General features: G+C 42.8%; 1 protein-coding gene across 1 annotated transcript; it reads right to left on the reverse strand.

Annotated features, from left to right (window-relative positions):
* Positions 1-3,083: 3,083 nt before the first annotated feature.
* On the reverse strand, positions 3,084-54,137 carry LOC122924034 (alpha-1A adrenergic receptor-like). The gene is made up of 2 exons (XM_044274950.1): positions 53,246-54,137; positions 3,084-3,918 (listed from the first exon to the last, which is right to left on the reverse strand). Exons 1-2 carry the CDS (start codon positions 54,135-54,137, stop codon positions 3,404-3,406), a joined length of 1,407 nt encoding a protein of 468 aa, XP_044130885.1. The 3' UTR covers positions 3,084-3,403.
* Between the last annotated feature and the right edge of the window lie 17,952 nt (positions 54,138-72,089).

The following is a 72,089-nucleotide window of genomic DNA, read 5'->3' on the forward strand; positions in this document are numbered from 1 at the left end:
TTACATTTTATTATAACTATAGGGACAAGACCTGAGAATTGCTTCTGCACAAAATGCAAGCTTATCGACATACTGTTTATAACCCACACATTCAGTCCCATATGTACAGTGGAACAAGAAACAATATTTTCAATGGATGATTTCCTCTCAGCAAGCACCACCAGCTAGCTCCAGTAACCTATGAACCAAAATTGTAAAGCTGGGTACTAAGGTAGGAATAGATTACAACTCCTATGTTCTTAATAAATGTCCTATACACAACTCAGGCTACTTTCACACTCGCGTTTTGGGCATATCCGTCATGGATCTGCAAAAAACGGATCCGTTACAATAATACAACCGCATGCATCCGTCATGAACAGATCCGCTTGTATTATCTGTAACATAGCCATTGAAAGTCAATGGGAGACGAATCCGTTTTCTATCGTGCCAGATTGTGTCAGAGAAAACGGATCCGTTCTTATTGACTTACATTGTGTGTCAGGACGGATCCGTTTGGCTCAGTTTCGTCAAGCGGACAGCAAAATGCTGCACGCAGCGTTTTGGTGTCCGCCTCCAGAGCGGAATGGAGACTTATCGGAGGCAAACTGATGCATTCTGAGCGGATCCTTTTCCATTCAGAATGCATTATGGCAAAACTGATCCGTTTTGGACCGCTTGTGAGAGCCCAAGCCAAAACGCCAGTGTGAAAGTAGACTTAAATAACCGTAAAAGGTCTGTGCTTGTTCCTAATGCTATGGTAATTAAAATGGACATGAGATAAAAACAACAAAATAAGACTTTCTAGAAGAAATCATATCTCATCATCATATAATATTCAGAAGGTCTGGAAAAGTAGACAACAATTCTCATGTGTACTTATCACAGTTTTTTTTTTGCCTTCCTCAGGATCAACTTGCAGGATAACAGGCCGAACTGAATGGACAAATGTCTTTTTTCGGCCTTATGTACTATGTTACTATGTTATTAGGCCATTTTTAAAGCCATCTTCCAGCCAAATTCTGAAAACTTACCTGCAAGTTGGACCTGCAAGGTGCCATAACCATGCGTCATGTAGTTCTGACTTTCTCATCTGAGTATTTTATTATGTGTAGCACAGGAATGGTGGTTATAGTGCCATCCAGTTCAGCCCTGCTCAATAAAGGATCAAGCACATGAAAGCATATGGAATCTGACAGAAAACAATTGCTTTAGGTCAGAGTATCTCCATGGTGTGGTATACAGTGACACACAAAGTGCCTCCTGCTCTATACTTCACAGCCATAAGGACCCTGTGTCCGGTTATATAAGCTCTGTGTGCCGTGGCATGCAAAAGTTTGGGCACCCCTGGTCACAATTACTGTAACTGTGAACAGTTAAAGGGGTTGGCCACTTTCTGGTTATTGTGGACCAATGTGTATATAAGATAATTCTAAAACACTAATATAGCCTTTGTTGAAATTCTGCACCATTTTCTATATTTCATAAGGTGCACACAGTCTTTTGTGCTGTCCACACAGAGGTCTTGTCCATAAAATGGCTGATGATGGAAGGTCATGTTACAAAGCAAACCACCTCCATGTGATGTCTCCTTCATGCACACACACGCTGTACCTGCACTAAACTCCAAACAGAACAAGTGCAGATGGCAGGGACAGTGTATCTGTCACCGCCAGTTCTGTGAGAAGGTCTGGCAGACGTCCTTCTCTACCTCTTGCATGATGTTCTTTGTTTTGGTTTCACTTCGTCATCTCCTTTCCTTCTCCCAGGTGTCACCTATTTAGACTAATTGTCTCCCTTTTATATTCCCTCCCATACTGCCTCACTTTGCGGTTTATACTAATTCCTGGATGAAGTGTTCACTGCTGGAGGCTGCTGCTGCTGTTTACTCAGATAAGTGTTTTCATGTATTGTGTTTCCTTGCTGGCTTGATTCTAGGTGACCCTGACTCCTTCCGTATTAAGTGCAAGGAGCCGGTGGTCGTGTCCCCTCACTATTATAGGGTTTTCAGGTCTAGGTAGTGGGCTAGGTACGTGGGCATGCAATCGTCTAGGTGCGTGGGCATGCAATCGTCTACCATTGAGACCCTTGCATGGGCATAGCAGTCAGGGAGAGCTCTTAGGGTTTTACAGGGCTCACCTATATGCTCCTTAGTTTGGGATCAAGCCAGTCGGACGTTTATTCATTAGTTCCAGCTATCTGCAACATCATCCGTGACAGTATCTGAATGGAGGATATGATTTCCCTGGTCACATGACCCTCCATCAGCAGCCATTTTATAGACAAGACCTCTGTGTGGACAGCACAAAAGACTTTGTGTACGGTACCTTATGAAATATAGAAAATGGTGTAGAATTTCAACAAAAGCTATATTAGTGGCATATAGTCATCTTACATACACACTGGTCAACAATAACCAGAAAGTGGCCAAATTCCTTAAGCAAGTTGAAGATTAAATGATCTCCAAAAGACAGACATGTTTACATGCACAATGATTGGAAATGAACTTTCATAAGAATGTTCATTCGGCCAATTACTGGCCTGTGTAAATGGACCTTAACCTGAACCACCAAAATAATAAAACAAATATTTTAAATTGCCATTGCTACAAAATTTAGTCGCAAGTGGTGTTTATGCTCCTCCCTCTCCAGTTTCCCAAAACAAGTGTGCAGCAAGGATGGATAATGCTATCAACTAATATGACCAAAAAGGCAGTCTTCACAAAAACAGAGATGAGTAAGTAATTGGCCATTCTCCAGTTCTCTGCCAGTCTAAAAACCATACTCTATGTAAGAAGTTGTACTTCTTCTTTCATATAGGGGATTTAGAAAGTGTCTAAATGATGAACTCTAAAGTCTCTCTAAAAACAGCTACTACTACTAATGACAACCTTGTGATGCTAAGGATACAGAATTTGGGCTGAAATAACCAATTACACCATTGTTTACGATTGTGTTTATTGCAAGTGAACTGCAGATAGGAATTTAGAAATCCAGATCTAGATTTGGATATTTTCCACCCGTAGAGAGTGCTCAGCACATGTCAATTCTGCACAAATTGGACATAAATAGAACAGCATCAGGCTGTTAGTTTGATTCGCCATTTCCAGATGGGTTTATTTGGGATTTACATAGCACCATGGAGGCTTTTTTAGGCAAGTTTATATTCCATGCATCCACATCTTAAGTGCAATTTTAGCAGCATTGTTCACATGAGTCGAGGTTCAACATGTTGAGAGTAAAAAAAAAGTTGAGTCAAGGGTTAAAATGAGGCTCAGATACAATGGAATGTAAATGGTGCTGACAGGAATCAAACCTGTGAACTTGCACATTCAGATTGAACAGAAATGCATGGTCACCTCCATTCCACATGCAGCACGTCAACAAGTATTGGAATTTACTGCAATAGTTTTGTCTTCCTATACTCAGACAGGTTCTCCATTTTCACTTGTCGAGATCGTATGTATTTTAATAGTTGGAATATTGTGGCATGTGCGTATTTGCTCTGTGCCAATGCAACAGCAGGCCCGTAAAATTGACTTACTGCTCACCCTGGCAGTTGAACGGTTTGAGAAGTCTTTTGGTGGTCCATATGGAGAAGATGGGCTTGGTACTGGTGAAAAGTATTTCCATTCACAGACTCCATCAGACTTTGTGATCTTGTAGAATGTCTCTCCAGAACCTACTGGGATTCTCACAACATCTCTTTGCTCCTCTGGACTTCGATGCACTGGGCTGCTTAAGATGTATCCTGATGAGTATTTACTTGAAGCCTGTCTCCTATGAGAGCAGCGACCATGCAGAATGTTCTGAAAGGCTTTCCTAAACTCACGGCTGGAACAAGGGTAGATAACTGGGTTGATGCAGCTGTTAAAATAGCCCAGCCAAAAGGTTATTTTGAAAATGGTCACAGATGGTTTGGCTGAAGGGTACAAGGAACCTATAAAAGAAACAAAATCCAGTCAGCATTACTATGCCACAATGTAAAGTAAACAGATGTATACATTTACTGAATTTAGGGGAAATGTTTTCTATATTTTTGTCCAAGAAAATTAAAAAGTTAAAAGAACACTCGCAGAAAAGAAATTATACACTATGTCCTACCTATTATGGTCCTGAAGATGCGGTGCATGACTTCTATTTTTGGTGTTCTTTAAGTTATGCACTGCTTCCTATGATCCTGCACTAGTCAAAACATGGTGTAACAGTTTGTCCTATAATGTTGCTTTAAAATGTAGATCACTTGGTTTTATAGCTCACATTCAGTCTGGACATTTTGTTTAAAGTGAAAATCCACATTGACATGTCACAGTGGTAAGCCATAAAATGTTAACAGCACGAGTCCATGAGCTTGGGCACTGATTCTTAAACTGAAAGGGGGCTTAAGAAGCATCTGAATTCCTCTGCCATAGTTGGAGATTTTCTTGACTGTAAATCTCCAAACCAATTCTCTATCAGTATGTTTCTCTATGTCCATTGCATACTCAATCTACTAAACAGACCATGCCCAAATGTACACTACTCATAAAAAGTTAGAGATATTTGACTTTCGGGTGAAATTTATGGAAAACGTAAAATGGTGATATTATACAGTGATATTATATCATGAAAGTAGGACATTTAAGAAGAAGCATGTAATGGTGAATTCCTCCTTAAAGACACAGCCTTATTTCACCTTAAAGGGGTTGTCCAAGTTATATTTATTGATGACCTATCCTCAGGATAGGTCATCAATATAAGATCGGAGGGGGTCCGACACCCAGCACCCCCTCCGATCAGCTGTTTGAAGAGAAGGCGTGCGCGGTGTCAGCGCTGCCTCCTCTTCACTGTTTACCTTCTAGCCGTTGCATCTGCAGTGGTGAGAAGGTGTAATTACCCCCAAGCCTTCCTATTGAAATGAATAGGACGGCTTGGGTGTAATTACACCTGCTCACCACTGCAGATGCAACGGGTAGAAGGTAAACAGTGAAGAGGAGGCAGCGCTGACACCGCGCACGCCTTCTTTTCAAACAGCTGATCAGAGGGGGTGCTGGGTGTCGGACCCCCTCCGATCTGATATTGATGACCTATCCTAAGGATAGGTCATCAATAAATATAACTTGGATAACACCTTTAAAGGGTTTCTACCACTTGCATATCACATATTTGGTGATCAGACACTAGCGATCCGCTAGTGTCTGATGTAGCTTACAAGCTAATTATTACCTTAATCCGTTCGGCCCATACCTCAAAAAAAGCACTTATATCTTTATGCAAATGAGCCTCTAGGTGCTATGCAGGCGTTTTTCCAGCACCTAGAGGCTCCGTCTACCTTGCAGTTTGCCGCCCATCGCCTCGCTCCAGCACGCCCATCTTCAACTCTATTCGATCCTCCCCCTGCTTCTGCCTTCCGAAATCTCGCGCCTGTGCCGTTCGTCGCGGCATTCGGCGCAGGCGCAGTCAATGTCTGACCGCTCCGTGCTCAGACATTTCCACTGCGCCTGCGCCGATGACATCGGCGCAGGCGCAGTGGAAATGTCTGAGCACGGAGCGGTCAGACATTGACTGCGCCTGCGCCGAATGCCTCCGAATGCCGCGACGAACGGCGCAGGCGCGGGATTTCTGAAGGCTGAAGCAGGGGGAGGATCGAATACGGTAAGAGATGGGCGTGCTGGAGCGAGGCGATGGGCGGCAAACTGCAAGGTAGACGGAGCCTCTAGGTGCTGGAAAAACGCCTGCATAGCACCTAGAGGCTCATTTGCATAAAGATATAAGTGCTTTTTTTGAGGTATGGGCCGAACGGATTAAGGTAATAATTAGCTTGTAAGCTACATCAGACACTAGCGGATCGCTAGTGTCTGATCACCAAATATGTGATATGCAAGTGGTAGAAACCCTTTAAGGACCAGGCCATTTTTTGCAAATCTGACCAGTATAACTTTAAACCGCTTTGACTTATCCAGGCCATTCTGAGATTGTTTCACATATTGTACTTCGTGACACTGGTAAAATGGAGTAAAAAAAAATCCTTTTATTTATAAAAAAATACCAAATTTGCTAAAAATTTTGCAAAATTTGCAAATTTCCAAGTTTCAATTTCTCTACTTCTATAATACATAGTAAACCCTACAAAAATAGTTATTACTTTACATTCCCCATATGTCTACTTCATGTTAGGATCATTTTGGGAATGACATTTTATTTTTGGGGGACGTTACAAGGCTTAGAAGTTTTTAAGGACCAGTTAAGGTCTGAAGTCACTTTGTGAGGCTTGCATAATAGAAACCACCCAAAAATGACCCCATTCTAGAAACTACACCCCTCAAGGTATTCAAAACTGATTTTACAAACATTGTTAACCCTTTAGGTGTTCCACAAGAATTAATGGAAAATAGAGATACAATTTAAAAATGTCACTTTTTTGGCAGATTTTCCATTTTAATATTTTTTTTCCATTTACAAAGCAAGGGTTAGCAGCCAAACAAAACTCAATATTTATGGCCCTGATTCTGTAGTTTACAGAAACACCCCATATATGGTTGTAAACCGCTGTACGGCACACGGCAGGGCGCAAAAGGAAAGGAATGCCATATGGTTTTTGGAAGGCAGATTTTGCTGGACTGTTTTTTTGACACCATGTCCCATTTGAAGCCCCCCGATGCACCCCTAGAGTAGAAACTTCAAAAAAGTGACCCCATTTTAGAAACTACGGGATAAGGTGGCAGTTTTGTTGGTACTAGTTTAGGGTACATAATTTTTGGTTGCTCTATATTACACTTTTTGTGAATGCAAGGTAACAAGAAATAGCTGTTTTGGCACAGTTTTTTTTTGTTATTTACAACATTATCTGACAGGTTAGATCATGTGGTATTTTTATAGGGCAGGTTGTCACAGACGCGGTGATACCTAATATGTATACCATTTTTTTTTATTTATGTAAGTTTTACACAATGATTTAATTTTTGAAACAAACAAAAAAAATCATGTTTTAGTGTCTCCATAGTTTTTTCAGTTTTTGGGTGATTATCTTAGGTAGGGTCTCATTTTTTGCAGCATGAGATGATGGTTTGATTGGCACTATTTTTGGGTGTATATAACTTTTTGATTGCTTGCTATTACACTTTTTGTGATGTAAGATGACAAAAAATTGAATTTTTTACACCGTTTTTATCTTTATTTTTTACGGTGTTCACCTGAGGGGTTAGGTCATGTGACATTTTTATAGAGTAACTTATTACGGACGCAGCGATACCTAATATGTAAACTTTTTTTATTTATGTAAATTTTACACAATGATTTCATTTTTGAAACAAAAAAATATAATGTTTTAGTGTTTCCATAGTCTGAGATCCATAGATTTTTTAGTTTTTGGCCGATTATCTTGGGTAGGGTAGGATTTTTGCGGGATGAGATGACGGTTTGATTGGCACTATTTTGAGGTGCATATGACTTTTTGATCGCTTTCTATTCCACTTTTTGTGATGTAAGGTGACAAAAAATTGTTTATTTAGCACAGTTTTTATTTTTTATTTTTTTATGGTGTTCATCTTAGGGGTTAGGTCATGTGATATTTTTATAGAGCCGGTCGATACGGACTCGGCGATACCTAATATGTATACTTTTTTTTTATTTATGTAAGTTTTACACAATAATATAATTTTTGGAAAAAAAAAAATAATAATCATGTTTTAGTGTCTCCTTATTCTGAGCCATAGTTTTTTTTATTTTTTGTGCGATTGTCTCAGGTAGGGGCTCATTTTTTGCAGGTGAGGTGACGGTTAGATTGGTACTATTTTGGTTGGCGTACGCCTTTTTGATTGCTTGCTGTTGTACTTTTTGTGCTGTAAGGTGACAATTTTTTTTTATTTAGTACATTTTTTTTTTTTTTTTACGGTGTTCATCTGAGGGGTTAGGTCATGTGATATGTTTATAGAGCCGGTCGATACGCACACGGCGATACCTATAATGTCAAATTCCCCCCCCCTATTTTTTACTAATTTATTTTTACTTTATTTGGGGAAAATGACGTTTTTGTTTATTTTTACTTGAAACTTTAAAAAAAAATTGGGGAAAACTAAATTTTTTAAACTTTTTTTCACTTTATTTTTTGTCCCACTTTGGGACTTCAACTTTTGGGGGTCTGATCCTTTACAATGCATTCCAATACTTCTGTAGTGGAATGCATTGGCTGTATGAGTAATACTGTGTGTATTACTCATACAGCTTCCGGCCTGTGAGATCCAGGGGGCTGGATCTCACAAGCTCGTCACCGGAAAGGCTGCGCAATGCCTTCCTTAGGCATCGCGCTGCCTTCCATGCCATTGGGTCCCCCCTACAGCTGCATGGGGACCCAAAGGCACCGCCGCCCACCGCCACCGCAATAGGTAAAAGCCGCAAACCGCAGGTCTGCATTGACCTGCGGTTTGCTGTGATCGCCGACATGGGGGGTCACGGGACCCCCCTGCGCATTTAGCCGAGGTGCCTGCTCAATGATTGCGCGGCGGTGATCAGAAATACACAGGGCGTACAGGTATGCCCTGTGTCCTTAAGTACCAGGACATCAGGGCGTACCTGTACGCCCTGTGTCCTGAAGAGGTTAAAACAAAAGCCAACACCAGTGGTGGGCATACCCCCACAAAAAATCTCAATGTCTGAAAAACTTGTCATGTGGCCTTGAGCATGAATTACAGCTTGACAATAACGTCTCATGCTGTTAACAAGTCGACTTCTTGTCTGCTGATGCATGGCACCCTACTCTTTTTGAAGTGCGGCCCTCAGGTCATTGAGGTTCTAGGGTACAGAGTTACAAGCCTCTACACGGCGTCTCAGCTGATCCCATAAGTTTTCGATGGGATTCAGGTCTGGAGAAAGGGCAGGTCACTCCATTTGAGGTCTCCAGCAGCCATTCCCTAATGATGCGACTTCAAAGAGCTGGCGCGTTGTCGTCCATGAAGATGAAATTAGGCCTGTGTTGTTCATGCAGAGGCACAATGACTGGATTAATGATGTTATTCAAGTAGTATGGGCTTGTCACTGTACCATTCACAAAGTGTAGTTCAGTATTGACTAGACACACCTGCCCACACTGTAACGCCACCACCACCAAAGGCTCATCTGGTGACAACAGCGGCTGTCGTATAGCGTTCTCCTTGACGTCTCCAACATGTTTGGCGGCCATCATTTCTGCTCAGCATGAACCGACTTTCATTAGTGAACAGTTTTGAATGTTCTGACGTGACACTTGGATGCCTCTCAGCTCCCTTAAATGTGCCTGGAGTTGTGAGGCAGTCATCATGCGGTTCCGCAGGCCATTGTTCACAATGAAGGAGTCATCAGTGTGGGATGTGGCCAAAGAACGTCCACTTCTATGGCTTACTGTGACTTTTCCAGTCTCTCTGTATCTCTGTTGCAACCCGCTGATGACACTCTGTGACACTCTTAAGCTCAGTGGCCACTTCTGTCTGAGAACATCCTGCTTGAAGCCTTACAATGGTGAGGTGTTTATCAATGGTTAGGTGTTGTCTTGGTCTCATGATGTCAAAATGTGAACGGCATGATGAGGAGGACTGTTTAGATAACAATTCTAATGGAACCAGGAAATTTATTTCAAGGATCTAATACATGTTGTGAATTTTGCCATTAAGGTCCTTGTTAGAGAACAGCAAGTTGTGCAAAAAGTATGGAAACACTGAATAGTTGGATATGTGCATTCAAAAGTTTAGAGAAGGTCACATTAAGTTCACCTGTAAAGGTTAGAGTGCATTTTAGGTTCATCCTGTAATATTAGCCAGGACCTATCATGGATAAAAAACACAACAGAAATTACCAAAAAAGGCCTTCAGAGGCTTTATTTTCTGAGGAGTCTGAAAAAAGCACAACTCCCAAAACAGCTGCTTGTCAATTTTTACAGGTGCACCATAGAATCTGTTATCACATACTGCATCACAGTGTGGTACTCCGGCTGCTCTTCTGAGGACAAGAAGACCCTCAAGCGCATCATCAGAATGGCTGGCAGAATCACTGGTACTCAGTTACCATCACTGGATGACATCTTCACTGCTCGCTGCAGCAACAGGGCAAAAATTATCTGCGGGGATCCAACTCACCCCGGCCACAGCCTTTTTACGCCCCTACCCTCTGGTAGGCGTCTTAGAGCCCTACATGCCCGCACCACTAGACTGAAGAACAGCTTTTACCCCAAAGCAATGTCTCCTAAATGCTCAGAGACTATTGCCCCTTCCTAGGATAAAAACTACCACAAACTGAAAGTGACTGCTGCATTCATGACCCCATAAGCACTTCCTACTTTGCACTTGCTATACTGTATATATGCTGTGAACTGTAAATAGTAATGCCTTCTAGTGCAATGTTTTTTAGTTTTTTTTTGTGTAATGCTTTAGTTTAAATGTCAGTTCTTGTTCCCCTGTCCATGGCATCTAGGATTGCTCCAAACAGCATTTCATTGTATTGTACATTGTATTACACTGTATTGTACAGTGACAATAAAGGCATCTTATCTTATCTTATATCACCCACAAGTCAAATATTCCTAACTTTTTGTGAGTAGTGTATAGTGACTAGAGCTGAACTACATTACACTAAGACTAGAAGAACTGAATAGTTTCACACCTCTAGCACCTAACTTCAATAGTCTAAGCCAGCAGAGGAACAGACTACCAGCGTTACCATATCTGGCATAGCCGGATAACACTGGGAACCGCTGGATGCCCCATAAATGCCATATTTGTGAAGGACAAATAACCCTGCCTGCTTTCGGATGGACAAATACCATTGCATGCAGTTGTATTTGTCTGGCCAAAAGCAATCATTTATGCTGTAAAGCTACTGGATCCAATTATAATTAATAGGGTTCCAGCAGTGCCCAATGGTATACAGCTCTGCTGGATATGGTAGCTACGTTAGTCTGTATCTCTGCTAGACCAGACTATTGGAGTAAGTATCGAATGTTTTAACCTACCCTTACAACCTCAATGGCAGCAGGAAAAAATGGTTGCATTATCGCAGAATTAAGAGGCATGGGCAAGAAACTGCCAAACTGTAGTACATCTGGGATGAGGCAGAAATGAGAGCGGCTACTTTATATTGACAATGGGTTATCTATTATTACAAATGAGTGAATCTGTGAAAATTATCTTTGCCAGCAGTTTGCTGACAGATCAGTTTTCTTTCATGGGTCATTATTTCAGCTTCCATTGTCTCGGGTTTTGTATAGGACATTTGCTTATTAAAAAAAACCTATGATGTGAAATTATAAGTTTTTTTCACCTCTAACCATTATAGCACTTTACTTTATATCTACTATGCAGACAGCAGTGTAGACAATGGATTATTTCATACAGGTTACCATGGCTACAACCTGTAAAATGTAAATATGCAAATACAGTACAGTGTTTCCTCTAGTCTCAATGAATTCAGAAAGTCTTCAGACTCTAACTTTTTTCACGTTTTTTTCCCCATCAATTTGCACTCAAAACAGAATGTTCGAAATCTTTGGTAATTTATTGAAAAAGAAAAACTAAAATCTTGCATTGAAATAAGTATTCAGATCCTTTACTCAGTACTAAGGCTACTTTCACACTTGCGGCAGTGTGATCCGGCGGGCAGTTCCGTCGTCGGAACTGGCCGCCGGATCCGCCGATCTGCTGCTGCCTGAAAGCATTTGTGAGACGGATCCGGATGCGGATCCGTCTCACAAATGCATTGCAAGGACGGATCCGTCTCTCCGCTTGTCATGCGGACCGACGGATCCGTCTTGTACATTTTTCTCATTTTTACCGATCTGCGCATGCGCATGCCGGAACGACGGATCCGGCATTTCGGTATTCTGAATGCCGGATCCGGCGCTAATACATTCCTATGGGAAAAAATGCCGGATCCGGCGTTCAGGCATGTCTTCAGTTTTTTGGGCCGGAGAGAAAACCGTAGCATGCTGCGGTTTTCTCTTTTGCCTGATCAGTCAAAACGACTGAACTGAAGACATCCTGATGCAAACTGAACGGATTACTCTCCATTCAGAATGCATGGGGATATGCCTGATCAGTTCTTTTCCGGTATAGAGCCCCTGTGACGGAACTCTATGCCGGAAAAGAAAAACGCTAGTGTGAAAGTACCCTTAGTTGAAGAATCTTTGGCAGTGATAACAGCCTCCAGTCTTAATGGGTATGATACCACAAGGTGTTCACTTGGATTTTTATTTATTTTTTGCCATTTTCTGTAGATCCTCACAAGCTCTGTCAGGTTGGATGGGGACCGTCGGTGGACAGCCTTTTTCAGGTCTCTCCAGAGATGTTTGATTAGTTTCAAGTCAGGCCTCTGGCTGGGCCAGTCAAGGACATTGAAAGAGTTGTTCCTAAGCCACTTCTGTGCTGTGTACTTTGGGTCATTGTCTTGTTGGTATGCAGAGCACTAGATTTAGTTTTTATAAAGGATATCTGTGTACTTTGCTCCATTCAGCTTTTCCAACCCTGACCAGTCTCCCTGTCCAAGCTGAAAAACAGTCCCATAGCATGATGCTGCTACCACCATGCTTCACTGTAGGAATGGTGTTGGGTATGTGATTAGCAGTGCCTGGTTTCCTCTAGACATGATGCTTAGAATTGAGCCCAAGAAGTTCCATCTTGGTTTTACGAGACCAGAGAATGGTGTTTCTCACAGTCCGAGAGTCCTTTCTTTAGGTGTTCTTTTTTTCTGCAAACTCTAGGCTTTCATGTGTATTTTACTGAGGAGAGGCTTTTTATTGACCATTCTACCAAAAAGCCCAGATTGGTAGAGTTCTAATATTTCAGATAGCTGAAATATTGGAAGTTTTTCCCATCTGCACATAGGATTTTTGGAGCTCAGCCCGAGTGACAAATACATTCATGGTCAGCTCTTTTACGAAGGACCTTCTCCCAAGATTACTTAGTTTGGTGAAGTGGCCAGCTCTAGGAAGAGTATTGGTTTTTCAAAACTTTTTCCATTTAAGAATAATGTAAGCCACTGTGCTCTTGGCAATCATAACAACAGGCTTTTTTTGTACCATTCTCCAGATCCAGTAAGATACTTCCAATAGAGGAAGACCATGCAGCTGCTATGGGCCTGTGAGGTAAGGGGGCCTGACCATGGATGGAAGTCCCTGTTCCATAATTACACTAACTAAAACTGGCTGCTCACATCCCGAGTTCCTGTTTGGGGCTCAGGACCTGCCTTCTAGCTCCCTACAGGCCCCTTACACAGTCCATGTCTCCACCTGCAGCCTAAAGTGCTCTGTCTGTCTGATAGGTGCTGGAGTGGCCAATCAGCATTTAGGAGTGCTAGCAGAGCGTGCTGCTGATTGCACCAGCAGGGAAACTTTACTGAGCCGTCTGTGCTGTGGGACTGCTGCCATGACTGGGGACCAGGTAGTGGGAGAGGATAATGACAGGGCATTCAGGTAAAATTCAGATTCTTGCTGAGGGGCCCAATGCTTTTTATGTATGCATCTGTCCTCATCTGTACCTGCACATAATCCTGGCTCTAAGCTCCAAAGGCAGTTCCAAAGGCTTTCCTCCTCGTGGCTTGTTTTTTTCTCTGATATGCATTGTCAGCTGTGGAAATTTTAATAGGGCTGTGTCTTTCCAAATCATGTTTAATCAACTGAATTTAATGAAGGAGTAGAAACATCTCAAAGATGATCAAGAAAAATGTGAGGCTCCCAGAGTTAAATTTCAAGTATCATAGCAAAGGGTCTGAACATTTATGTCCATGCAAAATTTTAGTATTTCCTTTTAATAAATTTGCCGAAAATTTTAAAATTCGGTTTTTATTTTCTCATTATGGGATATTGAGTGCAGATTGATGGGAAAAGCTTATTTTATTTTTATTATACCACAAGGTTGCAACATAACAAAATGTTAAAAAGTCAAAGGGTCTGAAGACTTTCTGAATGCACTGTACACTAGAACTAGTACTACTTGAAAAATGGCAAAAAATCATATTTTACATTGTTTGATCTTAACAAGGTTCCAAGTAGAGCTTCAACATGCAACAAGAAGAAATGAGAGTGAGACAAAACATTTTTTGAGGATTCAATTAATTGAAAATAACAATTAAACTGAAACAGGCTGTTTTTCAGCTGATCCAAATTTTAGGACCACATGAGTTTAAAAGGCCAAATCTGTGCAAAGATGTGGATTCATTGTCATTTTCTGTCAGGTAGTCACGCGTTGTGATGGCAAAGGTAAAAAAACTCTCCCTCTTTGAACGTGGTCGGGTTGTTGAACTGCATAAGCAGGGTCTCTCACAGCATGCCATCACTGCTGAGGTGGGACGCAGTAAGATAGTCATTTGGATCCTGAGGGTTATGGAACAAAAAAGTCAAGTGGAAGACCCAAAAAAAATGTCATCAGCACTGAGCCGGAGGATCCAATTGGCTGTCCGTCAAAACACTGGACGATCATCGACCCAAATTAAGGCCCTTACTGGTGCTGACTGCAGCCCCATAACCATCAGACGGCATCTGAGACTGAAGGGCTTCAAAAACAAAAAAATTCTTCAAAGACCTCGTCTCCTTGAACGCCACAGAACTGCTCGTTTGGATTTTGCAAGAGAGCACCAAACATGGGACAGTCAAAGGTGGAAGAAAGTTTTATTCTCTGATGAGAAAAAATTTAACCTTGATGGTCCTGATGGTTTCCAACGTTACTGACAAGCAGATCTCACCTGAGATGTTTTCTACGCGCCACAGTGGAGGGGGCGCCATAATGGTCTGGGGTGCTTTTTCCTTCAGTTGAACAATGGAGCTTCAGAAAGTGCAGGGGCGTCATACGGCCCCTGGCTATATCCAGGTGTTGCAGAGAGCATTCCTCATGACTGAGGGCTCTCGTCTGTGTGTTGTAACGACTGGGTTTTTCAACAGGAGAATGCTACAGTACACAATGCCTGCAGGACAAGGGATTTCTTCCAGGAGAATAACATCACTCTTTTCGCCCATCCTGCCTGCGTGTTCCCCTGATCTAAATCCAATTGAGAACCTTTGGGGATGGATGGCAAGGGAAGTTTATAAAAATGGACAACAGTTCCAGACAGTCGATGGCCTTTGTGCGGCCGTCTTCAGCACTTGGAGAAATGTTCCCACTCACCTCATGGAAACACTTGCATCAGGCATGCCGAAACAAATTTTGGAAGTGATAAACAATAATTGCAGAGCTACTCATTACTGAGTTCATGTTTGGAAGTTGGATTTCTGTTTTGGGGGGGTTTATTATTTTTTTTTGAGGTGTGGTCCTAAACTTTTGATCAGCTGAAAAACAGTCTGTTTCAGTTAATTCATTTTTTTCATTAAATTGAATGCTCAAAAAATGTTTTGTCTCACTCCCATTTCTTCTTATTGCATGTTGAAGCTCTACTTGGAACCTTGTTAAGATCCAGCCAGGCTAAATATGATTTTTTTTGCCGTTTTTCAAGTGGTCTTAAACTTTTGATCAGGACTGTATTATAGAACACATGTGTGTAAGTTAGCACACTGTTATAGAAAAAAATCTAACTGATAAGGTTATGGACCATATAAACCTACAATGTTGTTGAGTTACCTTACCTCCCGACGAAGCTGAGGCGAAACGCACGTTGAGGTTCCTATTCTGAACTGTGCCTGCTGTTTCCACTCTCCATCATGTCTTGTGGTATGCCTTGATTTTGATCATTAGTTGTTTGCTGGGCTCCTCTGTATTCTTTATTATAGGCTGTGCGAATTGTTATATTTTGAGGGTCTAACCTTTCCCTCTATCACTATATTCTAGCCCTTGCTTAAATCTTCTTCTGACTGATTTTTTAGTTGAGCCCTGTTTGGTGGCCATGCATCAGGGTGATGACTGTATGTTTTACACTTAGTAATAGCAACATTATTAATGTTGCTTCATGCAGAATCACCTTGATAGATACCACCTGTATACCCAACATGTCCTCCATCTTTTGGTGGGTGACAGCGGCATAGGCCAGTGGATTGCGGCATCCACCTTTCTGCTGTTTCTCTACTCTGTCATTTTTAGTGTTTTATAAATCATGATATGTCTATTATAATTAAATAAACTATATTTTTGGAATATTTGGGCATTCTTTTTGTTGTTTGTTCTTCAACAACATTGTAGGTTTATATTGTTTATAATCCCTTGCCCATACGTATAGATTGTATATTGAGGCGTTCTTTTTTGGTTCTATATTGATAAAGTTATGGGCGGCAAGGCTGTTGCATAGGGAGCGAAGGCCAGCCCATCAGTTAATGCTTGCTTTGATAAAAAGATGTCAACTATCAATAATATTTACAACGGGCATGTGTGCATGAGAACTTGTACATTGCTTATCAGAGGAAGAGAAGGATGCAGTATAGAAATTACACAAGCTGGAGGAGGCAGTGAGAAACTCTGAGCGATGTTCTGCTGGAAAACCTTGGCATTCATGTGGATGTTATTTTACACATACTATAGTAGCTATCTAAACACTCTACAGACTGAATATACCTCCCTCATGGCAGTGGCAGTGGTATTCCCTAATAGCCATGGACTATTTCAGCAGGATAATACTTCTGTGACACTGCAGAAATTGTTCAGGAATGGTTTGAGGAACGTGGCACAGAGTTCAAGCTGTTGACTTGAGCTCCAAATTCCCCAGATCTCTATCCACTTCAGAGAGAGAGAGAGAGAGAGAGAGAGAGAGAGAGAGAGAGTTGTGAGGTGTCTTATAGGCCAGGCAATGCTCCTCTGGGTTTCTGGGAAAAAGATATGCAAATTAGCTTTCATTCGAAAAAGAAAAGAAAGCTAAGCCTCTTCTTCCACCACATGTAAGCTAGCTATCCTATAAGTCAATATTTGACCTATTAAACAGGCTTTGAGTAATTACTTGGATAATAGCTGTTTCTCCTGCCTAATAGGAGTGAGCAGTCTTATCGGCTAGGCAACACTCTTGCAGGTTTTTGGTGAGATAAATATTCAAATTAGCTTTCCTTACAAAAAGAAAATAAAAAAGGGTGGCTTCACACATGGTGCAAAAATCCACCAGAAAATATGCAGACGAGGATTTTTGCAAAAGTGAGTATTTTGCAACACAAGGGGAATCTACACAAAGTTAATGTTATGGCTAATCCATCCATATACACATATAACACCAACCTCTAATGTCAGACACAATGTTTTCTATTTTTGCCCTGATCCCATAAGGCTCCCACATTCCAAACATAGCTTGCCAAACATAATTTATTTTGCATTACTATAGGATCCATACAGTAATTTCTTGATTTGACAGATCTGACATTTCAAGATGGATTGAATGTTCATGACACAATGCAGCCCCTAATTAAATTACCTGTGGAAGACACATGTATAGTACTAAGCAATAGGGATGAGCGAACTCGAACTGTATAGTTCGGGTTCGTACCGAATTTTGGGGTGTCCGTGACACGGACCCGAACCCGGACATTTTCGTAAAAGTCCGGGTTCGGGTTCGGTGTTCGTCGCTTTCTTCGCGCTTTTGTGACGCTTTCTTGGCGCTTTTTGAAAGGCTGCAAAGCAGCCAATCAACAAGCGTCATACTACTTGCCCCAAGAGGCCATCACAGCCATGCCTACTATTGGCATGGCTGTGATTGGCCAGAGCACCATGTGACCCAGCCTCTATTTAAGCTGGAGTCACATAGCGCCGCCCGTCACTCTGCTCTGATTAGCGTAGGGAGAGGTTGCGGCTGCGACAGTAGGGCGAGATTAGGCAGATTAACTCCTCCAAAGGACTTGATTAACTGATCGATCTGCAGCTGTGGATCATTGAGCTGCTGATCCTCAATTGCTCACTGTTTTTAGGCTGCACAGACCGTTTGTCAGTCACATTTTTCTGGGGTGATCGGCGGCCATTTTGTGTCTTGTGGTGCGCCAGCACAAGCTGCGACCAAGTGCATTTAACCCTCAATGGTGTGGTTGTTTTTTGGCTAAAGCCTACATCAGGGTGAAGCTGTCACACCAAGTGCATTTAACCAGCAATAGTCTGTTCATTTTTTGGCCATATACAAAATCAGGGGCAAGCTGCGCCTGTCACCAAGTGCATTTAACCCTCAATGGTGTGGTTGTTTTTTGGCTAAAGCCTACATCAGGGTGAAGCTGTCACACCAAGTGCATTTAACCAGCAATAGTCTGTTCATTTTTTGGCCATATACTAAATCAGGGGCAAGCTGCGCCTGTCACCAAGTGCATTTAACCCTCAATGGTGTGGTTGTTTTTTGGCTAAAGCCTACATCAGGGTGAAGCTGTCACACCAAGTGCATTTAACCAGCAATAGTCTGTTTATTTTTTGGCCATATCCCAGTCTAATTCTGTCACTAAATCCATACCGGTCACCCAGCGCCTAAATACTAGGCCTCAAATTTATATCCAGCTAAATCTGTCCCTAGTGCTGTAGCTGGGCGAGTTATTTAGTGTCCGTTCAAGCACATTTCTTGTTCTGGGTTGAAATACAATTCCCAATTTAGCAATTTCATAATTTAGTGGTTTCTGCTATATCAGAGCTATTTGAAATCTATCCCTAAAAGGGTATATAATATTCAAGGTGCACATTGGGTCATTCAGAATAACTTCACACACACCCGCTACTGTGTATTTCCAAGTCTAATTCTGGCACTAAACCCATACCTGTCACCCAGCGCCTAAATACTAGGCCTCAAATTTATATCCCGCTAAATCTGTCCTTAGTGCTGTAGCTGGGCGAGTTATTTAGTGTCCGTTCAAGCACATTTCTTGTTCTGGGTTGAAATACAATTCCCAATTTAGCAATTTCATAATTTAGTGGTTTCTGCTATATCAGAGCTATTTGAAATCTATCCCTAAAAGGGTATATAATATTCAAGGTGCACATTGGGTCATTCAGAATAACTTCACACACACCCGCTACTGTGTATTTCCAAGTCTAATTCTGGCACTAAACCCATACCTGTCACCCAGCGCCTAAATACTAGGCCTCAAATTTATATCCCGCTAAATCTGTCCTTAGTGCTGTAGCTGGGCGAGTTATTTAGTGTCCGTTCAAGCACATTTCTTGTTCTGGGTTGAAATACAATTCCCAATTTAGCAATTTCATAATTTAGTGGTTTCTGCTATATCAGAGCTATTTGAAATCTATCCCTAAAAGGGTATATAATATTCAAGGTGCACATTGGGTCATTCAGAATAACTTCACACACACCCGCTACTGTGTATTTCCAAGTCTAATTCTGGCACTAAACCCATACCTGTCACCCAGCGCCTAAATACTAGGCCTCAAATTTATATCCCGCTAAATCTGTCCTTAGTGCTGTAGCTGGGCGAGTTATTTAGTGTCCGTTCAAGCACATTTCTTGTTCTGGGTTGAAATACAATTCCCAATTTAGCAATTTCATAATTTAGTGGTTTCTGCTATATCAGAGCTATTTGAAATCTATCCCTAAAAGGGTATATAATATTCAAGGTGCACATTGGGTCATTCAGAATAACTTCACACACACCCGCTACTGTGTATTTCCAAGTCTAATTCTGGCACTAAACCCATACCTGTCACCCAGCGCCTAAATACTAGGCCTCAAATTTATATCCCGCTAAATCTCTCGTTACCCACCGCTGTACTGTTGTTGCTGGGCAAGATATTTAGTGTCCGTCAAAGCACATTTTTTGTTCTGGGTTGAAATACAATTCCCAATTTAGCAATTTCATAATTTAGTCGTTTCTGCTATATCAGAGCTATTTGAAATCTATCCCTAAAAGGGTAGATCATATTGAAGGTGCACATAGGGTCATTCAGAATAACTTCACACACACGCTTCTGTGGATTTCCAAGTCTAATTCTGTCACTAAATCCATACCGGTCACCCAGCGCCTAAATACTAGGCCTCAAATTTATATCCCGCTGAATTTGAATACAATACATTGGGCCAAATAATATATTTGTTGTTGTGGTGAACCATAACAATGAGAAAAACATCTAGTAAGGGACGCGGACGTGGACATGGTCGTGGTGGTGTTAGTGGACCCTCTGGTGCTGGGAGAGGACGTGGCCGTTCTGCCACATCCACACGTCCTAGTGTACCAACTACCTCAGGTCCCAGTAGCCGCCAGAATTTACAGCGATATATGGTGGGGCCCAATGCCGTTCTAAGGATGGTAAGGCCTGAGCAGGTACAGGCATTAGTCAATTGGGTGGCCGACAGTGGATCCAGCACGTTCACATTATCTCCCACCCAGTCTTCTGCAGAAAGCGCACAGATGGCGCCTGAAAACCAACCCCATCAGTCTGTCACATCACCCCCATGCATACCAGGGAAACTGTCTCAGCCTCAAGTTATGCAGCAGTCTCTTATGCTGTTTGAAGACTCCGCTGGCAGGGTTTCCCAAGGGCATCCACCTAGCCCTTCCCCAGCGGTGAAAGACATAGAATGCACTGACGCACAACCACTTATGTTTCCTGATGATGAGGACATGGGAATACCACCTCAGCATGTCTCTGATGATGACGAAACACAGGTGCCAACTGCTGCGTCTTTCTGCAGTGTGCAGACTGAACAGGAGGTCAGGGATCAAGACTGGGTGGAAGACGATGCAGGGGACGATGAGGTCCTAGACCCCACATGGAATGAAGGTCGTGCCACTGACTTTCACAGTTCGGAGGAAGAGGCAGTGGTGAGACCGAGCCAACAGCGTAGCAAAAGAGGGAGCAGTGGGCAAAAGCAGAACACCCGCCGCCAAGAGACTCCGCCTGCTACTGACCGCCGCCATCTGGGACCGAGCACCCCAAAGGCAGCTTCAAGGAGTTCCCTGGCATGGCACTTCTTCAAACAATGTGCTGACGACAAGACCCGAGTGGTTTGCACGCTGTGCCATCAGAGCCTGAAGCGAGGCATTAACGTTCTGAACCTGAGCACAACCTGCATGACCAGGCACCTGCATGCAAAGCATGAACTGCAGTGGAGTAAACACCTTAAAACCAAGGAAGTCACTCAGGCTCCCCCTGCTACCTCTTCTGCTGCTGCCGCCTCGGCCTATTCTGCTGCTGCCGCCTCGGCCTCTTCCTCCGCCTCTGGAGGAACGTTGGCACCTGCCGCCCAGCAAACAGGGGATGTACCACCAACACCACCACCACCACCTCCGTCACCAAGCGTCTCAACCATGTCACACGCCAGCGTTCAGCTCTCCATCTCACAAACATTTGATAGAAAGCGTAAATTCCCACCTAGCCACCCTCGATCCCTGGCCCTGAATGCCAGCATTTCTAAACTACTGGCCTATGAAATGCTGTCATTTAGGCTGGTGGACACAGACAGCTTCAAACAGCTCATGTCGCTTGCTGTCCCACAGTATGTTGTTCCCAGCCGGCACTACTTCTCCAAGAGAGCCGTGCCTTCCCTGCACAACCAAGTATCCGATAAAATCAAGTGTGCACTGCGCAACGCCATCTGTGGCAAGGTCCACCTAACCACAGATACGTGGACCAGTAAGCACGGCCAGGGACGCTATATCTCCCTAACTGCACACTGGGTAAATGTAGTGGCAGCTGGGCCCCAGGCGGAGAGCTGTTTGGCACACGTCCTTCCGCCGCCAAGGATCGCAGGGCAACATTCTTTGCCTCCTGTTGCCACCTCCTCCTTCTCGGCTTCCTCCTCCTCTTCTTCCACCTGCTCATCCAGTCAGCCACACACCTTCACCACCAACTTCAGCACAGCCCGGGGTAAACGTCAGCAGGCCATTCTGAAACTCATATGTTTGGGGGACAGGCCCCACACCGCACAGGAGTTGTGGCGGGGTATAGAACAACAGACCGACGAGTGGTTGCTGCCGGTGAGCCTCAAGCCCGGCCTGGTGGTGTGTGATAATGGGCGAAATCTCGTTGCAGCTCTGGGACTAGCCAATTTGACGCACATCCCTTGCTTGGCGCATGTGCTGAATTTGGTGGTGCAGAAGTTCATTCACAACTACCCCGACATGTCAGAGCTGCTGCATAAAGTGCGGGCCGTCTGTTCGCGCTTCCGGCGTTCACATCCTGCTGCTGCTCGCCTGTCTGCGCTACAGCGTAACTTCGGCCTTCCCGCTCACCGCCTCATATGCGACGTGCCCACCAGGTGGAACTCCACCTTGCACATGCTGGACAGACTGTGCGAGCAGCAGCAGGCCATAGTGGAGTTTCAGCTGCAGCACGCACGGGTCAGTCGCACTACAGAACAGCACCACTTCACCACCAATGACTGGGCCTCCATGCGAGACCTGTGTGCCCTGTTGCGCTGTTTCGAGTACTCCACCAACATGGCCAGTGGCGATGACACCGTTATCAGCGTTACAATACCACTTCTATGTCTCCTTGAGAAAACACTTAGGGCGATGATGGAAGAGGAGGTGGCCCAGGAGGAGGAGGAGGAGGAGGAGGAAGAGGGGTCATTTTTAGCACTTTCAGGCCAGTCTCTTCGAAGTGACTCAGAGGGAGGTTTTTGGCAACAGCAGAGGCCAGGTACAAATGTGGCCAGCCAGGGCCCACTACTGGAGGACGAGGAGGACGAGGATGAGGAGGAGGTGGAGGAGGATGAGGATGAAGCATGGTCACAGCGGGGTGGCACCCAACGCAGCTCGGGTCCATCACTGGTGCGTGGCTGGGGGGAAAGGCAGGACGATGACGATACGCCTCCCACAGAGGACAGCTTGTCCTTATCCCTGGGCAGCCTGGCACACATGAGCGACTACATGCTGCAGTGCCTGCGCAACGACAGCAGAGTTGCCCACATTTTAACCTGTGCGGACTACTGGGTTGCCACCCTGCTGGATCCACGCTACAAAGACAATGTGCCCACCTTACTTCCTGCACTGGAGCGTGATAGGAAGATGCGCGAGTACAAGCGCACGTTGGTAGACGCGCTACTGAGAGCATTCCCAAATGTCACAGGGGAACAAGTGGAAGCCCAAGGCCAAGGCAGAGGAGGAGCAAGAGGTCGCCAAGGCAGCTGTGTCACGGCCAGCTCCTCTGAGGGCAGGGTTAGCATGGCAGAGATGTGGAAAACTTTTGTCAACACGCCACAGCTAACTGCACCACCACCTGATACGCAACGTGTTAGCAGGAGGCAACATTTCACTAACATGGTGGAACAGTACGTGTGCACACCCCTCCACGTACTGACTGATGGTTCGGCCCCATTCAACTTCTGGGTCTCTAAATTGTCCACGTGGCCAGAGCTAGCCTTTTATGCCTTGGAGGTGCTGGCCTGCCCGGCAGCCAGCGTTTTGTCTGAACGTGTATTCAGCACGGCAGGGGGCGTCATTACAGACAAACGCAGCCGCCTGTCTACAGCCAATGTGGACAAGCTGACGTTCATAAAAATGAACCAGGCATGGATCCCACAGGACCTGTCCGTCCCTTGTCCAGATTAGACATTAACTACCTCCCCATAACCATATATTATTGGACTCCAGGGCACTTCCTCATTCAATCCTATTTTTATTTTCATTTTACCATTATATTGCGATGCTACCCAAAGTTGAATGAACCTCTCCTCTGCCTGTGTGCTAGGCCTAAATATATGCCAATGGACTGTTGCAGTGGTGGCTGACATGAAGCCTGATTCTCTGCTATGACATGCAGACTAATTCTCTGCTGACATGAAGCCAGATTGTCTGTTACGGGACCTCTCTCCTCTGCCTGGGTGCTGGGCCTAAATTTATGACAATGGACTGTTGCAGTGGTGGCTGACGTGAAGCCTCATTCTCTGCTATGACATGCAGACTGATTCTCTGCTGACATGAAGCCAGATTGTCTGTTACGGGACCTCTCTCCTCTGCCTGTGTGCTAGGCCTAAATATATGCCAATGGACTGTTGCAGTGGTGGCTGACGTGAAGCCTGATTCTCTGCTATGACATGCAGACTGATTCTCTGCTGACATGAAGCCAGATCCTCTGTTACGGGACCTCTCTCCTCTGCCTGTGTGTGTGCTGGGCCTAAATATATGCCAATGGACTGTTGCAGTGGTGGCTGACGTGAAGCCTCATTCTCTGCTATGACATGCAGACTAATTCTCTGCTGACATGAAGACAGATTCTCTGTTACGGGACCTCCCTCCTCTGCCTGGGTGCTGGGCCTAAATATATGCCAATGGACTGTTGCAGTGGTGGGTGACGTGAAGCCTCATTCTCTGCTATGACATGCAGACTGATTCTCTGCTGACATGAAGACAGATTCTCTGTTACGGGACCTCTCTCCTCTGCCTGTGTGTGTGCTGGGCCTAAATATATGCCAATGGACTGTTGCAGTGGTGGCTGACGTGAAGCCTCATTCTCTGCTATGACATGCAGACTAATTCTCTGCTGACATGAAGACAGATTCTCTGTTACGGGACCTCCCTCCTCTGCCTGGGTGCTGGGCCTAAATATATGCCAATGGACTGTTGCAGTGGTGGCTGACGTGAAGCCTCATTCTCTGCTATGACATGCAGACTAATTCTCTGCTGACATGAAGCCAGATTGTCTGTTACGGGACCTCTCTCCTCTGCCTGTGTGTGTGCTGGGCCTAAATATATGCCAATGGACTGTTGCAGTGGTGGCTGACGTGAAGCCTCATTCTCTGCTATGACATGCAGACTAATTCTCTGCTGACATGAAGACAGATTCTCTGTTACGGGACCTCTCTCCTCTGCCTGTGTGTGTGCTGGGCCTAAATATATGCCAATGGACTGTTGCAGTGGTGGCTGACGTGAAGCCTCATTCTCTGCTATGACATGCAGACTAATTCTCTGCTGACATGAAGACAGATTCTCTGTTACGGGACCTCTCTCCTCTGCCTGGGTGCCGGGGCCTAAATATCTGAGAATGGACTGTTCCAGTGGTGGGTGACGGGAAGCCAGATTCTCTGCTATGGAACCTCTCTCCAATTGATTTTGGTTAATTTTTATTTATTTAATTTTTAATTTAATTCATTTCCCTATCCACATTTGTTTGCAGGGGATTTACCTACATGTTGCTGCCTTTTGCAGCCCTCTAGCTCTTTCCTGGGCTGTTTTACAGCCTTTTTAGTGCCGAAAAGTTCGGGTCCCCATTGACTTCAATGGGGTTCGGGTTCGGGACGAAGTTCGGATCGGGTTCGGATCCCGAACCCGAACATTTCCGGGATGTTCGGCCGAACTTCTCGAACCCGAACATCCAGGTGTTCGCTCAACTCTACTAAGCAATCTTTTACATTAATGTATTAATGGCTGAGGAGTTTCATTTTGCATTGTTTAGAAGAGACAAAAAGTTGTTGCTATCAGTCTTTGCTTGTACAGATGTAAAGATCAATCACTAGCTACCTTCTCTGCTACAATGCAGAACTCTGGAAATATGGTAAAACAAACATGAAATATGAGATAAGAATCCACTTCACAACACTATAATATCATGAAAGTGGATGACATGCCAGGGACTGTCCACTTTTTGAAACCTCTTTAACTAATAATAATCATCATTGTCATCATCCTAAAGTCTTATGTAACATATGCCTGAGAAACGACAAAGCTCTAATAAAACAGCACCCATTTGTACTCACATTGGAATACCTGTCAATGGTGTTTTCCTCTTTTTTGAAAATATCCCTTTAGCATCTTATCAACCTCCACACAAACATCATCTGAAGAGTTACCTCGTCTATAGCCAACAGTTTAAATGTCACAAAGCACTGAAGGCCATGCAGCACTGAAAAGAACCTGTCCCATTGTACATGTAGTCCTACGTGTGGGAAATGATTTTATTTTCATATTCATATCTCTCTTTTTTCTATGGTTAGGAGTCTAGTGGGAGGAGTGATAGAGATGGCTGTCAGTCACTGATTAAGACCAGAAATCATTGGGCCCCATAGCAACAATCTGAATTGGGCCTCATGCCCTGTTCCTAGTCCCTCCGACTACCTGTCCCTTGGTGCCACCACTACCTGCCCTAGCTCCTCTGCACCGTCCCCTTTTCACCTGCAAACTCAGGAGTAGTCCACCTTGCGTGACGGCCAAACCGTTTCCTTATGTAGTGATAGATCTCCTGCATAATGCTGAACAGCTAGTAACAATACCTACATTCACACTACCGCATTTTCAATCCACGTCTGATCCGCATTTTTGGTGGATAGCATGCAAACCCATTTGTTTCTATGGGGCCGTGAAAAATGCGGACAGCACACCACCGATTAAGACAGCCTACTGGATTTTGAAGCCCACAGTGAACAGAGATTAAATGAATAAAGAACAAGTTATCCCGAATCTTTTTCCACAAGAATCTATTGAGAGGAATATCGATGAGAGGAATTTATCATGGAGAGAATTTAGAAAGTCAATTTTGCAGGAGTCTACGTTGCCATGATTTGCACCAAATTTATCATGTTACACAATGTTTCAAACATTTGACGCATCTTTAAGTTGAACATGCCTGTCTTGTGATGTTACTCCACTTTTTATGTTACCTCTTTACTGATAAGATTGACACTGAGTTCAAAACCCAAAAAACTAAATAAAAAGTTACAATTGATAAATCTGACTTATTTTGGGACTTTTTGAAACCAGAACTCTGGAGTGCATGCCTTTATAAAATCTTCTGGCAAGATGAAAGAACTAGTTTTCAGCAATATTATTTAAGGTATGTTCACATGTGGCAGATTTTTTGCAGAGAATGTGTTCCATACACCTGAATGGAATAATTTCTGCAGCATATGGCACAGTCAGAGGAACTTCTACAACATGTCTGCTTGTGACCATGCTTTTAGGCTAGGGCTTGCATGATAGCTCTGACCATACAGCACAAGGAGTGCAATTTGGCATTGTGACATTGCATCTGATGATTGTCAAAGAGAATTTTTTGAGGCATTCAACATGCAGAGACTCTGGCACAACCATGGCCAGAAAATCCAAACTTGTTGAACTTTTGGCCACAGGTCATAAGTTGCGCGTGATTTTGCTATCATAGACCACAATGGAAGCTGCATGCTACTGCTTGTGACCAGCCCAAAATGTGGTTGTTTTCTTATAGCCAAACTGAAATTCTAAAATAGTTGTAGAACAAGTTGCAAACAAATTGTACAACTACCATGACTGCATTATTTGTCTGAGACTTGATGTCATATGCTGAAAGATACTGTGTGGCCCTGGTCTAATCGTTGTCTAACAATATGAGCTTAAACTGATATGTGCTCACTTATCAAAGTGTGGCTAGATTAATTTTCCATTCAGCAAACCACTCATACACAGGGAGCATAGAATGATTCAGCCGTTTGCTGTCTAGACCTCCAAACCATTTCCTGACCTACTCCCTTGATATTTGGGATAGTGCTGGCTATTTTTGTACATCATTTGAATTTCCCCTGACAATATGCATAGCTGAGCATTTTGTATTTTACTTGTGAACTAAAGGATGACATGAGATTGAGGGATATGTTTAGGGACTAGGCCCCTATAAGGGAAAGGTTCCAGGTGGGGTCATCCCTATCGAGGCGGGTGCTCCGTATTGCTAGGTAGGGACGGTTTAGCCCCTATCCCAACCAATGTCTAGGGCATTTACTTAGGGGGCTATGTAGTTTTATGTCCCCGGAAGAATAACAGCAATTATACGGACCCCGTCATTTGATTATCTAGGACGGTTGAAAGGTAGACATTCATCTGAGTACAATCTCAACTAATTGGTATTTCCATTTATTTATGGCTTTTTTTTATTTGTATTTTTAATACGTCCTTTTGTGTCATATTCTTTATATAGATTTTCTCACCATTTTTTCTTTAGCACTATGTTGGTTTATCCTTTTAATTATTATGAGTAAAAGCTATTCAGCTTTAATGTCCTCAGCCTAGGTCTTTTTTCTAATGATTTCTTGCTGTATTTTACTTGCTGTATCTGATGGGTCTTCCCTTGCTTCCCTGGCCCAGTCCCATCCTTGGTAATTTAAGGGTATGGCCGTATATTCAGATTTCTTGATGTGGTTTTGGAAGCCAAATCAGGAGTGGATTCTAAAAAGGGAGAAAAAAACTACTTCTTCTCTTTTCTGAATTCACTCCTGGTTTTGGCTTCCAAAACTGCGTCAAGAAACTGGAACGTGTGGTCATTTCCTTAGTGAATCTATAAATGATTTCGAAATAACTACAAGTCAAAATGCTAAATGTATGGGCCAACTGTCGAGAACTCGAGGCAGATTAAAGTTCTTGAGCTGCAAAACACAAAATCTGTAAAAGGGTCTACAACGTACTATTTATAAAATTAATTTCTTCTTATTAGGTAGAAGGCTCCTATCAGGACTGAGGTGCGACTGTTACAGTAGGGCTGCACCCTGTCTATAGAATGGGAAAAATTTGAGTTTCAGAGTATCTATTTATTTTCATAAGCACAACTTGCCAAGATACTAGCTAGCATGAAATAAAATATTACTTATAGACACTGATGGAACCCCACCCCACCTGAAGAGAAAGATGATCAATGAGATTTTGCAAAATGTAAATGGCTTTACAGAGCGGAGCTCCAGAGACACCGAGGGATTGTGCAGTCTACTGATTTCTGTGAAGGCAAAAGTCATATTTTTGAAAGCGGATGAGGTTGGAAATTTTAATGTAATCCCCTGAAGCAACATTGCTAAACAATTATGGATTTGAAGGCCCTGAGCAGAATACAAATACACATAGAGCAATCCCTCGCTCCTTGAGCTGCTCTTTGAAAGGCTACTTATATCTGCACATGTTGGACAGTTGGAGGTACAGATAAGGAAGCTTATTGTAAATGTCAATATAAAGACTCAGAAAAGTGTTTTATGTTCTTTATGATGTGATAACTCGCAAAACAGAAGTTTATGGATTTCTAAGATTATGATTTTATGTGCCCAGTGACCGGCCCTTTATCTGTTGTATGGTTTAGCTATTATTCAGTAAATAAGCAATGCTTACTGCTATACGAATGCAGGTACCAACACCAGTATATCAGAAAGAAACATTTATTTTGCCTTGTATCTTTTTATTTCTTTACTAAAATTTTTTTTTTATCTTACAGCTTTCTATTACTGTCTCTTTCTTTTTTAGGTTTAGGGCTCTTTCACACTTGCATTGTCCGGATCCGTTGTGTACTCCACTTGCCGGAATTACACGCCGGATCCGGAAAAACGCAAGTGAACTGAAAGCATTTGAAGACGGATCCGTCTTCAAAATGCGTTCAGTGTTACTATGGCAGCCAGGACGCTATTAAAGTCCTGGTTGCTATAGTAGTAGTGGGGAGCGGGGGAGCAGTATACTCACCGTCCGTGCGGCTCCCGGGGCGCTCCAGAATGACGTCAGAGCGCCCCATGCGCATGGATGACGTGCCATGTGATCACGTCATCCATGCATGTGGGGCGCCCTGACGTCACTCTGAAGCGCCCCGCTCCCCACTACACTTTACCATAGCTTCCAGGACTTTAGCGTCCCTGCAGCCATGGTAACCATTCAGAAAAAGCTAAACGTCGGATCCGGCAATGCGCCGAAACGACGTTTAGCTTAAGGCCGGATCCGGATTAATGCCTTTCAATGGGCATTAATTCCGGATCCGGCCTTGCGGCAAGTGTTCAGGATTTTTGGCCGGAGCAAAAAGCGCAGCATGCTGCGGTATTTTTCTCCGGCCAAAAAAACGTTCCGGATCCTGATGCATCCTGAACGGATTTCTCTCCATTCAGAATGCATTAGGATAAAACTGATGGGTTCAGCCAAATAAGTAGGGGGGAACAGCTGTAAGGTGAAAAGTTCTATTCCTTTAAACAATCCATGTTATTTCGATATGCACCACACCTCTCTTAGAATGGCTCTCCATAATTACTAAAATACAGCCATAGATCGTACTACATATCAAATGTGGGGAAAGAAAGTAGTTAGACTAGATGTAAAGTAATTAACACGTTAGGGATGTCATAGACCTTCACAAGATCCATTTTAGAACAATATTTATTGGCGATTATGTAAGACACAAAACCACATGGAGGGATACCAAGATACTGGTCTAATGAATGCTAGCATATCCACTATTAGCATGTTAAGGCCTTCTAGTCACTTACAACTCAATACCAAAACTTAAAGGGCATCTGTCACCAGCGACCTCCCTATCCAACTGTTTGCATAGACACATAGCTGTGGTTCCCCAGATTAAAACACTGTTTTTGTTGATCTGAGGGTTTGTTCCCAAGTTACGATACTTTTTCTTAATATGCAAATTAGACATTTGGTGCAATGAGGGCATCACCATTGCTCTTGTTGTAGCCAAGCTCTTTCTGTGGCCAGCCAATTGCTGCTTTGCCACTGCCTGTCCCTGTCAATCAAAGCAGCCTAAGAGTGGTTGGCCACAGAACAGAGTGAAGCTTGGCTGCAACAAGAGCAATGGTAGGAATGGATCCTTGGATCAACAAAAGAAAAAACTGCTTTTTAATCAGGTGAACCACAGCTAATGTATGTGTCTAGGGAAACGGCTTGATGACAGATTCCCTCTGAGATCCCTGCCTGGCTATAAATGGGATTACTGGATTATTCTGTCTGTATCTACATCAGGCGAACATTGGGATTACTTCTAGAACATTAGCTTTAGAGCTCATGCACAAGGCCGTTGGTCGGCCGTTCCGTGCATTGGGGACCACAATTTGCAGTCCGCAATGCACGGGCAAGATCCGTGTGGATTCTGCAGATGGAATCAGACCCATTCAACTTAAATGGGTCCATGATCTCTCCGCACCGGAAAAAAAATAGAACATTTTTTTTGCGGTGCGGAGGCACTGAGAGAAACCCCACAGAAGCACTCTGTAGTGCTTCCGTGTGGTCCCATGCCTCTGTTCCGTACTGCACCTTCAAGTGAAAGGGTTTGCATCCGTGATGTGGGGTGCATCCAGCCGGTGCCCACATATTGCGGACTTGTTTGCGGGTCGCAATGCAGGAACGGCTGGGCAACGGCTGTGTGCATGAGTTCTTAGTGAAATTTCTCCTAAATCTACATATATTTATCAGTATCTACCTATTGCCTAACTTGCAACTGGTGGATCATGTTGTTTTGTCAAATTATGGGGATAACTCTATACATTCACTAGTCAGATTTGGGTTGTAGCTGTGTACTTTGTTTTTCTTTTCAGTTATGTTGAGGATGTCAAAGAAATGGTGTCTTTACTGAATAAGAGAGAGTTGTCCGATAAGATAGAAAGTTTTAGATAATTGCAGTATGGGTTAAAAAAAAAAGAAAGAATATTATTCACCTCAAAATCCCACTCCCAGTGCTTACTGGGTCCCTGCTGGACTCCACTTTTTAGTACATGCTCGACATGGCAGGAAATGCCCGCTCCCTCAATCCCTGGCTGAGGCGAGTCACCGCTGTGTCCAGTCTTGTTATGCCACTTTATGTGTGTTTAGCTGGGGCCAGGAAGTGGAAAAGAACGGGAACCCAATAAACTTTAGAACAACAGTGACGGGGATTGATGAGTTGGGTAATGTTTCCTTTATTTTTTAACCCATTCTGTACCTTATCTATAACTATAACCATATTTACAACCCCTTTAAGATATATAAATCCCACCTCAGAAATCAGAATAAGATGCAGATATCACAAAAAAGTTTAACATGTTATAATAACTATCATGTATGTCTTCGTGCTGCATGTTTTATTTATGGCTTGTGCATTTCATAATCCCATATCATGGTTTATGGAAGGTACTGATACCCCTTGTAGAGTTTCAGCTAGTTGTAGGCCTTCAAGGGCTTATCCGAGACTCGAAATGGGCCCCCATATGCCCCGGGCCCCTCACACTGAATCTACTTACCTGGGTCCCCACTCCTTGCACTGCTCCTGGTCTCCACACTGCTGCAGCTGCTTCTCCTCATGCACGGATGAAAACATCCGGTGTCGGGGGGGGGGGGGGGGGAGCAGCCAATGGCAGGAGGTGATGCTAGGGAGGCTTTTCCCCCTTCACCGCCTGTCATTGGCTGCTCCCCCCCCCGACAACGGATGCTTTTATCTGTGCATGGAGAGAAGCAGCTGCAACAGTGCGGGGACAAGGAGCGGTGCAGGGAGTGGGGAGCCAGGTAAGTAGAATGAGTGTGACGGGCCCGGGCATATGGGGGGGCCATTTCCAGCCTCAGGTAACCCCTAAATGTAATATTAGTATGCAAAGTAACTCTTCTCCAGAAGAAAAACTGTGTTTCTACTGCCGACTAGAGGTGGTATAAACATAGAAACATAGAAGCTTGACGGACAAAAAAGACCACCTGGTCTATCTAATCTGCCCTTATATTATTTATTTTTCATCTTAGGATAGACGTGTTTATCCCAAGCACGTTTAAATTCACTTACTGTTCCAAGCTACAACCACTCTTTCAGCAAAATAATATTTCTTGACAATGCTCCTGATCTTACCCCCAGCTAATTTGAGATTGTGCCCTCTTGTTCTTGTGTTTAGCTTCTTATTGAGAACTCTTCCCTCCCAAACCTTATTTAAACCTTTAACATATTGAAAGGTTTCGATCATGCTCATCCTTTCCCTTCTTTCCTCAATGCTATACAGAATAAGGCGGTCATTTAATATCTGATTTACTCCAGTTTGTGGTGTAATTAGGTTGCAGATTTTTTTTCCGCAAAAAGGTGTTTTGCATCAAAATCTGTGGCTTTACCCCGCTCACGCCACTTTTGCGATATGGTGGAAAAAGGGGACATGGCATGGGTGGGGAAGAGGGTAGGCCTGCACCTCTACATAACTGGAGCATCCACCGCTGAGAGATTAAGACTACCCTGTAAGTTCTCAGCATCTGTTCTATTTTATCTATGTCTTTTTGTGGGTTCTGGTTGGGCACAGAACTGGACACAATATTCCAGATGTGGTCTCACTAGTGCTCTATACAGCAGGATTACAATCTCTTTCATCCTACTGGTTATACCTTTGGTTATACAGCCAAGCATACTACTTGCTTGTCCACACTGTGCACTCATTTTGAAGCTGTCTGATATCAGGACAACTAAATACTTCTCTTCTGAAGTCCTCTCTCACACAGAGATGCTAATACGATATTCAGACCGAGGGTTCCTTCTCCCCAAGTGCATAACTCAATGTCCGACCCTTTGAAGAACTTTGGTACATGGTGCTTAAGGTTTCAAAGCAGGATTTTCTTACAGTTACTACTAGGTTATCTCACACAGCCAGACAGACCCTAGCCTGTACTGATGAGGAACAACAACTCAGAAACAGTGTTGCCTACAAATGGGAGTCAGTGGATAACTAAAGTCTTGTTTCAAAGGTCTTTAAAGGATCATACACTCTCTTACAGGGTAGGCTCCTGTAGGGGGCCCTTGAGATTTTTCTTTTCCAGCAGGAAAGCTAATTTGCAAAACTGCAGTTTAAAACTTTGTGGTAAATTGCTATGCAGATACTTTTATGCAATAAAGATATAATTAGATATATGGGTCACAAATGTATTATGTTACCTCACTTGTAATACTTTTCATGTTGAGTTTAGTACACATAATTGTAAAGTAATATGTACCATAACATACCTAAATCCTGTTTATATTGATCGCTCCCTCTCTAATCAGCTCGGCCTCACAGGGCACGTCACCTCCATTGAATTAAGGTAAACAGTTTATAAGTGGCAGGACTAATCTGGTGGAGATTACTGCTAACACTTCAGACTTGCTTTTACTAAAATGACTTTTAGAACCCTTTGTCCTATGAAAGTGAGTACAACAAATACCCGAGCAGGCTGAGTTTATGGAAAATGACTAGTCCTTTTCCAAACACAGATTAGTTCAACTGGTTCTCTTAAAATACACGACCCCCAAGCCTGTTTAAACATTCTTCTCTGTCTTTTCAGCGGAGGTCTCAACGTGATATCAGTAGTGCCCCCAGGAGTCCAGAAAATATTAGAAATATTACAATTAGGGAAAAAGTTTGACAAGAGTGAATCATAGTATGGTTTAGTGAATAGGTATTTAAACTAGAGTTGAACGAATTTAATCCAACGAAGTGGAATTCGATCCGCATTTCAGGATAAATTCAATTTCAAATGTCCTTGTGCTTAATGATAGTGAATTGGCTAACCTGAAATAGTGTAAAAACCATACTCACCTCCTCCATTTGCTTGCGACGGGCCAGCCGCCACCATCTTGATTGAAGATCTCGGCCGAAATCCCATGTGTGGTGACGTATGATGCCACCACACTGGCCAGCGGAACGACGTCATCTCTGGCGAAAGATTTCGCGCAAGATCTTCAAGCAAGATGGTGCCGGCTGACCCATTGCGAGCAGATGGAGGCGGTGAGTATGATTTACATTTTTCTTCTTTTAATTTTACACTGTTTTTACACTCAGATGCATCTGAGGGATACAGTGATGGGGAGCGGTGCGTTGCAAAGCAAATTTTTTTGTAAAATTTGGGGACGCAGCCAAATTTTATTTTCCAAAATCTCTAATTTAAACCTAAAGAAATTTAGAGGAGACCTATTTGAATTCCCTACTTGAATTCCCTATGAGATAATTCTGGAGCGTATTTCTTACAACTTGCATTGTACTATTCCTCTACTATCCCTCCAGGAAATGTATGAGCTTTCCTGCAGCAGAGATTTATTACAGAAATGCTTGGAAATTCAGGCAGAAGATATGCCTCTTGGCTTGTGTTCTCAGTCATCAGAAGTGAACTGGTTGCTTGGCCAGAGGAGTTGAATGCAAGTCCTGTACATGACTTGATAGCCAAGTGGCTGGAAACGCCTAGGAGTGAGGAGCTAAAGATAGAAGCTTCATGAATAGACAGCTTGGAGGAATTACCATAGAAATCTAATTCCCTCAGTAGCTTGAGGACAATCCTTTTACTTTTGCTATGTATGCTCTCTGAATAATATCATTCAGTATCAGGAATTAACATTGTTACCCGCAAAGCTGCTGGTCACACAGGAAATACAAATCTACCAGCTGAGACATGAACTCTATTCTGCCCACAGCCCTGTCTCTACTACTTCAGTTGCCTTGTATCCAGAACTTGACACTAAAGAAGATAATCTTTTTGGCCATAGCTTGATGATTCACAAATCTGTCTTTAATTTGAAAGCCACTAGTTTGCATTATTCTAGTGATTTATGAGCTTTAAAAATCAGCTTCATACAGACCTAGGCGTTTCCATAGTTACAGACTACAAACAAATCCATTGTAGTCTGATCCTGCAGTCACAATGTTCTGTCTGTCTCCTACATTTAACTACCAAACATTTGGCAGGAGTCAGGGGCGTAGCTATAGTGTAAGCAGGGGAAGCGGCTGCTATAGGTCTTGAACTCAGAAGAGGGGAGTACAGAAAGATGTTATTGTCAGGGCCCCCACACAGTATTATGCAATGAGTTTTTAGGCGATTACCTTGGGTAGGGTATGATTTTTGCAGGATGAGATGACGGTTTTATTGGCACTATTTTGGGGTGCGTGTGACTTTTTGATTGCTTGCTATCACACTTTTTGTGATGTAAGGTGACAAAAAATGGTTAATTTAGCACAGTTTTTATTTTAAATTTTTTATGGTATTCATCTGAGGGGTTAGGTCATGTGATATTTTTATAGAGCTGGTCCATACGGACGCGGCGATACTTAATATGTATACTTCTTTTTATTTATGTAAGTTTTACACATTAATATCATTTAAAAAAAAATAATAATCCAGTTTTAGTGTCTCCATATTCTGAGAGCCATAGTTTTTTTCAGTTTTTGGGCGATTATCTTAGGTAGGGTCTAATTTTTTGTGGGATGACATGATGGTTTGATTGGCACTATTTTGGGGTGCATATGAATTTTTGATTGCTTGCTATTACACTTTTTGTGATGTAAGGTGACAAAAAATGATTTATTTAGCACATTTTTTTCTTTTCTTTACGGTGTTCACCTGAGGGGTTAGGTCATGTGATATTTTTATAGAGCTTGTTGATACGAACGCGGCAATACCAAATATGTATACTTTTTTATTTATTTATGTAAGTTTTACACAATAACAGCTTTTTTAAAACAAAAAAAATGATGTTTTAGTGTCTCCATATTCTGAGCCATAGTTTTTTAATATTTTGGGCTTGTCTCAGGTAGGGGCTCATTTTTTGCGGGATGAGGTGACGGTTAGATTGGTACTATTTTGGTGGGCAGACGCCTTTTTGATCGCTTGCTGTTGTACTTTTTGTGATGTAAGGTGACAAAAAAATGGTTTATTTAGCACAGTTTTTATTTTTTACGGTGTTTATCTGAGGGGTTAGGTCATGTGATATGTTTATAGAGCCGGTCGATACTGACGCGGCGATACCTAATATGTATACTTTTTTCCCCCCTATTTTTTACCTATTTTTTTTAACTTTATTTGGGGAAAATTACGTTTTTGCTTATTTTTACATGAAACTTTTAATTTTTTGGGGGAAAACTTTATTTTTTCAACTTTTTGTCACTTAATTTTTTTGTCCCACTTTGGGACTTGAACTTTTGGGGGTCTAATCCTTTACAATGCATTCCAATACTTCTGTATTGTAATGCATTGGCTGTATGAGTAATACTGTGTGTATTACTCATACAGCTTCCGGCCTGTGAGATCCAGGGGGCTGGATCTCACAGGCTCATCACCGGAAGTGCGATGGGGACCCTATGGCATGCCCGATCGCCGCCGCAAACCGCAGGTAAAGCCGCAAACTGCAGGTCTGAATTGACCTGCGGTTTGCGGCGATTGCCGATACGGGGGGGGGGGGGCTTGGCGTTGTGACAGGATGCCCGCTGAATGATTTCAGCGGGCATCCTGTTCCTATTAACCCTCGCCACGCCGCAAAAGTTTTTTAAACTTAGGACGTACCGGTACGTCCTGAGTCCTTAAGGACTCGGCAAACATGGCGTACCGGTACGTCCTAAGTCCCTAAGGGGATAAGAACCAGTAAATTTTTTGCAAATCTGACCAGTGTCACTTTATGTGTAAATAACTTTAAAAGCTTTTACTTATCCAGGTCATTCTGAGATAGTTTTTTTTTGTCACATATTGTGCATTATGACACTGGCAAAAGGGAGTAAAAAAATGCATTTTTATTTATATAAAAAAAAAAATTACCCAAAATTTTGCAAAATTTGCAAATTTCCAAGTTTCAATTTCTCTACTTCTACAATACATAGTAAATACCTCAAAAAATAGTTATTACTTTACATTCCCCCACTTCATGTTTGGATTATTTTGGGAATGCCATTTTATTTTTTGGGGACGTTACAAGGCTTAGAAGTTTAGAAGTAAATCTGCTTGAGCACCGCTGCCTTCTCAAACAGCTGATCGGCGGGGGTCCCGGGTGTCAGACCCCCGCCGATCAGAAGCTGATGATCTATCCAGAGGATACAAACTGTAGAACCCCTTTAAGGCTAGGTCTACACGACGACAATTTTTATAATGGCAGTCTATGGTGGCGCACTGCAACATGCGACATGTTGCGACTGCGACGCGACAGTCGCAGAAAAATCCATCTTGAATGGATTTTCTGCGACTGTCGCGTCGCAGTCGCAGCATGTCGCATGTTGCAGTGCGACACCATAGACTGCCATTATAAAAATTGTCGCGCGACATTGGTGCAACAAAATGTCGCGCGACAAATGTCGTCGTGTAGACCTAGCCTAAGTTAGGCCAGTTTCAGATGAACAGGTTCATGGCGTGAAACAAGCTCTGTGTTGGGAGCGTGAATTCCCATAGTGAACTTGACTGGCATTATAAGGATTTATAAAAAACTATCTATATACAGATAATACCATTAGTACAAATCATTATAGTTGAGGTGGGACACGCAGCATTATAAATCCTACAGGAATTCACGCAGTGAACACGCTCGTCTGAATCTGGCCTATGTATTATACTATTTCACGCTTTTTGTGAGAAGAGGTCTGAGGAGCAGGCGACGGATCGCAGTATGTGGCCTTGGGGACAGGGCACAGTGCTCATGAGCGTGGAAGAACATGACATCCAGTAGTGCCTGCCTCTAATCGAGCAGAGATCAGGAAAAACTGACAATTAGAGATGAAGCCTGCAGAGGGGATAACGGCTGAAAAATACATGACCAGGAAAACACTGTGGACACAACTGCAGTTATTATTCAAGGACATACAGGACAGCATATTCTGAAAATTCATCTGGAATAATGAGTATGTTTTAAAAGGTTCTATAGTGTGACGACACCTTATGTATTATTCAGGTTCTACACATCACAAGCACCATTACATTTCTCTCCTCGAATCCTAGATGAATCATTGTACCACCTGTATAAAGCACAATGACATAGCTTACAGTTTTTGTGCCATAGTTTTGCATATCTTTTTACCAGTTCTGAGATTGCGATATTAATACCTGGCACTGTAGGGCATGTTTAGGAGATGTAATCTATATATATATATATTTTCAGATACGTCACTCCATTGGGGTGCTGTGTTCCCCCATTCTCTTTTGCTGCCCTGTATGCTAATCAGTAGCATCATTATAGGGAGGAGGAGACGGCCATGTTTCTCAAGGGGCGTCTCCTTCTCCCTGTGAGCTGCCCAATCACAGCGGAGGGCTTCACAAGCATTGAGAAAAAAAAACTGCTTACCTTCTTCCTGGCTGTGACGCGGTCCGCTGTGATTGGGCAGCTCCAGTGCCATAACCAGAAATTACTGGGCCCCACAGCAAATTTTTGAACGGGCACCCTTCCCCCCACAGCAACTTCTTTGCAACCTTCACTCCTGTGGCTAATCAGAGCAGACCTGGCAACCGCTCCGTCTGTTTCCTACAGTGTCACTGTGTATAATGTCATTGTATAATGTTGTTGAGAGGGTCCTGACAATAAAATCTTTTAGTCCTCCTCCTGTATGGGTGCCTTCTGAGTTGGGGCCCCAAAGAAGCTGCTTCTCCTATAACTACAACTAGGGAGAAGGAGACGCCCCCTGAGAAAAGCTGTCGTCTCCTCCTCCCTGTACCGATGCTATTGATTAGCATACAGGGGGGCAAAAGCGAGTGGGGGGCACTGCGCCCCAGAGGGAGTAGTGTATCTGAAAAAAAATTGCGATATCACATCTCCTAAACATGCCCTACAACTCCCGGGCCCTCTGTAGTTTAATTGGCAGGGCCAGCTGTGATGATGTTTATGCTGCCTGGCCCTGTCAATCAAAGTGCAGAGGGTGCGGCAGTTGCAGAGAGAGCTGAGCCTCTAGGTGTAATGGTAACACCCACGGCGCAGGCGCAGTGAGTGAAGGACGCGCTCCTGCTGCTGGCTTCCTCACTGCACCTGCGCCGAAGGAAGGAAGCCAGCACCAGGAGTGCGTCCTTCACTCACTGGGCCTGCGCTGAATACTAAACGGGGTGGCGTAGGCGCAGGATTTACGTGACCATGAGGAGAACTCGACAGTCAATCAACTGGACCTGGGCGTGCCAAAGGGTGAGTAGACCGAGCCTCTAGGTGCTGAAGCAACGCCCCAGTAGCACCTAGAGGCTCATTAGCATATTGTAAAGTCTTTATTTAAAGAGAACCGCGTCAGGCAGGGAGTTATAAAGCACACTGTTATGTACTGCTGACATTAGCATATCGCTAATGTCAGTAAGCTATATAACGCTATTTCTGATGACAGAAATGCTTTAAGTGAAGGGGGCTGTCTTGCAATACCAGATGCAGCCCATGCTCAGGAGAGGCGCTGTTTCATTTTAGTATATTTTGCTAATCTGTCCAAGGTAAGTGCATAGTTGTTCATTATCCCAACACTCTTTGGTTCTATTACCACTACAGCAGGGATCTGTATGGAAATAGAGCCCTTTTATTATTTTACTTTCTGAGTAGCATTGTTGAATTTCCAAGGTGTTGAAATGCTAAGCAATTAAAGGCAATGTTGATTTTTTCCCTTTATCATTGACCCTTGGGTCCTTTCATGTGGATGAAAAGCATCGTAGCAGTATGTAACCGCTCCTGGCTTCACCATGAATAACAAGTACTTGGGAGAGACCTTCTCACAGCAGCTCCTGAAATGCCCATGGACTCATTCTCATGCTCTGAGGTAATTCAGAGGGCCACAGCTGAATGGGAGAGGACGGCGCGCAGAACACAGTCTCTACTCAGTGATGACTGCCTGGAACTATGGCCAAGCACACACGGAAATAAAGACCCCACAGTTTTATAGAGAAGTGTTTTGGTTTATGTATTTCTAAGAATTTGGAACACACTGGAGCACATTTACGGGGCCGAGCGGTATGTCGGTATATAAATACACCGCAATGTCAATAGAAGAACATGGCACAGTTAATAGGCTGGACCTGGTATATTTCACCTGCACATTTTTACACAGAAATGTAGCTGGACTAAATCAATGACAATTGTCCTGAGCTATGTCCCTACTGAAAGACAAATACCAAAAGGCGGTGAGAGTTTTATAAATATGGCACTTTTATAAAAAATGTCATTCTTTTCAGCTGCATTAAAGGGGTTTTCTGAGATTTTGATACAGATGACCTCAGGATAGGTCATCAGTATCTGATTGGTGACGGTCTGAAACCCTATACCCCCGCTGATCAGCTGTTTGAGAAGGCACCAGCGCTCCTAAGCACAGCGCCGTACATTCACTTCAATGGGGCTGAGCGCAATATCATGCACAGCCGCTATACAATGTCTGCCGCTATGCTTCGTAAGCACAGATAAGGCCACAGAGCTCACAGAAGCCCCGATGCCTTCTCAAACAGCTGATCGCCGGGGTCCCAAGTTTCGGACCTCCACCGATCAGATACTGATGACCTATCCTGAGGATGAGTCATCAGCATAAAGATCCCGTAAAACCCCTTTAATAAATGATTCCCTCAAAAATGCTATCTATCTGTCTATCTATATAAAAGGAAACAAGGACTACAAGTAGCAGCACCAAGAGAGGCAAGCCTGTCGGTGTAGGACAGGTCCTGTCTGTTAGAAGCCACCTTGCAGCTGGTAGATGGGTCAGACATATTATTGATCAAAAATATGGGCAAAGAGCTTCTAAGTTTCATATAGTAAGAATGGCAGTAATGCAGTCTACAGTTGCTCTTGTTTTCAATGTTTGCACGTGTCCTTGTGCGTAAAGCAGTATGCTGCTACTTGTAGTCCTTGTTTGCTTTTGCATTGCAGGCAAGGTAGCATGCACTTGAACTCCCCTTACATATACTGTAGTTTGGGGGTGCTGGTCGAGCTCTTTATTGCATTATCTATCTATTTGGATGGAAGACCTAGTTGCAGTGATATCACTTGTCATCAAAACAACATAAATGAAGTCCAAATCAAAAGCTGACAACTGACTACTTTCATTAAATTCTAATAGTCTGTCACTGCTAAGTGTTTTTAGAATAAATGGTTATCCTCAATTCAGTGAATGAGATAAGGCTAGCTGGAGAGCAATTCAGTAGTGCAAGAATTGGAACAGGGGTTTAGGCTGAGTTCACATGTATTAGTTGTCTCTGGCCAGTTGTCTTAAGTCTCATTCACACGTCCGTGCCTTGCTCAAATCAATGAAAAGGTGGTAAGTGATGCCTCTGTGAAGATGCCTGTGAAGGATCCATGTGGTGTGTGTGTCCGTTTTTTGCTGTCCATGGGTCATCGGTGTTCCAAGGACACTGTGAAGCTGAAAAATAATTTTCAAAGCATCTCTTCCTAATGATCCGTGAAAAATGGATGAAACACAGATCCATGGTTTTCACGGACCAATAGACTATAATAGGCATGATGGATCCGTGAACACAGACAAAATATAGCATGCTTACATGCTAAAACCACGGACTCACAGACTGTGGTAAAACATGGAAAATTAATAGGGACGTGTGCTGTCTATGGAGAACACGCACACAATACGTCTGTGGAACACTGGCGTGTGAATGAGGTATTAGCCTAACACAAATGATGACACCAGGGACATGCACACATAGCCCCAGCCCCTTTAATGGACTTTTTTTTATTTTATGTTGTCCCAAGCCCAGGGCCGTCTTTAATGCGGGGCAGCTGCCCCGGGCCCAGTTGTTTCTGGGGGGCCCAAGGCAGCTGCCTCTTGAGCCCCGCTGGCGACTGCCCACAATTTCAACTACATCAAGTGGCGTGCTGCGGGGGAGGGGGTGTCAGGCTGTCAGCTACAGGGGGGTGCTGCCATGCCTGCCAATAAGGTATAGTATTCTGACAGGACACCGGCACTCCAGAGCGAACTGTGAGAGAGTGAGGGCTGTGGGAGAAAGGACCTTACATGACATCATCACCATGTGACCAGTAACATAGCGATATTACTGGTCACATGGCTATGAGGTAATCAAAGTTCCTTTCTTTCTTCGAGAAGTGTTGCTGCAGCCTGCAGGCAGGGCCGGCGCTACCATAAGGCAGACCAAGCGGCTGCCTTAGGGCGCGCCCTGCGCAGGGCGGAAGAATGAATGGATTCTTTTTTTTTTTTTTTTCACTTACTTGAACCCGCCCTGCGTGTGCTGGCTGGTGGCCGCAGCGCTCGTCGGACTCTTAGTCAGGGCAACAGAGCAACAGATCATTGGATTATGAATACCACCAGACCTGCCTACGGCCCGCCCCCAGCCGGCTGTGCCGGCCGTCGTAGTCAGGGCAACAGTAGTGTAGTAGTACACAACAGAATAAAGTTTCAAAGATAGGTGAGATAGGGCATAGGCAGATTCATTAGGCTCAGCCCGCCGCTCAGGCTGCCTCAAGTCACCTGGCTGCACAGGGGGCGTGACTGACTTGTGGTGTCACTGGTGTGTGAGAGCGGCGGCGGGTAGTGCAGTGGCAGCCCCAGGTACCATAGGCGAGGCTCGAGCTGACTGATTGTGTTTGATTCAGACACAGGCAGCCGAGCCCGCCAGTAAGATTAGATCAGAATCTGATTTGATTCAGTCATTCAGATCAGAGTTAGACCGTAGACGCACACGCACTTTGGCAGCCAGCAACAGCAGGAGACGTGGTCAGGACTGGTCAGGACTTGTTAGGGTAGGTCCCAATAGAATTTTGAATGCTATTTTATAAAATGTAGCTTCGCTTGTGTTGGCAAAAATCCTTGCACCGGCCCTGCCTGCAGGAGAAGGGTATGTCACGTTGGTCAGCAGCGCTCTGCTATCACAGGCACTGGCCGACTGTCTGCAGAGTAGGAAGATCAGGGATGGCTGCTAAGCAGCGTCTGTAGAGGGGAGAGAGTCTGACAGCGCTGGAGAGGTGGATGTGACTACTGGGGAGGGTCTGAGGATTGTATGCTGAGGAGGCTGTGTGGGATTATATACTGGGGGGCTGCTGTGTAGGATTATATATTGGGGGGCTGCTGTGTAGGATTATATACTGGGGGGCTGCTGTGTGGGATTATATACTGGGGGGCTGCTGTATGAGATTATTTACTGGGAGGGCTGCTGTATGAGATTATATACTGGGAGGGCTGCTGTATGAGATTATATACTGGGGGGGCTGTTGTATAAGATTATATACTGGGGGGCTGCTGTGTGAGATTATATACTGGGGGGCTGCTGTATGAGATATACTGGGGGGGCTGCTGTATGAAATTATATACTGGGGGCCTGCTGTATGAGATTATATACTGGGGGGGTGCTGTATGGGATTATATACTGGGGGCTGCGGTATGAGATTATATACTGGGACGGCTGCTGTATGAGATTATATACTGGGGGGGCTGCTGTATGAGATTATATACTGGAGGTGCTGTATGGGATTATATACTAGGGAGGCTGCTGTAAGAGATTATATACTGGGGCGGGGGGGTACTGTATGAGATTATATACTGAGGGAGCTGCTGTGTGGTATTATATACTGGGGGGCTGCTCTGTGGGATTATATACTGGGGGCTGCTGTATGAGATTATATACTGGGGGGGGGCTGCTGTATGAGATTATATACTGGGGAAAAAAAAAAAGAAAAACAAACGAAGAAAAACAAACGAACCAGCACCTCCATAATAAGTAAATTTGAGAGCGCAGGTGCACGCTACCTTGGCTGAAACACAAATGGATTAGTAGAACTACAGGTAACAGCACACTGCTAGTCAATTGCACAAAGATAAAAGCAAACGATGAAAAAATAATGGCGGCTTGGTGGCCATATTTACTGCAAGTGCAGTTAGAAGCTCTTTGCGCATATAATTGATCAATACATATGTCGAGCCCATCTACCAGACGTCAAGGTGGCTTCTAATCAGATGGGTCCTACTCTAGCATGCCTTTCCTGGGCTTACAGTTTACCGTGCACCACCGCCCATTTACCATGTGCTTTTAATTAGATAGCTTGTACAGCTGTATTCTACTTTGCCCATACTGCAGGCTCACAGCCTGAGAGAGGCATGTAGGATACAGCTTGGTACTACTTTGCCCAGATTGTAGGCTGTAAGCCCAGGAGAGGCATGCTAGAGTAGGACCCATCTGATTAGAAGCCACCTTGACGTCTGGTAGATGGGCTCGACATATGTATTGATCAATTATATGCGCAAAGAGCTTCTAACTGCACTTGCAGTAAATATAGCCACCAAGCCGCCATTATTTTTTAATTGTTTGCTTTTATCTTTGTGCAATTGACTAGCAGTGTGCTGTTACCTGTAGTTCTACTAATCCAATTATATACTGGGGGTCTGCTGTATGAGATTATATACTGGGGGGCTGCTATGTGAGATTATATACTGGGGGGCTGCTGTATGAGATTATATACTGGGGGTGCTGTATACTGTGTGGTGCTCTACTGTATACTGTGGGGTGCTGTATATTGTGGGGTGCTGTATACTGTGTGCTATACTGCTCTACTTTATACTGTGGGGTGCTGTATACTGGGTGCGATACTGCTCTACTGTATACTGTGGGGTGCTGTATACTGAGTGCTATACTGCTCTACTGTATACTGTGGGGCGCTGTATATTGTGGGGTGCTGTATACTGGGTGCTATACTGCTCTACTGTTTATGCTGTGTAGGATTATATACTGGGGGGCTGCTGTGTGGGATTATATACTGGGGGCTGCTGTATGAGATTATTTACTGGGAGGGCTGCTTTATGAGATTATATACTGGGAGGGCTTCTGTATGAGATTATATACTGGGGGCTGTTGTATGAGATTATATACTGGGGGGCTGCTGTGTGGGATTATAAACTGGGGGGCTGCTGTATGACATTATATACTGGGGGGCTGCTGTATGGGATATACTGGGGGGGCTACTGTATGAGATTTATATACGGGGGGGGTGTGCTGTATAACATTATATACTGGGGGGCTGTTGTATGAGATTATATAGTGGGAGGGCTTCTGTATGAGATTATATACTGGGGGGCTGCTGTATGAAATATACTAGGGGGGCGCTGTATGAGATTATATACTGGGGGCTGCTGTGTGGGATTATATACTGGGAGGGCTGCTGTATGAGATTATATACGGGGGGGCTGTTGTATGAGATTATATACTGGGGTGGCTGCTGTATGAGATTATATACTGGGGGGGCTGTTGTATGATATTATATACTGGGGGGCTGCTGTGTGGGATTATATACTGGGGGCTGCTGTGTGGGATTATATACTGGGGGCTGCTGTATGAGATTATATACTGGGGGGCTGCTGTATGAGATATACTGGGGGTTGCTGTATGAGATTATATACTGGGGGGTGCTGTATGGGATTATATATTGGGGGCTGCGGTATGAGATTATATACTGGGACAGCTGCTGTATGAGATTATATACTGGGGGGGCTGCTGTATGAGATTATATACTGGGGGGCTGCTCTGTGGGATTATATACTGGGGGGCTGCTGTATAAGATTATATAGTGGGGGGCTGCTGTATGAGATTATATACTGGGGGGGCTGCTGTATGAGATTATATACTGGGGGGCTGCTCTGTGGGATTATATAATGGGGGGCTGCTGTATAAGATTATATAGTGGGGGGCTGCTGTATGAGATTATATACTGGGGGGGCTGCTGTATGAGATTATATACTGGGGGCTGCTGTATGAGATTATATACTGGGGGGCTGCTGTATGAGATTATATACTGGGGGCTGCTGTATGAGATTATATACTGGGGGTGCTGTATACTGTGTGGTGCTCTACTGTATACTGTGGGGTGCTGTATACTGGGTGCTATACTGCTCTACTGTATACTGTGGGGTGCTGTATACTGGGTGCTATACTGCTCTACTGTATACTGTGGGGTGCTGTATACTGGGTGCTATAGTGCTCTACTGTATACTGTGGGGTGCTGTATATTGTGGAGTGCTGTATACTGGGTGCTATACTGCTCTACTGTATACTGTGGGGTGCTGTATACTGGGTGCTATACTGCTCTACTGTATACTGTGGGGTGCTGTATATTGTGGGGTGCTGTATACTGGGTGCTATATTGCTCTACTGTATACTGTGGGGTGCTATACTGTATGCTATAGGATGCTATACTGCATACTGTGGGGTGTTATACTATGTATTACATACTGTGGGGTGCTATATACTATAGGGTGCTATACTGCATACTGTGGGGGGTTTTACTATGTATTGCATACTGTAGGGTGCTATATACTATACGGTGCTATACTGCATACTGTGGGGTGCACTGTAACGCTAGGGTGAGCCGAGCCCCGGCCTCCTTAATGAACTGCAGAGCGGTGCCCACTTCCAGCCCAGAGCACTGATCCTGAGCCTGCTGGAGTCTTCAGGACTGGAAGTATTTACAGTATTTACAGTCCACGTCCACTCAGAATGCATTAGGGCTGGACGGATGCGTTCGGGGCCGCTTGTGAGAGCCTTTAAACGGAGCTCACAAGCGGACACCCGAACGTTAGTGTGAAAGTAGCCTAAGCAGGATTGCTGGACATAAGATATGTGAACGTACGCTTCGGCCACATGCATATGGTTCACATGCATTTTTCACTGTGATTTTTGTACAGAAAATCCGCAATGTCGTACAGTACCAGCTAAGTTGATGAGAGTTGCACAATAACATCTACACGGTGCAGACATTTTCTACATTTAAGGCAACTTTCACACATGCGGTAGCCTTTTCCGGCAGGCTGTTCCGGCGGGGGAACAGCCTGCTGGATCCGTGCTACTGCATGTCCACCGTGCCGTCGGAAGTCCCCTCTGGCCCCATTCACTATAATGGGGGCGGACCGAAGCACGGCAAAAATGCTGAGATGCGCCCGGACAAAAAACGCAGCGTGCTGTAGTTATATTCCGGCCGCCTCTTGGCTACCGCAAGTGTGAAAGTAGCCTAACTTGACCTGTGGTGCAGATTTTGAAATCCCCAGCATGTCAATTGTTTGTGTAGCTTCTCAGTGCAGATGTCAAACAGCTTGGATTGGGTGTGGATTCCTTGTGGATATGCTGCGGCAGGTTGCAGAGGAATCACAGGGAAGAAAGGAGTGGAAGTGGCTATGATGGTGTTAGTAGTACTCACAATTCATGGTGGCAGTTCTCTCTTTTGTGCTCCCAATGCCATGCACTGTGAATGGCGGGCACTCCCTTTCTTCCCTCGGGACACTCCCTGACTTTCTGGGGCCTAGGGGTAGTTGAGATGCCATTGACTTTAGGAGGTAGGCAGGGTGCAAAGCGGGAGTGGCAGATGGATGATGGAGTCCATTATCAAGCCCGTTGGTTGCAATAAATCAAATCTTTCTTTACTAACTCTCTTCTGGGGGGTGTAATGTGAGGATGAGGCGACAGCAGGTGCCCTTGCCCATACATTACTATTAGGTGTACATAGTGCATAAGGAAATAAGTGCTTTAAAAGAAAATCACATTTAACTCAACATTAAATTATCCTTTTTTAGCAGTAATTAACCCTTTGCAGTAGTCCCCTGAGGCACTGCACTGTGTGCATGTACCCTTGGGCCTCTTGCACATAAACGATACAGATTAGGTCCGGATGCGTTTCGCAAGCAAGTTCAGTCAGTTTTGTTTGCGATTGCGTTCAGTTGTTAATTTTTTTTTTCGCACAGGTGAAATGCACATTGATGCGTTTTTCACACGCGTGATTCAGTGCGGGGGCAATGCGTTTACATCATGCATCGCACCCACGCGGAAAAATCGCTCGTCTGAAAGGGGCCTTAAGGTTGTACTAGACAGCCCGATCACACAGACACAGACATTCCCTCTTGACAATCGCCTGCTGAGGAGACTGCTGCTATTACATGCAGTGACCTCCTCAGCAACACGGGGAAGAGCGATCGCTATGCCATCGTTTGTCCCCAGGCTGTACAGTGGTTTGCCGCCGGCAGATCATAATTAGACTGCACAATCTCCACGGCAAATCCTGATCTTTCAGTTTGCTCATTCATCGTGCAATCAGCAGCAGCATTAGACTGCCAGATGATCGCTAGCGAGCATTACTACGACCGCTCGTTAGCATTTATCGGGCAGAAAATCTTTAGGCCTTGTTCACGTGTATGCAATCAGTTGTTGATGCCTTTTTCATGCAAGTGAAGAAAAAATGAAGAATAACGCACAGCATCTCCAAGCAACCATCAATGAGTAACAGGCTACATGTGGATGTCGTTTTTCACTGACCCATTAACTTGAATGGACCGGTCCAGCGTGAAAAACGGATGAAGACAGAGCGGTTGGTCAGTGAAAAACAATGCTCATGTACATATACCCATTGAAATGAATGGACCAGGATTCAGCCTGGATGCTGTCCGTTGCAAAAATTGAATACATCCGGACGCAAAACTCGCTTGTGTGAAATAAGCCTTAAGGGTAGGTCCACATGTGACGGAAATGCCGCAGATTTTTTTAGCAATTCTTATCCACATGCTGGTGAAAAATCTGCATTGGAAATTGAGCTGTGGTGCAGATTATAACTCTGCAGCGTATCAATTTATTCTGCAGATTTTCATTGCAAATGTCCCCCCTTGAAATGCAAATAGTGAAATCTGTCAAATCAGCAGCATTCCCGCATTAAAATTAGCAACAAAAAGCGATTCATATAGTGCGTTTTTTTCAAGCAGGAAATCTGCAGTGACACGCATTCATACCGTAAAGGGGTTTAGTATTACAACTCAGTCCAATCCTCTTTAATGGAGCTGAGGTGCAATACCGCATACGATTCATGGACAGGAAGAAGAAAACGCAGCCGTGCTTTCTAATCCTGGACATCATCATTAACTATAATTGGGGCAAGTGTTGCAGATGCAGCCAGTCCAAGGACCAGAGGTGCCCGCAGAGTACACCAGTACTATAAATGAAGTGTAATATTTGTGGGGACCATAAAGTTACGCCTCAAAAGTCACGTTTGGCTTTCTGTACTATATAGCAGTGTTTTCCAAACTTGAGACCTCCAGCTGTTGCAAAACTACAACTCCCAGTGTGTACTAACAGACTGTGTTGCTTTCAGCCCCCCTTTCAGTCACATAAAGTCAATCAGGAGTCTGATACAAGACAATGAATAAACATAGTAATAAAAATCTGTCAGGAAAGTCATGGAGCTGAACTAATAAAAGTGCAATACAGAATGTGAACATGTGTCACAGCCTGGTGGGTCCTTTAGTCAGCAGCACAGAAGACAGATGGATCTGGTAAATTCTCTACGGATGGACTTAATTAACAAGAACGTGTAACGGTCTATCAGAAACATAATCAAATTCAAGGGGGCAATCATTCACTCATAAAAGCCACACAGAAATGAACCGGGAAGACTAATTAATACAAGTGCAATTAGTTGCGAAAACAATTTCCTTCAATGATGTTTATTAGGGTTTCTCTGTTTTCAAAATGATGTAAAGCATGACTAGAAGGGGTTAGATAGGCAGGGAGGGCCTTAGTTTGGTGGGTGCCCTGTACAGCACCTTCTATTGACTCTATCCTCATGGGAGGATGGGAGCTATGTGCAAGCTCTGGGTGCCCAGGCCATTAAGGCTAGTGGTCCCCTTTATTAGTGACAAGTTTGGACCCTGTTCCATGGCCCTGTAGAGTGTAGTATGTGCAAGTCCGCCACAAATTCCAGCATAGGTGAGCCATGCCATAATGATGCTACCTGTAGACCTGTATCACTATTTCATCCCTGTGGGGAGTAAAGAAATGGAAACAGAAACAATATGGACAAGCTAGTGTAGATGCATAGTACTGGGTGCTGTGGATGTAATACAGAGTGGTCAAACACAGGCACTATAGTACTCACATCAGACATAAGCATGTGACAAACTGGTACACTAATATACCAGGCATTGTAGTGATGCCAAAGTGTCACAGGAAGACACTATAGGCACAGTGCGCAGTGCCCACACAGGGCAAATATCAAACAGGATGTGGTGCACAGTACTGGCAGTGGACAGGCACAGTAGTAGTGGTAGATGCCTGCCAGTGTGCAGGTGTTGTATAGAGGTCAGGCATAAACATACTTGCAAGTTTTGCACGAGGTTGCCTTACGCCGTCGGAATTTGTTCCAAGCATAAATAGAGCAATTTTCATAGGCAATGCTCCCTTTAAGGTAGACCACACACTTTTAGGTGCTATGGTACCCCTGTTTGAATGCTAGGGCTGAGTCTGATGATGCAGCATCTCATGGCCACACACACTGTTAGGTCTACTCTGTGAGAGGTGCTGGGAGGATTCGGCAGATCTATTAACTCTTCTGGGATTCCAGAACCTGTAGTATGGCATGAAGTGTAATGCAAACAGGGGTGGATTGGCCATAGACCTTACAGGGAAATTTCCCGGTAGGCCGTTGCCCCCGGGTCTGCCTGAGCCCTCCTCACAGCCGGCCAGTGAAAGTTTTTGGGGATGTATTTTGTGCTGCTGGCAGCAGTATTTTGTGATGCACTGTGGTATTTGGCTCTGTTGGGGTGGTATAATGTGTCACAATATGTATTGATGGCCCTGCCTACTTGTGTTGGCCCTGCCTTCCATTAATTTGGACCAGACTACAAAACAGGGCCACTTTTAGTATTTTTTCCACCCCTAACTCCAAAGCAGGCCAACTAGAACAAGAATAGGTCGGAGCATGGACATTGAAAGTTTGTAACAAGAATATGGGCAAAGTCAGAAGGGAAGGGTTTTCAATCAAGCAGAACAATGGTACAATCCATTTTACAGGTGACAGCGAAGTTCACTAAAACTCAGGGGCGGACAGGGAACTTAAAGTCATTCTATGATTGTAGGCGGGCCAAAATTGACAGAAGGCAGGGCAACATAAGTAGATGAGGCCAACTAGTAGGCAGGGTCAGCAAAACTACAGTGCATCACAAAATATCATTCCAGCAGAACCAAATAGCACAGTGCAACAGAATATACTGCGCCCTAGATGCTGTCCCTCTGCGGTGGGCATTAATAGCTGGCATTTTCTGTCCTCCTTCTCCACCAATTGTCTCTAATTAAGACATGGAGCAGGGGGCTTAGGAGGTGAGATACAGCCACAGCACCAAGCCAGCCCAACCTTCAGCATACTGCTTGTACTTCCGCTAGTAATGACCTTCTATAGTGCTCCAGTAGTATGCCCTCCAAGTGGCCAAGGAAAAATGAAAAAATAAAATATCTGAGTGCCCTTCCAAGTCACTGTCTCCGATGCCGGCCACAGGCCTTTTCCAGCCTGTGTCCAGAGATGCTTTTGTCCCTGCACCATTTCTACACTGCCTCATATAGTGGCTTGTAGTCCAAGAGGGTGAACAGCATGCAGACATAGTATTCAACTTTATCACCGCCCTGGGGACAGAAATACAAATGAATTCAAGAGAGCATTTGTGGCCGTCAGTCAGGTACAAAAGTACCTGATTCCTTAGATCAATATGTGCAGTCAGCGACAGTAAGGTGGTCTTGGTCTGTAGGGTCTACATCCAGTCTGTCCCTGCTAAAGCTAGTATATCTGCATGGTCAGACTCACAACCTTTTCTACATACCCGCTGTTTAAATTGGGAACTAGCCTATTTCACTTTACAAATTTAACAACATTTTATATGATTGCACTGACCGAACTCAAGAATTAAAACAGAAGTGTGTTAACGAAGAACTGTTAATTTTCTTGCCACCACTGCCATTATAGTTTTTTTTTATTCAGCTGACTGATTTCTAAAACATCAATGCCAACACTTTTTATGTATCTTGTGCTAGTTCTCAGATTATAAACGAAGGATACAATTTTGAATATCTTTATTGCTTTTCCATGGTTTAATGCTTAAAAAAAACAATGGTGACAGGACTATGGTAGATCCACCAGCAGAGGAAATCAGTGGATTGGACTTCCAAAAACTCAGTATTCTGCTGCAGATATTTTGAGTTAAGTTTTAAGAGGTTCAGGATAAAAAGGATTTACCCTGCCCGATCTGGCAGGCAATTTATCGGGAAGGAACTGTTCCTGACTGCAACGGCCTTATGGTCATAAAAAAAAAAGATATTAATTAAATGCTTGTGTTGATAGAACACTCCATTATGCACACACTGAAACTAAAACTTAGTTGCACCTGGTAATAAATGATAACAGAAAGGTTGCTTCACTGTGTCGCTGGTAATGTTAGGGCTGAGCCCCTTTTCTGTGTTGAGAATCAGAATCTTGCCCATTGGGTAGTATACTTAAGTAATACATCATGTCATGAAATGTGACAAAGTTTGAAGTAACACCTCACTGCAGTATGGGGGAGACTTATCCAGGCAGGTAATTTATGTGTGGGCATTCATATCCCCTGCACTGTCGGAGGAGCAGGCCTCATAAATTAGGTGTATCTTCCGGTAGTCCATGCGCCTAAACCAGGGGCGTACTGGCAACTTAAAGTGGCCCTGGAAAAAAATACTAAAAGTGGCCCCTTTTTGTAGTTGGTCCAAATTGATGGAAGGCAAGGCCAACACAAGTAGGAGGGTCTAGCAATACCATATTGTGGCACATTATACCACCCCAACAGAGCCAAATACCACAGTCCATCACAAAATACTGCCAGCAGCACAAACTGCATCCCTAAAAGCTTCCAGTGGCTGGCTGTGAGGAGGGCCCAGGCGGCCCCCTGGGCATCGGCCCACCGGGAAATTTCCCTGTAAGGTCTATGGCCAATCCGCCCTGGTCTTAACATAAATATATGACAGCTCAGAAAAGCCATAGATTTCTGGCTTCATTTGCACCAGAAAAGTGTCGTAAATGAAGATAAATTTGTCTCAGCTGTTGGTTCTGCCCCTTTCCTGTCTTTTCCATGCCTCCTTTTTGAAAAGACACACCTTTTGAATTTTTCTAGCCACTTTTCTGGTGCAAGGAAGATGATAAATCTCCCCCTATGTGCCCACACTATAGGGCAGAAGCATCAGCGCCAAAATTGTGATATCAGTAGCTTATCCTCAACAATGTGAGCCAAATGTCTTCTCAAGGACACTGTGCAAACATATTTCTACTGGTATTTTATCTTTACCTTACCTATTGGCATAGCCAGGAAAAATGGCAGCCAGCACAGGACAAAACATCCTACCACGATTCCCAATGTCTTTGCTGCTTTTTTTTCCCTAGAAAACTTGAGGAGTCGCACTGAAAAGTGAGTCTTTTGCTTTGTACTGGAATTCATACTATCTGGAGTGCTCTTTCGATGTATCCTTAAGGTTACCTCTTCAGAGTCCGATTTATCACATTTCATCCCACGGTTAAGAACTTTTCCCTCCCTTTTGGCTACAATGTAGACCCTAAAATACATGATGAGGATGATGGTGAGCGGAAGGTAGAAAGATCCAAAGGCCGAGAAGAGAACATAGCCTGGCTCTTCTGTGATTTCACAGATTGTCTCATCTTCTGGCGCTGGTTCTTTCCAACCAAACAATGGTCCAATTGAGATTACAAGGGACAAGACCCATATACAAAGGAGGGCAAGAAGACCTCGTTTTTCAGTCATAATGCTGGGGTATCTCAATGGGTAGCTAACACCAATGTATCGGTCTATTGATATAACACATAGGCTCATTATGGAAGCTGTACAACAAAGGACATCAACAGCTGCCCATATGTTACAGAAGATGCGGCCAAATAGCCAATATCCTTGGATTTCAAAAGTGGCAGAGAAAGGAAGCACCATGGACATTAAGAGAAGGTCTGCAACAGCAAGGTTGACAATGAAATAATGGGTCACAGTCTGTAGATGCCGATGACATGCAACTGAAAGAATGACTAAAATATTTCCAAGCACTCCAAAGGTGATGAATATTCCAAAGATGACTCCAATAATGATTGATTTGGAAATATTGTTTGTTGAGGTCTGGTGGGTACAGTTTAAGCAGAGAGGGATGGACTCTACTGAAATACTCTGATTAAATAGGACCATGATCAAGATAAGTGATATCTGTTCACAGAAATTCCTAACCCAATGTTTCGACACAAGAAACCTTGTTTATATGCAAAAGCTCCAGAGAGAATTTTTCTTTTACCAAGATGTACAGCCAGGCACTGATTAGTGCATAAAAGTTTTATTCAGCCAATATCATGTTTACATTCCCATTAGTTATGATTGACGAGAAGATGGCAACTTTCTATTTTTTTGTATTGTTTCCTTTCACTTTGGATTCTTCCCGCTTAGCAAGATGATTTACAGATGTTGGGATAATTCATTGGACATAATTTCTTTGGTGGAATTAACGTTTTAGTACTTCTTGCTAGTTTAAAGCACAACTTATATTATAACAGTGTAATTGGGTTAAAGTGTTGTTTGTTGCTGTTTTTGGCTGTACATCATTGAGAAGATCAGCAGCTATTGTTCCTTTTTGGCTTAAACAAGATTTTACTATAGTTTGGTTTGAGTTCTTTTGGATGAAAGTGTGAAACACTGTACTATTATCCGTTATTTCAGATGAACATCTGGATGATTGCTCCTGGAGTTCACAGATATATTTTAATGTACTCCAATCCAAGCCTTTAGAAGATGTTGCTGTAGAAGAGTCACAGATGTCTGCTACCCAAAGTAGTATAAACCAAAGTGCATGCTGTTTAGGACAGTAAGTTCTTCTCATGTTAATCCAGTTGTGAATTCACCTGAAACAAAAGGAAAATGGTCAAATGGGTCTAAAATCTAGAATTTTCAGTATTGTCTGACCAATGTCTTAATACATATGCATGGTATACTTTTTTTTTTTTTACATGGCAGTATGTGGGCGATGTGTGCCACTATGTAACTATACAGCGGCATACAATGAGCCTGGATGGACAACACATATATATATTTTTTTTTATATGGCGAATGTTATTCAATGTTTCTAGTAGGAGATTGTTCAATATTCTCATAATTGTATCTGACTTTATTGTGGTGGAACCAAACTTTTCCAAATGGAGTTTTTGTATTTATTGTGACGCTAATAAAGTAGCACAAATGTTTCCTATTTACTGTTTGGAAAAGCAATACATTATTTTTACATTACTGAATGGAAATAATCCCCCTAGAGAAGAGGTCAACGAGTAGAAGACGTTCCCCAGGCTTTTCTTAGTTTATGCTAATCATATGTGGCAGGAACTTTTTCTGTTTCCTTTTATTCCCTAAAAGCAATGGTGAATGAGAGAAATGTATACGGACTACCCATTCTAAAATGTACTATTGCAGTAAGATGAGATGATAAGATGGAAAAGAAGAGAGCAGGATAATCAGAAAACTGAAATGGTGTTATTTGGTTTTTAACATCACTTTTATGTCAATTATTACATTTCCAAGCTTATTGGAAACCAATTGGTTTCAAATTAGTTAGGAACCAATTTAAATGTTATCATACATTCAGGTTCTAAGAAGTTATTCCCTATCCATAGCAGCTGGACCACCACCTATCACAAAAAGAGGGGTCCCTGTATCTCAAAATGAATGGAGGGGCTGGTCTAGCATGCACCATGCCGCTCTATTCATTCTGTATGGGGCTGCCAGAGATAGCCAAGTACAGCACTTGGCTATTTCCAGAAGTCCCATCTACTAGAAGTTCCATTCATTCTGGGGCATATGGTACCTGTTATTGTGATGAGTGGGGGTTCCAGTGGTTGGAACACCTTCAATCTAATAGTTATTCTCTTTCCTGTGGCTAGGGGATAACTTCTCATAATCAGAATACCTCTGTAAAGGGTTTGTCTATTTGGACAACTCAGGACCTCCACCTCTTTGATACAGAATTAAACCTGCTAGAAAGAGTGATTCTTTCATGGTGACCATGTATTATCATATGGCGTCCCACTAAATGGTGTTAAATATAATTCTTCACTTTAAATGCTAAACTTATATCAGAACGATACATAGCTAAATGGGAGTTACGGAAACAGAGTAGCAAAGCAAGTTATGCTGTAACTTGTCATGTGCGAAAATAGCGTAGCTCGCTGGGACATGCATCTATCATTCAGGGCATATACCGTTGAGAGGAATAGACCTTTAATTGTAATATGTGCAAGGGTTAAAATGATCTTTGGAGCTCAGACAGAGTAACCATTGGGTGCTTGGTCACCACTCTCACCCTTCTTCCCGTATTAGGAATATTGGTTGTTTCAGACTTCTTTCATTTAAGAATTGTGGTGGCTACTGTGCTTTGGGGAATTTTCAGTGCAGCAGAAATATTCTTGTACCCTTCTCGAATTCTGTGCCTCTATGAGATCATAACTCGGGGCTCTATCAGAAGTTCTTTCCTCCTTATGGCTTTTTTTTTGCTTTGCATTGTCAGCTATGAGATCTGAGATAGACAAGGGTGTGCCTTTACAAATCATATGCAATCAACTGAACTTACAAGTAGGCTCCAATCAAGGTCTAGAAACATCTCAATGATGATCAAGAAAAATTGTAGGCCCTCAGATCGAAATTTCCAGTGTCATTGCAAAGGGGCTTAATACTTAGGTCCATGCAAAATATTAGTTTTTCCTTTTTAAGAAATTTGCAAATGTCATTATTAGAGACTGAGTGAATAATGGGGAAAAACTTGATTTTTCATTTTATTTTAGCACAAGGCTGCAACATAACAAAACACTGTAGCAACTGATTGTAGACATTTATTTATGGCAAAAGTAGAGATTTTAGCAGTGCACTCCATTTTAAAAGAGTCATCAGTGTTAACTTGACTCCAGACGTGCCATGATGGTCATTTTAACACAATTTGATGTATTACTGTAATGTGATTTTAATGTGTTATGTTTTAAGCCAGTCAAGATAACTGCTACATCTGTACTTCCAATTTGACCGTGGTCAAGTGGCTACCTTGGGTGACTTTACAAAAAACAATCTTTCATGGTAGGAAACCCATCAACATAGCAGAATTGAAGCTGTTTTGTATTGAGGCATGGCCTAAAATTCCTCCAAGCTGATGTGCAGGATTAAGGCTACTTTCACATCTTCAGTTTGAATTCCGGCAGACTGCTCCAGCAGAGAACCGCCTGCTGGAATTCTCCGGATCTGCTGTACGCATTCCGGCAGACAAGCGGAGAACCGTCCAGCTGCATGCTGTGGTTTGTGTCCGGCCAATCCTCCACCTGTCTGCCGAAACGGCGATGCTGGTGTTTCACACCGAAAGTCTATTACTGGAAACATTTAGTTGCTGCGCATGGGGGTCACAAGAGATACTGAATACAAAGGTTCACAAATAGGTAAATAAAACAGGTCACCCTTTCACACCTGATTGTCATTCCATTGATTGAAAACACCTGACTCAATTTAACATTCGTATTATCTGCTAATCCTCAAGGTTCACATACTTTTGCCACTCACACTCCTCAATAAATAAACAATCAAGTCTAATATTTTTGACTCCTTTGTTTGATTCAGTTACCTTTATCTACTCTAATGAATAATCATTTTAGATCAAATTGATGCAAAAAAATGAAAAAGAAAATCCTGAAGGGTTAATAAACTTTCAAGCACTCCTGTATATGAAGCATGACATTACTACCTCTATGGTCTAATAAGAATATGTTTTCCTTAAGAAGTTGTGTTATTCTGCCGCAGGCCAAATATGAAGTCTATTAGCTACGATAACATGACAGACCTCACAGCGTAAATGAAGCGGAACAGTTTTGTCTATTATTTGTTTATTAATTATGAACTCTATGGCAGGAAATTTGACAGAGGAAATTAGCAAATTTGCCCAAGTATAAATACGGTATGTAAATATTTATTTCCCTGTAAACCTTGATTCAATGTCTGAACTAGAGATGGGAGAATCAAAGTTAACGAAGTGGAATTCAATCCGAATTTTTAGGAAAAATTTGATTCGCACCAAATCCGATTTTCCTCACGCTTCATGGTAACGAATTGCATTTTTTCCTAAAATTGCTGCTGCACGTGTTATGACATTGAGCAAGGAACTCTGGGAACGAGGGATCACACACAATGCCATGCATGCAGCCAATTAGCAGCCAGCCAGCCCTGTGTCACAGCCCTATAAATAGTCTCAGTCATCTTGGATTCAGCCATTTTCCAGTGTACTTAGTGCAGGGAGTGACGTCAGCAGGCGCTAGGGACAGTGCTAGAAAATACTTTAAAACTTTTATATTTTGCTGTATAGAAGTTCAGGGAAAGGATAGGGAGGAATCATTCCACAGTATTGAAGCAGAACAGGGATCAGTAGGGGAGTTTACAGCTTGGGTAATAGGAACAATCCTATTACACCTTGCTGCACTGACTGCGGATCCAAATTGCCATTATACAGCTCTGTAATTCCAGCAAACCGTTCTTGTTATTGGGGTGCAAGTGCTGATTGATACAGCCAATAACAGGGTTTATTACAAGGAAATAATTCTACGTCTTATTTTCCCTTGCGCGGTGCAGTTATATGTTCTAAAGCATTTTTGGCTTGTATTAGTGGGAAAAAAGGGCTTATTAGCCGTTGTGTGATGAAGTGAGAAAATTACAGCCCTTTTTTGGCGTGTATTAGTGGCAAAAAAAATATATTTGCCATTTAGCAGTGCAGTTATATGTTCTGAAGCCCTTTTTGGCATGTATTAGTGGCAAAAAATATATATTATTTGCCGTTCAGTGGTGCAGTTATATGCTCTAAAGCCTTTTGTGGCATGTATAAGTAGAAAAAAATAAGGGCCTATTTGCTGTTCAGCGGTGCAGTTATATGTTCAAAAGCCATTTTTCGTGTGTATTAGTGGGAAAAAATGGCTTATTAGTCGTTGTGTGGTGAAGTGAGAAAATTACAGACTTTTTGGGGGTGTTTTGATTTCTTTTTTATTTAATTATTTGATCTAACAGTATGTCAGACAGAGAAGTGCCAGGCCCTCTGCACAGGGGAGGGGCAGAGGCCTAAATGTTTCTGGCGCAGGCAGCTGTCGCAGCAGAGTAAGGGAGAGTGTCAGCAGGAGTCGCAGCGAGAGGTCTGAGCTCCTGGTGTCATCTAGCTGTCATTTCTTGACCAGCAACCCAGCGGTTCTTAAATGGTTGACTCGGTCCCAAGTGACATCAGACACCCCCAGCCAAGAGTCGTGGGTTCGTCAGACACAACCCTTAGTTGGCATGGCCCGGGAGCAGGCCCTGCGCCCTTACCTGTCCTCAACCTGCCTCTCTCCTTTTCTATTCCCTCAGCCAGAGAAGTATTATATGCTGTGGGCTTAGCTCCACTATACAGAGAGGCTGAGCTACTAGAGGATAGTGTTGAGCGCGAATATTCTAATCGAGAATTTTTATCGTGAATATCGGCACTTCGAAAATTCGCGAAGATCTAGAATATAATGCTATATCTTTGTAATTGCGAATATTCTAGATTTTTTTTATTCTTATTATGCTATCTATCTTCCATATATTTTTTTTTCATAGTTATTATTTAATAGTGTCCTGTCTGACCCAGGAAGAAGTACAACAGCGACTTAAAGAGATTAAAATAGACAAATCGCCAGGACCAGATGGCATACACCCCCATATCCTAAGAGAATTAAGTAATGTCATAGCCAGACCCTTATTTCTGATATTTGCAGACTCTATACTGACAGGGAATGTCCCACAAGATTGGCGCATAGCAAATGTGGTGCCAATATTCAAAAAGGGTCCAAAAACAGAGCCTGGAAACTATAGGCCGGTAAGTTTAACATCTGTTGTGGGTAAACTGTTTGAAGGTTTTCTAAGAGATGCTATCTTAGAGCATCTCAATGGAAATAAGCAAAAAAAAAGCCATATCAGCATGGCTTCATGAGGGATCGGTCATGCCAAACTAATTTAATCAGTTTCTATGAGGAGGTAAGTTCTAGACTTGACAGCGGCGAATGAATGGATGTCGCATATCTGGACTTCTCCAAAGCATTTGACACTGTACCAAATAAAAGGTTAGTATATAAAATGAGAATGCTCGGACTGGGAGAAAATTTCTGTATGTGGGTAAGTAACTGGCTGAGTAAAAGAAAACAGAGGGTGATTATTAACGGTACACACTCAGATTGGGTCACTGTCACTAGTGAAGTACCTCAGGGGTCAGTATTGGGCCCTATTCTCTTCAATATATTTATTAATGATCTTGTAGAAGGCTTGCATAGTAAAATATCAATTTTTGCAGATGAGACTAGACTGTGTAAAGCAATTGACACGGAAGAGAACAGTATACTACTACGGAGGGATCTGGATAGATTGGAGGCTTGGGCAGATAAGTGGCAGATGAGTTTTAACAATGACAAATGTAAAGTTATGCACATGGGAAGGAATAATGCAAGTCACCCGTACATACTAAATGGTAAAACACTCGGTAACACTGACATGGAAAAGGATCTAGGAATTTTAATAAACAGCAAAATAAGCTGCAAAAACCAGTGCCAATAAGATAATGGGTTGCATCAAAAGGGGCACAGATGCCCGTGATGAGAACATAGTCCTCCCACTTTACAAATCACTAGTCAGACCACACAGCGAGTACCGTGTACAGTTCTGGGTTCCTGTGAACAAAGCATACATAGCAGAGCTGGAGGGGGTCCAGAGGAGGGCAACTAAAGTAATAACTGGAATGGGGCAACTACAGTACCCAGAAAGATTGTCAAAATTAGGGTTATTCACTTTAGAAAAAAGATGACTGAGGGGAGATCTAATTACTATGTATAAATATATCAGGGGTCAGTACAGAGATCTCTCCCATCATCTATTTATCCCCAGGACTGTGACGAGGGGACATCCTCTGCGTCTGGAGGAAAGAAGGAGGTTTGTACAGAAACATAGAAGAGGATTCTTTAAGGTAAGAGCAATGAGACTGTGAAACTCTCTGCCTGAGGAGGTGGCGATGGTGAGTACAATAAAGGAATTCAAGAGGGGCCTGGATGTATTTCTGGAGTGTAATAATATTACAGGCTATAGCAACTAGAGAGGGGTCTTTGATCCAGGGAGTTATTCTGATTGCCTGATTGGAGTCGGGAAGGAATTTTTTTTATTCCCCTAAAGTGGGGAAAATTGGCTTCTACCTCACAGGGTTTTTTTTTGCCCTCCTCTGGATCAACTTGCAGGATGACAGGTCAAACTGGATGGACAAATGTATTTTTTGTACTATGTACTATGTTACTATTATCATTAATACATTTTTATTAGAAATATTTTTTAACATATCATTCATAATTTTTTTTATGGATGTTATATTATAAAATCATTACATATAACATACAATACACAACATATAACATACAATCACACAAAGGCTGTATACTGTGAGGGATGAGACTCCATATTTGTGTCTACAGCGGCCATTTTATATTGTATGACCTTTTTTGAAGTTGAGAGATCAGTGACTTTTGTGTGTGTATGTCAGTATGTGCATACAAGGGAAGGAGTAACTTAGCCCCCACCTTTGCTATTCTCAATAAATGGAAACTGCTTGGTTGGCTATATCTACTTCCTCTATTCTGATAAATGTATGTCTTGTTTTTGTATAGAAAGTCTGCGTTAACTGACATTTACACCTTCTGCTTCATAAGCATTTCTATATGTTCAGATGTGTCATGAGTCTGACTTTCATGTAAAGTGCATGGGTGTATAACAGGAACTGGCCCCAATGTGGTATAAGTATTTGCTTTCCATAAGTAATAAACTGAGACTTGCTTAGATACAACCTTTATGTCTGTGTCATTTAATTCTCCCGAGTACTCGTTACCTATTTGCCATATTAATTTGGAACTCAGCATAATTCAGAGTAGGGGTCTTTGCCCTGACAATGCCAACAACCTATCCAAGAGACAAGTACAGTCAGTATACCTTACAATGGCAGCCTTGTGCACTATGAGACAACTAGCAATAATCACACCTTGGATAAACCTCATGGGCTATGATATTGCCAGGACCAGCTCTCATCTGACTGAGAGACAGTAAGCCTCAACGTAGCTTAGGAGGGCTGCATAAAAATGTTCAATTTTCTAATTGTCCTAATATTATATTCAATAACCTTTCTATACTGTTTTGTCATGTAAACTCATTTGCATAAACTTGAATGTACTGGCCCACAGGGTGAATGTGGTTCCTGCAGAGCCACACCAGCAACTTGGCCAGGTGACGCCGCTTCAGCCGCCAAGTTTTCACGACGTTGGTCCTGCAACAATGTTCGCCTCTGCCTCCCTCACCTCCACTGTGTCCTCAGCCTCCACTGCAGCATACCACATGTGGAGGGCAGGGCGGTGTCACTTTGTTCTGCACCTCGTCTGCCTGGGTGAACGGAGTCACACAGGGGAGGAACTGCTCTGTGTCCTTCATCAAGAAATCGAATCCTGGCTTTCTCCATGACAACTCAAAATCGGAACCATGGTGACCAACAAACGGGAAGAACATGGTGTCAGCGCTGCATCAAGGAGGGCTGAGCCATGCGCCCTGCATGGCACACGTGTTCAATCTGGTTGTCAAGCGGTTCCTGAAGTCTTCCACCCATCTGCAAGACATCCTAAAAATGGGCAGGAAACTTTGCATGCACTTCAGCCACTCGTACACCACAAAGCACACCCTCCTTGAGCTGCAGCGGCAGAACGGCATCCCCCAACATAGGCTGATATGCAACGTTTCCACCCGTTGGAATTCCATCCTCCATATGTTGGACCGACTATACGAACAGAGAAAGGCCATAAATTATTTTTTGATGATCCAAGTGGACAGAAGTACTCCCCTGTGTAACTTCAATGTCAGCCAGTGGCAGCTCATGAGTGACACCTGCTGTTTGCTCAGACCCTTTGAGGAGGCCACGTTATTTGTCATTTGCCAGGACTACGGAATGAACAACGTAATTCTACTGCTTCATGTCCTGGAACAGATGGTAAATCTGGCTGGTCAGGGGACTGGAGACGTGGTGCCTAGATCTCACAGCCACATGAGCCCTGTGGGGGCTAAACTGGAGGAGGAGGAGGACATTGGAGCACAAGCAATGTGTAGCAAAATGGGTGCCATAGTTACTACAAGAAGAACTCACCTGTTCACCCAAAATGGGGAGAAACTAACCTTTGTCAAAATGAATCACGCATGGATCAGCCAGTATTTTCACCCACCAATGCCTGATGCATCAGACTAGAACATCCATGGTGCCACACCAACACTTTGACAAAAGAGACAGCTTTCTTCTCGCTACCTGCCTCAGATACTATTCTGATGCTGCTAACCGCCTGATGCCACACATCTGATGCCAAGTGCTTCTTCTTTCACCCACCATCTTCAGCTGGTACTGGTATTGCCACCCACCTCCCCACTCTTTCACCAGGTGACTCTGTGGTCTACTGATGCTGTTGCCACCTCCACACTATGTCACTTTGCCACTCTGTGGTCTCCTGATGCTTCTGCCACCTCCACACTATGTCACCTTACCACTCTGTGGTTCCTGATGCTGCTGCCACTTCCACACTATTTCACCTTGCCACTCTGTGATCTCCTGATGCTGCTGCCACCTCCATACTATGTCACCTTGCCATTCTGTGGTCTCCTTATGCTGCTGCCACCACCACATTATGTCACCTTGCCACTCTGTGGTTTTCTGATGCTGCTTATACCTCAACACTATGTCACCTAGCCATTCTGTGGCCTCCTGATGCTGCTTCCACCTCCACACTGTCATTGTGCCACCCTGTGGCCTCCTCCTGATGCTGCTGCAGCCACCTCCACACTCTGTCATTGTGCCACTCTGTGGTCTCCTGATGATGATGCTGCCACCTCCATACTGTCATTGTATCACCCTGTGGCCTCCTTCTGATGCTTCTACCACCTCCACACTGTCATTGTGCCACCCTATGGCCTCCTCCTGATGCTGCTGCTGCAGTCACCTACACACTCTGTCATTGACCACTCTGTGGCCTCCTGATGCTGTCACCACCTCTACACTGTCATTGTGCCACTCTGTGGCCTCCTCCTGTTGCTGCTGCTGCTGCTGCCACCTCCACACTCTGTCATTGTGCCACTCTGTGGCCTCCTCCTGTTGCTGCTGCCACCTCTACACTGTCATTGTGCCACTCTGTGGCCTCCTCCTGATGCTGCTGCCACCTTCAGACTCTGTCATTAGGCCACTCTGTGGTCTCCTCATGCTGCTTCCACCTCACCACTATGTCATAGGGCCACTCTGTGGACTTCTCATGCTGTTCCCACCCTCCCTACTTCATGACTGGGCCATTATTTTGCCTATCGGCCTGGCTGACATCATCATTTATTTGACTCTTCTTCTGATCTGTCAGAAGGAAGGAAAAATGAGACGTACAATGGATCCTGTACATGTAACAGCTGTAAGGTCTGCATGACATGGTCACTATTTTGAATCAGAATTGGCTTATGATTTGGTAGTCAAAAGCAGGAGTGGGTACAAAACACAGAAGACATGCAAATATTCAATTCACGTGGCATCTCTGTTTTGGATCCACTCCTGTTTTTTTTTGCTTTAGCAATACTGATGGATTACTGACCAAATGCTGACCGAGTGAAGGCGGGTGCTCCACAGACAGGATCCGATTTTTGGGGGTTATTGTTCTGACGGATCAGAGGAAGGGCAAAATAATCAGTGACATCAACACAAACTTACTGCTGACACCCTCTCCACTCTGACGGGGGCTCTACTTGTATAAGCGTTTAATAGAACAGGTTCTGTAGACATCTATGTGGAATCAGCTGCCGACTGTGTAAAAGGAGTGTGCTTCTTCTTGACGCTAACACTGACCTGTAAGGCTAAGTTCACACTTGAGTTATTTGGTCAGTTTTAGCCCCGTAACTGCCCAAATAAGTGAAGTGTGTAGTGATTCTAAGAGCGACGCCTGTCATCTGTATGTCATACTGACTCACAGTATTGTTTCACTAACACAGCAGACTCCCTATGCGTGTTACTGCAATGCACAGTGTTCTACAACACTATAAAGGCTCTCTGCAGCCAGGAAATAGCAGTTTTTTAACGAGATTCGCCACAAATAAATTCAGATTGAACCAAATTTTTCTGAAAAATTCGGTGATACGGCCGAATCGTATTTTTGAGAAATTCGCTCATCTCTAGTCTGAACAACAGGTTCCTAGTCATTGTAAATTTCATGTCAATATATAGAAAACATATAATAATGGCATCATCTCCTGTAATGTCTAACTGTATGTGACCAGGACTGGCCTCTGCATGATTATATAGGTTGAATGATAAATGTCTATAAGTTTACCCTCTCTCAGATCAAGCATTCAGAAATTCTTTCTGAAATGTGCAGAGTTTTGTCTTATGGGGGAAAAAACATTTCTTCTGATATCACATGGACTGTGTATGACATATATAGGATATATGTCCCTGGTTCATGTATTCTCTAAGCTTTACCTCCATACTTGTAATTATGATAATGCTCAGTACAATAAGTCATAAGATAAAGGTCTAAAGTTGCCCATAAACATTATACTATTTTTGAGAAAGGTGGGTTCAGCCGACACACAAATTTTTGCCCCATAATTTTGTTCTCTGGGGAGATTAGCCGCCTACAGAACTTTATGGCAGCCGCTTTCTCCAGTGTCCCCATAGCGGCTGAACCAAACCTGTGTGTGTATGAGGAAGCTGGGAGGGAGATGGGAAAGATAGCTGTCGCCTGAACGATTGTTCGGCTCACAGCTATTGAATGTGTACGGCCGGCTTAATTACCTGTTCAAATCAGTGTTATGACTTCTGATCTTAATAGAGGCAGGAAAGCTTTGATGGGTCCATTTTGAAATTCATCTTGGCACATGGTAAGGAAAAGGCATTGTCAGAAATTTAACACTGGGCCCCTGGAGCCTCAAGTAAAGAAGAAGGTTTGGTTTGGCCAACAATCTAATGTGCATGGGGAGTTCCCGGGTCAACTCTGACTGATGATGCTAGGGAAGAGGAAGCGCCGAATTCTCCACTGATCTACAGTATGATGCTGGAGAGGAGAAGGATCTCATATTTTTGCCCAATCCTTTTGTTCTCCTAGGAGATGGTGTCTGGTAGCTCTTTTCTCTCTTCTCACTGACAACACATAAAGGCTCTGTCGAACGTGTATAGGGGAGTCAGGAGGAAGTCGGGAGAGTCAGCTGTCAGACTGATGAATGTTTAAGACCAGCTTTATGCTTCTGCTGTCAGGTTTCCAATTTTGATAGCAAGAATAGCACTGTGATATAATTGAATTGAAAAAAAAATATCACAAGCCCAACAGAATGTACAGTAGAGTATTAACAGTGTGAACAGAGCCTATTTCTGTTTTTACATTTTGTAGATTTTCCATTTTCACCCATTGTAATAGGTCCTACTAATAAGTCCTACAAATTTTCTATATGCCTCAATATCACTCTACAGACTAAAAAATACATTATATTATAGAATATAAATATAAAATGAAATATACTCTGGAAATCTAATGGAAAAATGTTATTTACCAATTGCAGGTTAAAACTTCTATTCTTTTATGTCATAGTGATAAATGGGTTATATAACTTGACTAAGCACCAGTTTCGCCTTCACAGCTGAAATAATGATCCCTATCTCTGTGTGTGTGATTTTTCCATTTAGTACTAAAAGAAAAATGATATATGAATTGAAAATTTTGTTCTGTTATTGATGTACAGTATATGATGAGGAAAAAAACTGGGAAATACTGTAATAGTAGTAAGGCCAGGTTCACAGTATTCTTCATATTGCATCAGGTATGAAGCAAAAATACCACCAAGATGGTTTACCATAAAGTACACCTCCATGAACTTATTGTTTCTGCTGCAGTATGACTGCTACGGAAATCTAATTACATATGTCGCATTAAGAAAAGGCAAGGCAAGACAAACAACTGCATGTATTATGGTTACTGTGAGCTAAAGCCGGTTGTACAAAGCACAATTGTTAGGCAGAATATCGGGAATGAACATTACTACAAACGCTCGTTCCCAATAATCTGACTGTGGAAATGCATGAGGCCCCAATCCCATGAATGAGAAAAACACTAATTCATATGGTGAAATGCTCTTTCATGCAGCACATTAAATCATAATTTCTGAACAGGTGTGGTCAACTCCAACATAAATTTTTGCCCCACCATGGCACAGCTGAAGTCTTTTCTTGGATGGTCTGCTTTTGAGACGATTATTGGGTAGTGGCTATTGGTACACTCACAATGTCTTGGAAGGTTACTAAGAGCAATCGGGCAACATTTTACTGCTTTGTTAATGTCACGCTGCTATTGCTCAGTTTCAGAAGGAGGATTGGTACCTTCCTCAGGTTCAGAAGGCGGATTGGTACCTTGCTACTAAACGTCTTACTACTTGTACGATGGTATGCTCTTCCAGATGGATGAGTTCTAAAAGGGCCTGGTAGTTTTGGTCTTGGTTACCTGGTCAGGCTCAGCATCATAAGAGTGTTTCAGTACCAGGTTTCAAGATAGTAGTATAGTGGGACATGTCTCATCAAACTCAAAGTGCCCCGCCCCTTTGCACGCCCCTTTTTGTTCCCAGAAACACCCTAACCCCACCCAGAGCCGCCCATTTCTCTCCCCTAACGTCCCTAACCACGCCTAAATACCTCCCACTTTGATATGATTTTCATATCATTTTATATGTCTTAATATAAATTTTATATCAAATGATAAGCTTTACATATCACTTTATAAGTCCTTATCTAATGATAAGCTTTTATTAACACTTTATATCCCATTTATAACATTTTGATACGGTTTTCTACCACTTTAATATAATTTTATGATTTGATATCACTTTGATATCATTTTGATATGACTTTTATATATTGGCATGCCCGGGCATGTCCAAAAGACGTATATACTACACTGCTGGGCGTCTTTTAATTATAATAGCAACGATAAAAAATCAAGGATGACAAAATTTTTAATCATTTTTAAAAGTTTTATTAATTTAATTATCATGCTATACCATGTAAAGCGCTCTTATAACTGCAGCCTTTCATATACAGCTTACAGTGTATGTATGTCTATGAAAAGTAAGCTTAATTTACCTCCATTGTGAGTGTGCGGCTCTTATACATGAGTGAAATTTAACCCCCAATGGTAAGAAAAATGGCTTAATATAAATTTTATATCAAATGATAAGCTTTACATATCACTTTATAAGTCCTTATCTAATGATAAGCTTTTATTAACACTTTATATCCCATTTATAACATTTTGATACGGTTTTATACCACTTTTATATCATTTTGTGATTTGATATCACTTTGATATGACTTTTATATATTGGCATGCCTGGGTATGTCCAAAAGACATATACTACACGGCCGGGTGTCTTTTAATTATAATAGCGACTATAAAAAATCAAGGATGACAAAATTTAAATCATTTTTAAAAGTTTTATAAATTTTTCTTTATTTACAATACGTCAACTTACATTTTTAACAACCACTAAGGGACTGACAAGTTTGTGTGTAATTACACGATAATTTTTTCTAAAATCACCCTTCGGGTATTTGTAAATCGCAATGCAGTTGTTGGGCTTTCGCGAACAACACGGCGTCGCTCAAAGCGGCCCCCTCCAAAATAGTGTAAACACTAGTGGCCAGACAAACGTTATTATCGTAATTGTTAAAGTTGTATAAATGTTGTTTTTTGCGTTCATTAATACGGCTATATGCTACGCCGCCCAAACGACTTCGGGCACCAACGCGACGATCCCTGACAATGATGACGACTAGTTTACCGGCTATGTACTCCGCGTTGCTCTGTAAAGCGTTAGCGATATTGTTAAAAAATGTTTTGCCGCTAAATTCATCTCTAGAATATCTATTTGAAAAAAAAGAGTCAAACGTTTCGCCACCGTCTAAGCACAGTTGGATATAATCACCTGGCTCAGCGGCCTGTAAAACTCTATCTAGCAAAGATTGTATAGCTGCATGTATAGCATCAAGAGCGTCGACAAATAAACAAATGGCTTCGAGGTTAGCAAATCTAAAGTGTTCTGTGTACATGGTACTGTTAAAATTCACTAAGTCGCGCTGTTGATGGAATACACGTTCTAGATGAACGGTTCTAACGTTGATGTACGGATACAAACTCAACAACGGTAAAACTGTATTAAAGGTTAAGGGTAGAACGCTTAACGTCGCTAATGCCCGACTTGTTAATTTTGACAGTTTAAAAGACCTTGTACTGGACTACTCACACAGCTCGATCCCGATACGCAGAAAACAATATGTATCGAGCAAAATGGAATTTTCAGAAACAGAAAACGTTTGACTGTAGAGACATTTTTTTTGTTAAACGTTTGTTAATGGAAGCGGATACGTTAATGTCGCACAAACCTGATAACGTCATTTGGTTTTATGCTTGTTGGCAGAAATTGTACTATGAACTAACCTGTTTGTTTACAAATATCAGGTTTATCGAGGGAATACCGCAAAATTTTACAGACGCTGATCTATTCCCGCCAGACAAGGAAAATTTGGCAGTCGTTGATGATTTAATGGAGGCGGCTTGTGAAAATCTTGAAATGCAAAATGCATTCACCAAATACTTACACCACAAAAACTTGAGCATTATGTATATCGTTCAAAAAAATTTTTGGTCAGGGTAAGAAAAGCAGAACCATAAATTTAAACACTAAATACATGGTCCTTTTTAAGAACCCTCATGATAAATTACAGATTATTACGTTGGCGTGGCAAATGTACCCCGGTAAAACACGTTTCTTTTAGAAGCTTTTGAAGATGCTACACTTTTGAATGTATATAAAATGTATTTGTATGTAACGCATTATAATGTTTTTATTTGTTTTACATAATTTTTTTACTTTGAATGTATATAAAATGTGTTTGTATGCAACGTATTGTAATGTTTTTATTAGTTTTACATAAACTGTTTTTAAATAAAATGTAGTTTGCTTTTTCTTTTTACAATAAATCCACTATCTTGATTAGTTAAAATTGCATAAACAGTTGGGTCGCATTGTTTGATAGACGCTGCTTAAAAACGTTGCTAAAATGACGGGTATTGCCGAGATATTGAGAAAACAGTACTACACGCCGAAAGCTGTCGGCTCTTATGGCGACGTAGAGCCGTTATTCAGAGAAGTACGAAAATTTGTTTGCATATCTAACCACGAGAATCTTTTTCTGGGGAACATACCGAGAACAGTAATACTAAGGTTTGTGGACAACGAGTCATTTTCAGGTCTTTACCAAAGAAATCCTTTGTGCTTCAACCATTATAATGTGAATTATGCGGCCTAATATTTGGACAGGGCAATAGATACCCGCAAAACAGTTTCAAACAAATTTCCAAGACGAATCAGCGGTTCGAGAATATATGTCGCTCGTGCATATTTCGGGAAAGCATAAGGCTGACAATGCTTTATCCGTGGACCGGTCCGAATTTTTGAACGGCTACACATTGTTCGCTTTAGATTTATCGCTGGATCAAGAACCCGGCGGTCATTTCTCGCTAGTAAAAAGCGGAAATCTCAGAGTTGAATTGTAAACACTATTAACATGATTGTGTATTCAGTTCATGAAAACATTATTGAAATAAATAATAGAAGGGAAGTTTTATATGATTTTCAATAAAAATAAATAATTATGAAATTCATGCCCGTTGCATATTTAAAGGTGTATTTCCGTGCGATTTATTACCTAAAAATAAAATCATCGACCACTCGGCGGCCTACATTGTAAATACGGAAAATTCGTATAAGCGGGGATGACACTTGATTTTAATTATATTACAGCCTGACGATGTATCTATATTTTAATAGTTTTGGATTATCGCCATCGAGTGAGCTATTTCCTGCTGAATTTATAAAATTAAGACTATAAGGTATCAAAACAGACAAATTCAGGACGTTGCTAGTTCGGTTTGCGGCCATTACTGCATCTATATCTTACATTGTATAGCTAAAGGAATACTTTTTGAAAGTGTATTAAAAATGTTTACGAATGATTTTAGAAAAAATTATGGTGTTGTGCACTCCTTTGTAGCGAAGCGCATGAAACAATTATGTATACGCTGTTGTAATTTTAATTACACACAAACTTATCGGTCCCTAAGTGGTTGTTAAAAATGTAAGTTGACGTGTTCTAAATAAAGAAAAATTAATAAAACTTTTTAAAATGATTTAAATTTTGTCATCCTTGATTTTTTATCATCGCTATTATAATTAAAAGACACCCGGCCGTGTAGTATATGTCTTTTGGACATACCCGGGCATGCCAATATATAAAAGTCATATCAAAATGATATCAAAGTGATATCAAATCACAAAATTATATAAAAGTGGTATAAAACCGTATCAAAATGTTATAAATGGGATATAAAGTGTTAATAAAAGCTTATCATTTGATAAGGACTTATAAAGAGATATGTAAAGCTTATCATTTGATATAAAATTTATATTAAGCCATTTTTCTCCCCATTAGCATATTCAATAGGTGTTGGTGGTGATACAGCCAATCACAATCATTTTATTTCCTGAAAAGAGATGCTATAAAAATATGGATAGATAATGCGTAATGTTTGCCGCAGCTGCTGCAGCGATACCAATACTTTTGTGTTAACTCTGCTATAGACAGATCCCGAGAAAATTAACACATCTCAGGTTATCACAGCTGCGACCTGAAACTCATGTGTGGGGTCTTGTAGGAAATGAAAAGTTTGATGTTAGAATGTATGGACCATGAGTTTCAGGTAACAGCTGTCATCCTGTGCTATGATCTTAACCCACTTCAAGTTTCAATCTAATGTACGCTTGTTGTCCTGTGGGAAAATGTATTGGGGTGTTTTAAGAAAATGGTTGTATAGTTGACAGGATGTACTCATGACAGCTGTACTTCTTCAGTTAAAATGAACTACCAAGTAGTATCGCAGGAATGTGGCATTTCAGGTTTTTTATTCAAATTCAGTGTGTTGACTCAGTTGTCAAGTGTGG

The sequence above is a fragment of the Bufo gargarizans genome, unplaced genomic scaffold (assembly GCF_014858855.1).
Source record: "Bufo gargarizans isolate SCDJY-AF-19 unplaced genomic scaffold, ASM1485885v1 original_scaffold_2152_pilon, whole genome shotgun sequence".
NCBI classification, from domain to species: domain Eukaryota; kingdom Metazoa; phylum Chordata; class Amphibia; order Anura; family Bufonidae; genus Bufo; species Bufo gargarizans.

Bases quoted from the DNA above. Each gene is read 5' to 3' on its own strand.
- LOC122924034 (XM_044274950.1), bottom strand. From the start codon at position 54,137: ATGGTCCTATTTAATCAGAGTATTTCAGTAGAGTCCATCCCTCTCTGC. The intron at 3,919-53,245 runs GTAAGGTAAAGA...TTTCTTTTATAG, and splicing joins TTTCCTGGCTATGCCAATAG to GTTCCTTGTACCCTTCAGCC.